We start from the raw sequence: 69,403 nt of genomic DNA, 5'->3' as shown, positions 1-69,403 counted from the left end.
AGTGGTAACTCTTCAAGCTTGCCTAACAATCAAGATGGAAACTCCTGCTGATGTCCCCAAAGCCCAGCCTGCAACCAACATGTCCTTGTTTCTTCTTAGTATTGGGCTTGTTTCTGGATAAAACATCTCTATGAGAAAACACAAGAAATAGTAAGAGTGGTCACCCCTGGGGAGGGGGAGGGGGCTTGGGAGCCAGGAGGTGGGGGAGGTGGGACACCTTAAAGCCTTCTGGATTTTGTACCATGAACATGAAAATCTATGCAATGTTAATGACTTCACTTCAGTAAAGGAGACCATTAAAATCTGAAATAAAAGGGCCCAGGAATGCAGCTCAGGGGTAGAGCACTTGCCCAGCATCGGGGAGGAGGCCCCAGGACCACCCCAGCACTACAAAGAAAGACCCTTCCTGACTCCACTGGCACTAATCTTCCGACCATGGACCACTTGCTTGCACCCTTTAAGCCTCAGCTCACTCATCTACAAAGTGGGGAGGTGCATCACAGCACCTGCCTAGAAAGAGAGCTAATAGCCAATGCTCAGAAAGCACGGGCAGCCACAACGGCCACCAGCCAGGGCTTGGTAAACATGAGTGACAGTCATCTCTTTGTCCACCTTCTCCATGGAACTCTGAGCCCCTGGACAGTAAGAACTATAATATTCAACTCTGGATCCCAGAACCTGGGCCAGCTCCCGGCATGATAGCTCCCTGACGTCTACGGGGTGCCAGGCACAGGCCCCAAGGAGGCCAGCACCATTGTCTTCCCAGCCCTAACCCCATCTCATCCTCGAAGGTGATGACACCCTCTGACAGCTCTGGCCTGGACACACACCACTGGACACACACACACTTTTCTGCCCTCCATCCCCAGCACCTTCCTGTTATCCACAAACTCGTCTCATCCTTCAAGACTGCTTCTGGGCATAGGCCTCCCCCTGCTCAGGCCACCTAGTACAGACTTCTGAGCGTCTCATCCCAGGCTGTATTGTCAGCTACTTGCTACACACACACACACACACACACACACACACCCTGCTCCAGAAGCTCCAGGGCACCAAGCTGCTCTGCGTCTCTGCAGGCCCAGTGCCTAGCATGGAGCAGGCACTCTGAGAACATTCCCTGGATGAAGAAATGAATGGATGTACAGACCACTCCTGACCACACAGCCACCAGCAGCCTTCAAGGATCAGATCTGGTGAGTCACTCATACCCTGCAAATGCCATGCAGCAAAAGCAGTGACCTCCTCTCTTTGCATCTCTCTCACCAGCTCCAACCCAGAAGCTGCACCTCTCAGCCTGACGCACCCTGGGAGCCTCCCGGCTGCAGCTCGCACCCTCCCACACTGCAGCTTCAGAGGGGCTGAGCGGCCTGCAGGGAGCTCCCCACCTCCTCTCCATGTCGCAGAGGTCTGCTGAAGCCCTTGGCCAGGAGCTGGCCTAGGAGTGGGGACAGAGCCCTCACAAAGAAATAGTGGCAGGAAGAGACAGTCCACCACCTATGGTCAGTGAAAGTCTACCATGCGCACGCTACTCTGTGCTAGTGCCACCACCTCTGTGTGCCTTGGTTTCCTCCTCAAAGGGCGGGGGGGGGGGCAGAAAGACCTATCCCATTTAGTATACGAGGATGGTTTGGTAGATGGAACTGGGGATCTAAGTAAATTGCTTGCTATCCATGAAGCCCTATATCCAATGTTACTATTGTTATTATTTATTTATCTTAACACAGCACTGATGGATAACCAAACAGCCACACTGACTTGCACATAGTAGGCGTTTAACTGGTATTTGATGCATTGAAATGCAGTCCTGACACCGGACATGTCTTTTCACGACTTAGGGAGCAGCGCCATCTAGTGTCCAGAAGGCAGAACACCTGGACCCTCAGGTCAACAGCTCAGGGAGGTGGGTGCCCTGTCCTTTCAGGACAGATGCAAGGAAAAGTCAGTGTGACCCCACAGAACATGGAGAGACTTCTTCCTAGATGTGGTACAGGCTCAAAGTGTAGACAGGTGCAACAGAATTTGAAGCAACATTCAGATCATTTCTCTGCACAGGAGTTTGGGGTGAATCGATTACCCAAGGAGCAGTCCAACCTCATGCTCCGTGCTCCAGTCAGACCCTGCGGGAGGGTTGCTCCTCCCTCACCTAAGAAGACTTGAATGTAGCTCTGCCACTCACATACTGTGGCCTTGAGTGGACTGTTGACCCTCCCAGCTCCTTTCTCATCTATTCAATGAGGTCCCTAACCTGCACTGGTGGCCCACTTAAAGAGTTATTGTGAAGATCAAATGAGATTTTTTTTTAACTTTTTTAAAAACCCAACTAGTTTATAAATTGTAAAGTGCTGCACAAACATGATGGATGCTGACTGTTATAATTTCCAATGATAGTGGTAACTGACCTCTGTAGAGCCTCTCACCATGCTAACGCTTTTTTGCACACAATATCATTCAATGCTCACCAAACCCTACAAAACAGGTATTTTGAAGAAGCCCATTTTGTAGATGTGGACATTGAGGTTTACAGAAATTTGAAATTTTGCCCAATGTTTTTAGAAGGAAAGCCAGGATTTAAACTCAGGGCAATGGGGCTTTCAAAGTGGGGTTGTCAACCACAGGGCTATATTGTCTTGATAGTTTCATCCAAAAATAATAAATAAATAAATGTTTAAAAAGCAGTTCTAACTACTGGTTGGGCATATGAATGAAGCCCTAACACATAGTGGTAGGTAGGCACCCTATAGAAAACAAAAGAATTATTACCATTTATCTTCTTTTGCCCATTAAATTCTGCTTCCCTCCCATCTTACCCTAGTGTTGCCTTTGACCTTGGAGCCTCCTGGAAAGGGGGGGGCCCTTGGGTCCAGCATCCAGGGCCTCACTCACAGCCAAAGTCAGAGAATCTCAAACATTCCCTCCTGGGCTCCAAGCTTAGCAAAAGGCCACCCATGCTCCCATGGGAATGGCAAAGGCAGATGTGGGGACGGGTCCCCTTCAAGGTCTCTGTCAAACAGATGGTACCAAAATCTGTTGGAGAAGGTGGCAATTTTCCAACAATCATAGTGACCCTCACATGTCTAGCATCCTCTTGTGCTGTTTTCTCAATATTTGGCCCTTAGAACTCTCCTTTGAGATTAGAATCCTTAGCCCTACTTTACAGATAAGGAAACAAGCCCAAGGAGATGAAGTGATTTATCCCAGGTCACACTGCAGATCAATGGCACAGACAGGACTTGAGTCCAAGACTCCAAAGCACAAACCCTCTGACCTCCAAGGAACCCAGAGACAGGGAGGCCCACAACCACTTCTGTCCACAGTGGTGGTTCCAACACTGCTGCTGTCCATGGACCATATGACCCCAGGCTCGCCACAGAGCCTCCCTGGCTTTGTGCAGAGATCCCTGCCAGCTCCGACTTGTTGTCCTTTATGCCTGTCCTTGAGCCATAAAGATGAGGGTGTTCAGCAGCATCTGCAGGTTTTATAGAGAAGCAGCTGTGACTTCGCCTCCCTCGGGAGCTTTTCCCGGCTTCCCAAGGCTGTTATTACCTCAATGCTCTCGCGGCACCCACAGCACTGCAGCACGATTTGTGTGCAAATCCCGGAGAGCCAGGCAGCGAGCACACGTGGACATGAAGAAGGATGGGTATGGGCAATAGGGCACAATGGGGACTGCAGCAAAGTACAGAGCCACGGTCAAGGGGATGGCTCTGTTCAGCTGCAGGTTCTTATCATGCAGGAAAGAAAGAAGGCCAGCCCAGCATGGCCATATCTTAGAAGAAGTGAAAAATCTGGACTTTTAGTGAAATATAACATTTAAACGTAGGTTCAAAATACATTTAATTAAGTACCCCAGAGCTATGGCAGCCCCTGGATTAATCACATCTAATTTCCTCACTAGAGTCTGACTGGATCTCTGAATACTGAGTGACAAACCCTAGGCCATCCTCACAGGTGACCAGTAATTTGATTTTTGAAATGTCTCAAGATCTTAGCCTGGTCAAAGCCACTCTCCCAGGTTTCCAGAGACTGTATTTATCCACTGACATGTATTAAGGATCCACTGCTTGCCACGTGCTGTCTTAGACCCAGTAACTGCATTCACAGACCTGATTCTCATTCTCTCCCTCGATGGTGCATAGGATTTCATCCATTTTACAGATGAGGAAACTGAGGCTCAGAGAGTCAGGCAACTTGGCCAAGGTCACACAGCTAGTAGTAAACCTGGGATTCAAACTCAGGCAGTCTGACTCCAGACAATGGGAACAAGGGCATGCAGCACGAACAGAAGAGATAGGCTGTGCTGCAGGAGGCAGGCCACAGGTTCAGAGAGCAGCGCCTCCCAGCCCATGACTGCATAGAGAGATGAAGCCAAAATTCCCATTTCTCTTTGTCCCTAGGACACCAAACCCCAGCTTCCAGCAGAAGAAAACGTGGAGCCAAGGGGAGGCCTGGCTATTGCTCATCCTGTTGAAACAGTCAAACACTCTGTAAACTAGCTAAATGGTTCCAAAGGAAATGGGAATCTATTTTGTCTCCTGTCGCCAGGGCTGCAAATCCTGATATATCTCAGGCACAGCAGAGAGGAGGATGGCTCAGCACTTGGAGAGATGCCTGCGTGCGGCAGGAAGTGGGGTGGATGGCTCAACAGGTCCCCCTCTATTCTGAGAGCCGGTCCTGTGATGGCTGAGTGTACAGCCAGCTGAAATAAAAAATAACTTTGAACGCCAACCATTGGAACATACAGCAAACCCCTCTTCCTTCCTGGGGACCAGCGGGGGGTGGGGGACCGACTTGGAGCATTCTCTGGGGCTTTAATCCTTCCAGGGTTTTGATTTCTAAAATTTTGCTGGGGCAACAAGACTCCTGGGAGGCCGGGATGGGCTGATGACTTGGAAGCTTCCCTTTGCACAGGTGCATCCTCCAGCAGATGATTGTGCTGCAGCTCCACAGAGAGTCTGCCTGGGGCAGCATATCTCTACCCTCCCCTCCTCACCTGTAAACCAGGGACATGACCTCTACCTCGCTGAGACAGGAAAATTTGATTCAGGTCCACAATTCCTCATCTGAAATCCTCATGACTTAATGTGATTTACAACTTTAAATTGTTTGGATTTTGGCCAGGCCTGGTGATGTGTGGCTGTAATCCCAGCAACTAGGGAGGCTGAGGCAGGAAGATCACAAGTTCAAAGCCAGCCTTGGCAACTTAGAGAGACTCTAACTCAAAATAAGAAAATAAAACTAGGGGTTTTCCTCAGGGTACCCTGGGTTCAATCCCAACTACAAAAAATAAAATCTGGATTTGAGTGACGGGGAGCCTACCCCACATCAGGCAAGATGCCCAACAAACTCTGGAGCTGTGTTCCCTAAACCCTTGAAATTTTCTGTAGCAAATGTATAAATAATGACACAAAAGAGGATACAATAAAGGCTCGACTCACCTCACATCCAGTCCATATCAGGTTAGCCACCGAGTGCTTTTGCTTTTCAGAGCTCTGGGGACATGGGCAGTGAACGAGGGGCACAAGCTTCCTGCACGGGCACGCTGGCTTTCACTCCTATGGCACCTCCATCAGCAGCTCTCAGCAAGACCCCTCTTCTTGGGCCTGTCTTCTCATCTATGCAGTGGGTGATCAGCCTGAGGACCAGCTAATGACCGTTTAATGACCGTTGCTACAAGTGTCAGGAAGATGAAGCTCTGCGAGGCCAGTGCAGGGCTAGGAGGACAGGTGCCCCTAGGGAGTGACATTTGACTAAGAGCTGAAAATTAGGCAAAGAACAAAGGTGCATTCCCAGCAGAGACAACAACTCCTGGGAATCGTGGGGAAGAAGAAAGGCAAAATCCAGGCATAGAAAAGATTGTGGGCAGGCTAGTGCCAAGCAGATGTCCAAGCCAGGAGCTCCAAAGTAGCTCATCTGTCTGTGCAGAAAACAGCCCTAGAAGGATGGAAGTCCCCAGCAGGGGCAGAGGGCAGAGGGCAGAGAACCTGCTGCAATGAAAGGGAGGCAGAAGTTAAGAAGTCCCAGAGAGAAAGATAGGAACCCAGAAGGGACAGTGAGGACCTGGGGACTATTCACCACCCCAGGGCCCCCAAAGAAGGGGGTAAGAACAATTCCAACAGTAGTGATTTTGCTAGAATCTAAGAAAGTAGAAGTCATGGGAAAATGAGGTCCAAGTGGGACTTAGGTGACCAAGTGAGATTGGGGACCAGACAAAGAAACTGGAAATGTTCACCAAAATGAAACCCACGGGCACAATAGCCTCAGCAAGGCAGTGAGTTCTCCAGCACCAAGCTCATCCAAGCAGAGGTGACAGCAACCAGGTAGCCCAGTGACAAAGGGGCACTTTCCTGGAGTGAGGGGTGGACCAAATAGATGATCAGGAGGATCCCCCAGTCCCAGTGGAAGCCACCTGTGAGAGCAGAAAGGGCCTGACCCTCTGCCGCAGTTCCTCCCCAGATCCCAGGCCCGCTCCTTCCCATCCTCCTAGTCTCAAGTGACACCTCTTCACTGAGGCCCCTGTGCACCCCCACTCTTAAAGTGCTACCCTGAAATGTTCTAGAACACATTCCCTGTCGTCCCTCACCACTTCTCTGGCCTCTTTGTACCTTCCCTACACCGCCAGCAGAGCACCGTGCCACCCAGCTCAACACCCTGCTTCCTGCACACCTTGTCCCCCACACTGGCCCCTACATGGGGTTCCACTCGTGTGCGTTAAATATGTAAATGAAATCCCAGCTCTGTCTCTCACTAGCTGTGTGACTTGGGTTCGTTAACTTGCTTTTCTGAGCACTTTGGCCATCTGTAAAATCAGTATCAAAATGCTGTAGTCACGAGGCTCAAGTGAAATGCAGAATTTTGCCACACAAATTGCTGTGCTAACATCAGCCATTCTGAGCAATATTGAGAAGTCAGTCGTTCAAATGCCCAAAGAGAATTTGTGATTCTCCAGACTAGGAAGCCACTGTGAAAGCTTCCTTAGAGAGGAGGGCTTCATTCCCAAGGCTACACTTCCCCACCAGGAAGGCTAAGGTTCTGATGGCGTATCTCTAAAGCCGAACCTCAAGGCCCTGGATTCATTAAGCATTTCTTGGGCAAAGTCCGCCTGCCAGATATTGCAAAACTCACTCCGGAAGAACCCTGGCCCACGGCACTGCTTCTCCACTACAGAGCTTCCCAGGGTCTGGGGTGGGAGGTGGGGACACCATGTTAAAAAAGCAAAGCAGGAAGAGGCACAGCAATGGAGGGCTCTGCCCAACATTGTAGACACGCAGAGGAAGAGGCCTGGACTCAGGTGTCAGAAACGAGCCCCACACATCTTTTCTGAGGACCAACTCAAGGGTAAGATCCATTCTAGATCCTGGGGATACAAGAGTGGAAAAGACACATAAGGTGGCATGTGAGGACATGATCAGTTGACAAGCAAACCAACAAGACAATTTTTAATAGAAATAAACGCTAGGAAGCCAATAAGACACTAACAGGATATACGAAAGTCCCAGGAGCCAGGCTGTCTCCTGAACTGGAAACCCTCGCTGATGGACCTGGAGCGTTCCTCTGTGCCTCCATGTCCTCATCTGTAGAAAGGGGTGCAGCAGGCCCACCTCATGGGGCTGTGGTGAGAACAGGATGAGGGGAAGGCGGGGACATGGCTCAGTGGTAAAACGCTTGCCTAGCAGGCACTAGCCCGTGGGCTCAATCCCCAGCACCACCAAAAATAGAGAGAAAATTAGATGAGGGAATTTAAGTTCTTGGAATAGTACCAGGCACATGGCAAGCTCTGCATAAGTAGGTGAGAGAGAGAATGAGGGCGGGTGAGGCTACTCAGAGGGGTGGTCGGGAAAATGCCTGTTTGATGGGGGCATGGCTCATCAAAACTCAGGGACCTGCAATCCAAACAGCAGAAAAACCTCGATTGAGGGTCTCCAAGAAGGAATCTGGAGTTTGGGTGTCACCCAGAATGGGAAGGCTGCCAGCAGGAAGTTTCCCCTTAGGGCCCTGGAGGTCGTGGTGAATGAGATTCCACCTTCCAACAAAGGGAAGCTACTGGAGGATCTTACAGTGAGGCACAGAAAGGCCATTTGGCTGCCCTGCAAAGAACAGACAGAGGAGCAGGCAGAAAGACAGGCTTTGGGGCCAACCAGGGGAAGGCAAGGTCTCCCAACCAAGCCCAGGGACCCATAAGTGAGAATGAGACAGGACACTCCAAATCCTTCTCCATCTGGGGTGGGCAGGGACATCTGGGCCAAAATATGGAAAAGATGATTAAACTCTGACATGAGACAGAGGCTGCAGCAGATGGCCTGTGGGCCCACAGCAGGAAAAAAAAGAAAAAAGAAAAGACCTATAGTCTAAGCAACCCATTATATTTTAAAACACATCACAATTTATTATTATTGATCCTAACTATACAAACATTCATGGAGTGCTTATTTATGCACCCAGGAAAATGTGCTAAATTCATTTTTTCATTTACTTCTCACAAAACACATTCTTTTCATTCCACGAATATGTTATATTGGGCACTGTTCTAGGTAAGAGAGGCAAGACCCCTACCTATGAGCTTCCACTCTAAAGGGGGACCTAGAGCCTAAAGAAAGAAACAATATTTCCGAGAGGGATGAGAATTATGAAGAAAACAAAGCAGAGTGAAAGGGCAAGGAGGAATTCAGAGGAGCAGCTGTTAGGAATGGTGGCCGGGAGGGTGGCCTCCGTGAGCAGCCAACTTTTTTTTTTTTTGGTTATGCTGAGAATCAAACTCAGGGCCTTGCACATGGTAGGCAAGCACTTCACCACTGAGCTACATGCCCAGTGCAGGAGTCAACTCTTGAACAGAGACACAGGTAACAAGACCAAGCCTGAGGAAAGAGTACCAGGCAGGAGGACAAGTGCAGAATCCTGCTGAGAGGGAAATAAGGACCACATATTTGAGGTGCAAAAAGAAAAGCAGGGAAGAATACAGGATGGCAGGATGCGAAATCGAAAGGTAAACAGGAACCAGACAGGCCACAGGAAGATAATCCTATTTCACTCTAAGTACATAATGGGAAGCTGCTAGGAGATTGTGAAAAGAATGTTTTGACCACCATGTGAAAAGGAACCCAAAAGGAGTAAGAGTAGTGGATCCAAGCATGAAGACAGATGGTGGTAAAAAATGACAGCATTCACCAGGCATGGTGATGGCCAGTTATTCCAGCTACTCTGTAGACAGGCAGGAGGATCTCAAGTTCAAGGCCAGCCTGGGCAACTTAGCTCCACTCTCAAAAAAAGTATGGGTGGGAGTTGGGGATGTATGTAGTTCAGTAGTAAAGCAGCCTGGGGTTTCATCGCCAGTACCACAAACAGAAAGTGGTAAAGCATTCAAGATGTATTTTGATAGTAGAATAGGCGACTTACTGAAGAATTGAATATGGGAAGAAAATGATAAGCCATTACCAACCAGGATTCCTGACAAGGTACCTGAAGTACCTGGTGCATGAGTACGATGCCCCAGGCACCACTAACAAAAGTGAGCAAAACTGGAAGATGGGCAGATTGGGAGACATTTTATTGGGGGGCAGGGGGGTGCTGCTATCAACATTCGCATTTTACCGATAAACAAACACGTTTTAGAGAGGTCAAATAATCTATCCAAGTTCACAGGAATCACCTGAAACTACAAGTACTTTCACATACTTTGATTTTTGACCTTCACAGCAACCCCTTATCATCACCTCCAATTTAAAGAGAAGGAAACTGAGGCCCAGGGCCGTGAAGGCCACACAGTGGCAAGGTCTGGACATCAGACCTCGTAACTGATACAGGGTCCGATAAAGGAGACGGGCTGAGAAACATAAGGGAACCCGGGGCCAGGCAGAAAGGACCCCGGGCTTAATGAAAACCTAGCCCGCAGACTCCCCAAACTCAGGTCGCAGAGAGGGCAGCACTGCTGTCCCCTGAAGCAAGGTCCTCGGAATCTCCATGGCTGATTAAGAAGCAGATCCCCGGGTCTGCAATCTGATTTTTTTTTAAATCAGCGACCCTGAAGTTTTTCAGAAAAGTAAGTTGGAGAGCTGCGGAACAATGGCTTGTCCCCTGGAGGCCGCCCTGAAACTAGCCGCCTGAACTTCGCAGGTCACTACCTGCTGGGCCTCGACTCCCGCCCTGTGAACTAGCAGGAGCGGAGGAGCTCGGCCTCCCCCGGACACGAAAGCCACACCGCGGACTACGGGTTAAGGCGCGCGGGCGCCGCGGGGCACTGTGGGAGGCAGCGGGGCCGAGGCCGCGGAGCATTGTGGGACACAGCGTGGCTGTCAGCCTCGCCCCACCTCCAGCTTCTCCGGCACCAAGTTCAGCCATATTTCCACTCGGGAACGCCCTCTCCGGACGTCCCCGGATGCAGCCTGACGTAATCACGTCTCTCGGGTCTTGGTGCCTCAGAGGCTAAAGAGGAAGCCTGGCAAAGACCAGCGATGAATTTCCGGGTGCGCCTTCGCTTTACGGCTCTCGCGCTCTTCCGCCGAATCCGGAAGAAGCAGGCAGGCGTTTACGACAGTGCCGGTCGTGTTTACGGCGCCGGCCTCTGAGTGCGCATGTTCTCTGTTTTCCCGGTTCCTTGGAGTGCAGTGCTGGAGAAGTCTTTGGCCCGGGCCATCTGTCGCCATCCGGGCGGGCCGAGGCCGTTGCAGGTGAGCTGCGTGTTTTGTATGGTCCTACGGACCTCCAGAGTCAGCTCGGGTGAAGCCTGGCCTTCGGGACCTCCCGGAAGAGGCCCCTTACGTCCCCTCCTGCCGTCGCTCTCCCTCCGTTGGGCGGGGCAGGAATCTTCCTTCAGTGGTCCCAGGCCCGCCACACTGTGGGGTGCGGGACATGTACGTGTGGCAGGTCCCTTACCCTAGACTCCGCTCGGCGGCCGAGGGCTGGGTGAACTCCATCGTCTGACTTAAGCCACTGGGGCCACAAGACCATTCTAAAGGGTCCAAGTCTCCCTGAGTTTCTTAGTGGGGTGTTTGGGTGCCCAGCCGAGCGGTTCGACCCCTGCCTTGAGCATACCTCACGGAGGTTTCCTTCCGTTGTTTTGTGATTTAGACGGCAAAGGTAGAAGACCAGATTCCACTGATCTGACACCTACCCCAACCCGAGCCCGGGGATCTGTATGGCCACCAGACCCGCCGACTGCCCAGTTGGTGCCTCACTACCTTGTCCTTGTGGCCAGTGCAGCTGTCACATCGTTTTAGTTGAATGGCCTAATTTCATTTCTGTTCGCATTATTTTACAGTGCTGTTGACAACTGGATTTTAATGTCTAAGTCATCATTGTGGTGTTAGGTATCACCTAAAACCCAATTTTTTTCAGATTCCTTTCTGCCTATGATATAATGAAAGAAAGCTGGAGTTATGCAGATAACCCTGGAAGTCAAAAACTATTTTCAAATGATGGGCAGATTAACTGCTTGATTTGTCTGAGCTTCAAATTTTTATTTCTAAAATGGGGCGCCAGAAATTAGTGACATTAAAGGATGTGGCATGCAATGCCTGGAACAGGGTTGAAGCTCATAAAGATTTATTTAATGTGAATTGCTCAAGACCACCACCCCTTCCCATCTGTTCTATTCATGTAGCTTAGTTTAAGTTCAGATTTGGAGGCTGAAGTTCCCAGATAAAGTCACTGTTCTGTCACCCAAATGTCATCTCTCAGCCTCAGAGAAGCAGTGGGCATCAGAGTTACTAAGTACACTATGCTGGTGCTCTTTGATTGCTTTCCAGCCTCCAGGAAATGTTGGGGAAATGGACTGGGAATTCCCCTGAGCATTTTCAGAGTGTCAACCTTGGATGCTGAATTCATAGTCTTTTGATAGGCAGTGACAGTTAAGTATCTGCTAGAGAGCCTCTAGTTTTTTACTCTCCATGAGTTCCACCATTATGCAGAGTGTGGCCTCTGGGACCTTGTCCATAAACTGGCATTGTAAATTTGGGCAGTGTCTTAATTTCGCTTTGCCTTAGTTTCCTTTTGCAGAAAGTGGGGATAATACTGGCCACAAGATTGTTGGGAGGATTGAATGAATTGGTGTGTGAGCACTGAGAGCTAGTCATTGTATGGCATTTTACAAAGAAGGTGTTTTTTCACATGTTAACTAGAAGAACTTTCACAATGGTGCTGTGATATACACAGTTAAATATTATATGCCTTGATGAAAATATTTCTGAAAACCAGAAGGTGGTTATTACCCATCAGAAAATGTTACTGTTTCATCAAATCTTCAAGACACCAGTCAAGAAACACCCTTAACTTACGAGACACTAAGAAATAAAAGCTACACGAAGTGTTCTAGAATTAATGAAATATGGCAAATCAATTTTGTTGGCAGGTTTCTGAGTTTTAAGTATTCAAAGAAAGATGAGGAAAAGTAGCTAGACGGCTGAGGGTTGTTTGTGTACTCTCTTTGAATTTTAGCATTTTTGTTTTTACCCCATATGAGGGTGTTATATACTTTGAGACTTTCCTTCATGCAGTGACTTATGTTATTTGTTTCTAAGGTTTAAAAACATGGCGAAGTTCATGACACCGGTGATCCAGGACAACCCCTCAGGCTGGGGTCCCTGTGCTGTTCCTGAGCAGTTTCGGGATATGCCCTACCAGCCATTCAGCAAAGGAGATCGGCTGGGAAAGGTACTTGCCTGCCAGCGGGAGTCTGGATCTTCTAAGCTGTGACTGCTCCTCTCCAGGAGTTTCAGTTATTCTCTCAAAAGCACAGTCCTGTGCTCCCTACAGAGCTAGCAGCTGAGAGAGGGTATAACCTCTGGAGGGAGTGCTGGGGATTCCAAAGGCATCACGAGCCAGTTCTGATACTTTACCACATGGCGTCCCCTTGCTTTCAGGGCTTTCTGGGTCACCAGTGACTTGCCTGGTTGACCTGAGCATTCTCTTTCTTCATTGCTCTCAATAGGTTGCAGACTGGACAGGGGCCACATACCAAGATAAGAGGTACACAAGTAAGTCTTTTCAACTGGCTGCCCAAACCAGGACCTTGGGAGAATTGTTCCTTTTTTCTAATAAGCTCTGTCTGAAAGCTTTTTTCTAGGAAAGGAAAGATGCTAACAATGATTGATAGTTTCTAAGGGGATAGTCTTGACTGTGGACCCAAATGACATTTAAAAAAGAAAAAATAGCTCCAAAACTTTATTCATTAAAGCAGTGTGGACCATTATCTGGGCGTTTTCCTCCACTTTGAGTCTTAGACCCCTCAAAAAATCTATCAAACACATTGCCAGTTTACGTTCTTTGCTTGGAATTTACTAAGCCTCTGAAGCCAATCAGTGGACTCCAGGTTTAAATCCCGTGGTTTAAGATCCTAGTAAGGACCAACAATTAAAAAAAAAGATCCTAGTAAGGTAAAAGGTTTTTGTGTCAATTGAAACACAGTGGCTGCCTGGAGTGCCAAGTTAAGATACCTGAGGCTGAGGCCACAAGAGAGTCACTCGTCCACTAGACATGTCTGTCTTGGGCTGCAGACAGTGATGTGGTGGTGTGCGTGCCCCACATTCTCACACACAAACACAAGCTCTCAACTCGGATTCTTGCACGATGAGGTGGAGAATGAAATGGGACAACTCGAGTTCCCCAAACTCTTGAAAAGTTCTTTAGCCTGGGGCTTTTCATGTTTCCACGTACATATGAATCAACTGGGGATCTTATTAAAGCTGTGGTTCTGGTTTAGTAGATCTGGGGTCGGGTGGGAGGCTGCACACCAGTCAGCGCCAGGTCCCCAGACCACACTTGAAGAGCAAGACTGGAATAGCACGTATGTGTATGTATACACCCTGTGGGTGATGGTTATTATGTTGTCACCTTTGCCTCCAGATAAGTACTCCTCTCAGTTTGGTGGTGGGAGTCAGTATGCTTATTTCCATGAGGAGGATGAGACCAGCTTCCAGCTGGTGGATACAGCCCGCACCCAGAAGACAGCCTACCAGCGGAACCGCATGAGATTTGCACAGGTAGAGCCTGAGCTGAGAACCTGAGGCTTGTGCTTTGGTCATTGCCTGCTGCTGAATGTTCATGAGAGAGGAAAGTGTATCGTGGTCTTCTAGTGAATCCCAAATGGCTATTCAGTGACAGATTGTATTGGAGTAAACTTGTACTAAGTCCAGGGACGCGTTTAATAAGAGACCTGTTCACCAACAGCCCCAGCATCATAGTCCCCCACTAAGAATGGGTGTTGGTCATAGATAAAAAGGTGCCATGTATTCGTCACCTCACTTAATTGCTATATGAGGACTTTATGAAGTCGATGGTCCAGTTGGGCTGCATCTTATTACATAAAGAGCAGCAGCCCGACTACAACCAGTAAACTTACTTCAATAGAAAAATCTGTCGTGGGGATTTAAGTCTAAACTAATTTCAGTATTTCTTCCACTAAAACTCCCAATCTGTTCATGCTGTGGAGTAAAAGCACAGAATGAAATGTGAAGCTTGGGCCTTGCCCCCCACCCTTACTCTAAAGACCTCCCATTAGTCCCACCAAATCCCTAGGGTCTTGACAGGGTTGCTTTTTCCTAATTCCCAGCGGAACCTCCGCAGAGACAAAGATCGGCGCAACATGTTGCAGTTCAACCTGCAGACGCTGCCCAAGAGTGCCAAGCAGAAAGAGAGGTGATGCTCCCACCCTGCCCGCACAAGGTGTCCTTCCCATACAGGCTGTTCCCAGAAGACACCAGGCCAGACAGGAGGGGGCTCACTTTCCCACCATGGGGGCTAGGGGACTTTCCTAAAGCCAGTCATAGCAGGTAGCACAGGGAGGAGACTGCCTGCAGTGGACCTGGCCACTGGGGAGGGAAACAGGCAGACAGGAGGTGACTGGGGTTGCCCAGTCTCAGTCCCACCAGGTACAACTCTAAGAAGCCCCATTTATGCTGCATCCTACAGACCCCTGTTGTACTCACAGAGCTGTGAGGTTGAGCTAGTACACCTGGTCGGTATTTGGGGACAACATGCTTCTGCTAGCATCTCCATTTTGTGCCCATTTAGTCTCTTTCTGGGAGGCCGTTTTCCATCTCAGAGAAGTCGGTGATGATAGTGAAGTTCAGCTGAAGAAAGGGCCGCTGACTTAAAAACCGGCACTGAGATCACAATGTTCTATCTTTTCAGAGAACGCATCCGACTGCAGAAAAAATTCCAGAAACAATTTGGAGTGAGACAGAAGTGGGACCAAAAGTCACAGGTACTGTATCCACAGCAGAATTCTGTCTGGGAGTACAGTTTTGTTTCTTTTTATTGCAGTTTTGAGGTATAATCACATGCCATAAAAGTGAGTGGGTTTAGTGTATTTGCGGAGTTGTGCAACCGTTACTGCAGTCAATTTCAGACCATTTTCTTCACCCTAAAAAGAAGGCCTGTGCTCTTTAGCAGTAACCCTATTCCTCCCAGCCCTAGACAACCACTAAGCTATTTTTTATGTACATATATTTTTTTATTTGTTCTAATTAGTTACACATGACAATAGGATGCATTTTGACACATCATATATAAATGGAGTTTAACTTCCCATTCTTGTTCTATGTGATGTAGAGTTACACAAATCATGTAATCATATATGCACATAGGGTAATAATGTCCGATTCATTCTACTATCACTTCTAACCCCATACCCCCTCCCTTCCCTTCCCTCTGTCTAGTCCCAATTACCTCTATTCTCCCCCACCCCCAACCCTTAATTGTGAGTTAGCATCCTCATATCAGAGAAAACATTCGGGCTTTGGTTCTTTGAGATTGGCTTATTTTGCTTAGCATAATATTCTCCAGCTCCATCCGTTTACTAGCAAATGCCATAATTTCGTTCTTCTTTAAGGCTGAGTAATATTCCATTGTATAAATACAGCACATTTTCTTGTATCCATTCATCTGTTGAAGGGCACCTAGGTTCCATAGTTTAGCTATCGTGAATTGAGCTGCTATGAACATTGATGTGGCTGTGTCACTATAGTATGCTGATTTTAAGTCCTTTGAGTATAAAACAAGGAATGAAATGACTAGGTCAAATTATAGTTCCATTCCGCATTTCCGTAGGAATCTCCATACTGCTTTCCATAGTGGCTGCACCAATTTGCAGTCCCACCAGCAATGTAAGAGTGTGCCTTTTTCCCTACATCCTCACCAACATTCATTATTGCTTGTATTCTTGATGATTGCCATTCTGGCTGGAGTGAGATGGACTCCGGAGTAGTTTTGATTTGCATTTCTCTAATTGCTAGAGATGTTGAACATTTTTTCATGTTTATTGATCAATTTTGTGAAGTGTTGTATCTGAGGTGCATGTGGGAAAGATTTTCTCTCCCATTCTATAGGTTCTGTCTTCACATTACTGATTGTTTCTTTTGCTGTGAAGAAGCTTTTTAGTTTGATTCCATCCCATTTATTGATTCTTGATTTTACTTCTTGTGCTTTACAGGTCTTTGTTAAGGAAGTCAGTAAGCTGACATGGTGGATATTTGGGCCTAGTTTTTCTTCACTTAGGCGCAGGGTCTCTGTTCTAGTGCCCAAGTCTTTGATCCACTTGGAGTTGATTCTATCTGTTTTTGTGCAGGGTGAGAGAAAGGAGTTTAATTTCATTTTGCTACATATGGATTTTTAATTTTCCCCCCACTATTTGTTGAAAAGGCTATCTTTTCTCCAGTATATGTTTTTGGCACCTTTGTCTAGCATGAGATAACTGTATTTATGTGGGTTTGTCTGTGTATCTTCTATTTTATACTTGCTCTGTGTATCTGTTTTGGTGCCAATACCATGCTGTTTTTGTTACTGTTGCTCTGTAGTATAGTTTAAGTTCTGGTATTGTGGTGCCTCCTGAATTTTCCTGTTTTGAACATTTCACATAAATGAAATTCTGTGTGATATTTTGTGACAGGGCTAACTTAATTTAGCATAGTGTTTTCAAGCTTCATCCATTTTATAGCATGTATTGGCGCAGTGGCTACAGAGGATTGATTCCCAAATCCCTTGAGGAATACCAAAATTGCAGGTGTTCAACTCCTTGTGTATAAAATGTGACAGTATTTGCATGTGACCTGTGCACATGTTCTCCACTACTTCTGTTTTGTTTTTGTTTGTTTGTTTGCAATGCTGAAAATTGAACCCAGTATCTTACATGTTAGGTAAGCATTCTACCACTGAGCTACACTCCCAGCCCTTGGGTATTTTAAATCATTTCTAGGTAACTGCATAGATTATTCCTTATCTGCTTATCTGAAATGCTTAAGACCAGAAGTACTTCCAGTTTGGGTGTTGGGTTTTTTTTTGGGGGGGGGGGGGTTCTTTTAGAATAACATCTAAAATAGCATCATCAAGCATCCTTAATCCAAAATCAGAAACTAATTGAGTGTCTTGTCAGCGCTCATATTCAAGTTTGGAGCATGTCAGATGTTTGGATTAGGAATGCTTAACCAGTAATGCTTAATACAATGTAAATGTTACGTAAGTAGACTTTGTATTCTACCATTGAGGGAGTAACTGACAAGAAGAAAGTGAGCCAGGTGCAGTAGCACACACCTGTGATCCCAGTGACTTGGGAGGCTGAGGCAGGAGGATCATGAGTTCAGCCTCAGCCACTCAGAGAGGTCCTAAGTAACTTGGGCAGACCCTCTCTCAAAATAAAAAATAGGGGCTGGGATAAAGCCCAGTTGGTAGAGTGCTTGCCTAGCATGCCCTGGGTTCAATCCCCAGCACCACCAAATAAATAAATAAATAGGGCTGGATGTGAAGCTTAATGATTAAGCACCCCTGGGTTTAATTCCCAATACAAAAAAAAAAAAAATCTGTACATTCACTCCATTGCCCAGGCTGGTCTCATGCGACTCTCCCACCTCAGCCTCCTGAGTAGCGGGGAACACAGGATCCCCACTGCCCTCAAATATTTTTAGTCCATGGTCTGTTCGATCCTCAGATGCAGAACCCTTAGGTGTGGAACTGCCTCTGTGGCGGCCCCACTGTACTTCATTTTCTTTTGATTCTAAGTAACATCCCTTGGTGTGGAAGTCCACACTGCAGTGCTGGTGTGGACACTGAGGACAGTAAGCACGGGTAAGTCAGGACACGAAGGTGCAGTGGTGGAATCCAACCTGCCAGATCCTGTGCTTGCATTTGCCCGCCAGAGGAGCTCTGGATGTTCCTGGTGGAATCATTGCCCAAGCGTAGAATTATGTTTTTAAAATCATGATCTGTTTGGTCCTTTTAGGTTATAAGCTCCCAGGAGTCAAGAATTCTGTCTCATAAAACAGCCAGTACCATCCATATTTGTTGAATAAGTGTCCTTCCTAGTGTTAAACTGTCTTTTGCTTATATTTTGCATGGACTCTAAGTCCCTTTTCCAATGGTTTCCCACGGCAGAAACCCCGAGACTCTTCAGTTGAGGTCCGCAGTGACTGGGAGGTGAAGGAGGAAATGGATTTCCCTCAATTGATGAAGATGCGCTACTTGGAAGTCTCGGAGCCGCAGGACATGTGAGTGGCACTTTTCCTGCTATCCACCCTGATCCTGGGGGTGGACTCTCTTCGCGGATGTTCCCTTAAGCCCTGGTAATTATAGAAAGGATCTGAAGCCACTTACTCAAAAGAGATTGTGTTAAGATTAATGGGTGCATTTTTAAAAATCAAGACTAACCCAAAAAGCAGGAAGAAGTTTATTAATCTAAACTTCAGGTTTCTTACAACTTCCTGGCATCCTGAGCAAAGGAGAAATAAATTATACAGCTCTTGCGGCAGAAAGAGAAAAAGAAAAAAGCAAGGAGAAATATACTCATAGTAAACCCCAGATTTCTTTCAGTTTTGGCAGAGAGAGAGGGAGACAGCAGTTCTTGGGGCGGCTGCTTCTCCTGACATTTCAGAGAGCTCCTCACTACAAAGGGCAGATGGATGGAGCTGAGCCTATGGGACTTGAGAGCACCAGACCAGATGTCTGTCCTCCATCCCTTCCTCTTATTAGACTTCTGGGCAAGACTTAGGATTCTATGATTAAAAGAAGAAAAGTGGGCTCACCTCTTTCCTTGCTGTCTTGCCTGCTCTTCCTCAGTGAGTGCTGCGGGGCCCTGGAATACTACGACAAAGCCTTTGACCGCATCACCACCAGGAGCGAGAAGCCCCTGCGGAGCATCAAGCGCATCTTCCACACCGTCACCACCACAGATGACCCTGTCATCCGGAAGGTGCGCATGCCCTGCTGGCCCTCTCCCACCCATTAGGATGCTTTCGGCTTCTACAGCTGAGACCTCAGAAAAGCAAAGGCCTTGGGACTACAGACACCCGCATTCCACACGGGGATCAGTTCAGGACCCCTCCACAGTGCCGAGAGCTGAGCGCTCAAGTCCCTTAATGGAAAGTGCCATACGATTTCCACATAACCTGGGCAGATCTTTTATACACCTTAATCATCTCCAGGATACTTACAGTGCCCAAGACAACGCGAATGCCACGTAAATGATTGTTCCACTATATTGGCAGTCTGCATGTGTCCAGCACAGACACAGTGTTGTTTTGATATTTGCTGGTGTCTGTGGGTGTGGAGCCCACAGAAAGAGAGGGCCAATTGTGTGTCTGGCCTGAGCAAATTCCTCTAAATTGACTTAGATGAAGGCAGGCACATAGAGGGTAGACCTTGAGTCGTGCTGGTGTTGAGCCCCCACTCAGCCCTGCGAGCTGGCTTCATGGCTGTTTTCTCATCCACAACAGTGAGCAAATGTTCTTACGCATGACATCGTGGCAGGGCGGAAGCATCAAGAAGCACTAACAAGTGGCCATGGCCTGTGGTTCCACCTTAGCCCAGCATGGTGACCACAGGCAGAGTCTCCACTGATTTGCTGCAGCCTCTCAAGCAACGGGGGACATGTGGGTGTGAAAGGCGTCCTTGTTCTTAGAGATTGGGGCAATGAGCAAAGGAGTCTTCCCCGCCATGCTATTGGGCAGTCGGGCCTAAGAAAGAGTCTCCTCAGACCTCCCTTTTGTCCTCCTTTCAGCTGGCAAAGACCCAGGGGAATGTGTTTGCCACCGATGCCATTCTGGCCACACTGATGAGCTGCACCCGCTCTGTGTATTCCTGGGACATTGTCGTCCAGAGAGTTGGGTCCAAGCTCTTCTTTGACAAGAGGGACAACTCCGACTTTGGTGAGGACCCTGTCTGGGAAGCAGCTCAGAGGCCTTGGGTGATTTTGTTGGTTCAGAACAGTTCCCTGGTACTAAAGAGGGGTAGGAGGTGGTCTGTCCCCTGGGGTGGCGATGGCTCATCGGCATCCCTCCCAGCTCCTTGAGAATGGGGAAGGGGCTGGTGCTGCAGGCTCGGGAATGTGAGTTTGCTGGTCCCTTCTCAGAACACCCCACCAGGCCTCAGCTGCCACTCGTCGCAGGTGTTCTGGCCTCTCCTCTCTCTCAGACCCTCCTCGTATTAATGTTTTTCTAGACTGATGCTTTTTGCTGCTGCCTTTCTGTGATACTCATATTGAGTATCAGTCACTCAGAAAAATGGCAATATGAAAGCAAAGCAAAGTCGTTCCAAGCCTGAAGTCTGAGGCTGCTCCCTTGTTAAAAAGATATCAAAGTCAAATGTGCTTCTGACACTTTGGGATTCCTCAAGAGCACATTTGACTTTGGTCGTGACTGAGTTCACTGTCAGGTGGTCTCTAGGCTGCTCCCTCCTGCTGTGTGTCCTGCACTTAGGGGACCAGGCTTGTAGAAGGCGGTTTTGGGGGGGAAGGGCCTCTGGTTTGGGTCTGCACATCCCCTAGTTTGCTGTACATGTTGTCAGAGACTCTTGGTTACATCCTATGTGACCATGTCCCCTTTGCAGACCTCCTGACTGTGAGTGAGACAGCCAATGAACCCCCTCAGGATGAAGGCAATTCCTTTAACTCGCCCCGCAACCTGGCCATGGAGGCGACCTACATCAACCACAACTTCTCCCAGCAGTGCCTGAGAATGGTGAGGCAAGCACCTGGGTGCTGACCGTGCCGTTTAGTTGACTCCCGTGTATTGAGCCTCTGCTTCCCACAAGGTCCTGGGACTGTGGGGCTGATCGAGTGGGACCGGTGTGTTCCCTGCCTGTAGCAGAGGCTGCAACTCAGGCCTTGAAGTCAGACTCCCCGATTTTGAACTGTAGGTCTACCACCTGCTAGCGCCAGAGCCTCAGGCATGTTTCCTCTGTTAAATTACAGTACCCATAATGCTTGTCTCTCACAGACACGTTGTGAAGATTCCTTCAGTTCTTTAAAAAATTTGTTGTACAGATGCATCCTTTTAGGTCCTGTGGACAGAGCAGGGAACAAAGCAGAGCTTCTGCCCTTAGGGAGCTTTGTTGTAGCGGAAGACGAAAGATAATGGACACCATGTTGGTGTGACTTGGTAGCCTCTGTGCCATGGTGAGGGGAGAGCAGGGCTGCTGGGTCATTGTTCTATTTATTTTTTTTTTTTTATTTTTTTTTATTGGTTGTTCAAAACATTATAAAGCTCTTGACATATCATATTTCATACATTAGATTCAAGTTGGTTATGAACTCCCAATTTTACCCCAAATACAGATTGCAGAATCACATCGGTTACACATCCACATTTTTACATAATGCCCTATTAGTAACTGTTGTATTCTGCTACCTTTCCTATCCTCTACCATCCCCCCTCCCTCCCCTCCCATCTTCTCTCTCTACCCCATCCACTGTAATTCATATCTCTCCTTGTTTATTTTCCCATTCCCCTCACAACCTCTTATATGTAATTTTGTATAACAATGAGGGTCTCCCTCCATTACCATGCAATTTCCCTTTTCTCTCCCTTTCCATCCCACCTCATGTATCTGTTTAATGTTAATCTTTTCTTCCTGCTCTTCCTCCCTGCTCTGTTCTTAGTTGCTCTCATTATATCAATGGGTCATTGTTCTAATCCGCTGGGCGCTGACAACCAGGGGGTGGGGGGTAAAGCAGACATAAAGCACAGTGAGCTCAGAGTCCCCTTGAGGGCCCCAGGCCAGGGATAGAAATGCTGGGTCTGGCTGTTTGGGTTAGGAACAGAGTTAGCACTGTCTTGTGACAGCTTTGTCATTTTTGCAGGGGAAGGAAAGATACAACTTCCCCAACCCAAATCCGTTTGTGGAGGATGACATGGATAAGAATGAAATCGCCTCTGTCGCTTACCGGTACGTCAGCTCCCTGGAGGGCCACTGGGAGCAGAGACAAGAGCCTGTTTGGGGGGATGCACCTGAAATGGAGGGTGTCAATGACCAAATGAGTTCCTCCTTCACTGCAGTTACCGAAGGTGGAAGCTCGGAGACGATATTGACCTTATTGTCCGTTGTGAGCATGACGGCGTCATGACCGGAGCCAATGGGGAGGTGTCCTTCATCAACATCAAGACCCTCAACGAGTGGGACTCCAGGGTGAGGCGCCGCCCCCCGCACACCTCCATGTCTGTTCCCTTCCGTGTGCGTTGTCATAGCCAGCGGAGTTTTCCCCGCCAAGTTCCTCATGGGGGGCAGGGTTCAGCTGACAGCATTGGGAAGGCTTCTGCTTGCTTTGCACACCCGCACCCCCTTCTTCCAGCACTTTCTTCCTCCACCTTCTGTCTGGCCTCCTCTTACCTTCTGCTCTCTGCACATCTGGTTCTACTCTTTTGTCGTCTGGGCTGGCGGTTTCCCGCAGGCCCAGCAGCTCTCTCTGTCGCCTCCTTACTCCAGCCGTTGCCATCTCTAGCTTTGATCCCTGTATCCAGTTCCTTCGCCGTGAACTCTAAAACCCTAAGACCCAGCTTAGAACCGACTCACAGACATACCTAGAAAGAGACGTGTTCCCCATCCTCCCCCACCCTGTGTCCCTGGTGGCTGGGCCATTGGTAGTTCTCAGACGGCCCAGGCTTGTGCTGCACGGGCTTTCCTTGCCACTCTCCAGACACTTGGATTCAGGACACTTGATTCAGCAGGAAAACACTGGGGCCATCTGTTCTGCACCCTTGGCCCCTCACCTGCAGAAAAGCACCAAGGAAGGTTTGCTGTGGCCTTGGCTGCAGGCCAGCTGCCTTCTCTGTTCTGTTTTGTCACTCAGCTCATTGGTTCGCTGACATCGCCAGGCACAGGGCCCTGTTCACTCATGTTTTACATCTGCCTGCCTCCAGACCTCCCTCTGTAACCACAGCTCCTCCTATGCCTACCAGTGTCCTGCTCCCCTCGCCCAGCACAGATCAGGGAAGGGCTCTTTGGTGCCTCACCAAACCCACACTCCTAGTCAGTTTGGAACTAACTGGCTAATAAAATGAACTTGTATGTTTATTTTTTGCAATGAACCAAGAAGGATTGGAAACCTCCACCATGTGACCTCTGACCAGTTACTTCACCCTGGACCAACCCAGCTGCCCACATCTGTAATTAAGGTGCCCCGAGACCCCACTAGGGTCCTTTTCTGGTATCTACATGTGCCCGCTTTTGTGGAGCCTCAGACTTAGCTCCTCACCCTGCCCGAGGCTGCCCTAGGTGTCCTTCCCACCATGCCTCAGATCAGTATCCACCCCTCCCCTGCAGCCTCTGCCAATGCCTTCGCTCGGTTGACCATCACACCCACATAGCACAAGTGCTTCTGTGGTTTATATGGCACTTGATGCCATCTCCATGTCTTTACTTTTGTGTGTCCATCCCATCTGGATGGCGCCTAGAGAAAAGGATTGTCCCATTGAGTAGCTGCTGTGTAGCAGACTATGCAAGGGGGACCATGTCTCTGTCTCCATGTGCTGACAGTATTAATCCTGATCAGCCGCGTCCTTCCCTGCTCCCTAGTTAGCAGTCAGGGGAGGCCCTGCCTTGCACCTCTAACTGGGCCTTCCTCTTGCAGCACTGCAATGGCGTTGACTGGCGTCAGAAGCTGGACTCTCAGCGTGGGGCTGTCATTGCCACTGAGCTAAAGAATAACAGCTACAAGCTGGCCCGATGGACCTGCTGCGCTCTGCTGGCCGGATCCGAGTACCTCAAGCTTGGGTGAGATTCCCAGCAGGGGGCCAAGGACTGGCCTTCTGAGAGGCTAGAGACAGGCTTATCTTTTCCTTCCTCCCTTGAGGAGAGCAGCAAACAAGGTGTCACCATTTAACTGACATTTGACCGCCAGCACTGCCAGCTCTGTGCCACCCACTCCTGCCACTAACATCCCTTTCCCCACAGTTATGTGTCTCGCTACCACGTGAAGGACTCCTCCCGCCATGTCATCCTGGGCACCCAGCAGTTCAAGCCCAACGAGTTCGCAAGCCAGATCAACCTGAGCGTGGAGAACGCCTGGGGCATCCTGCGCTGTGTCATCGACATCTGCATGAAGCTGGAGGAGGGCAAGTACCTCATCCTCAAGGACCCCAACAAGCAGGTCATCCGAGTCTACAGTCTGCCTGATGGCACCTTCAGCTCCGATGAGGACGACGAGGACGAGGAAGAGGAGGAAGAGGAAGAAGAAGGTGTGTGGCAAGCCTCTCTGAAGTCTCAGGGATCTGGGGGCTGGCAAGGGAACGAACCCTGGAGCCACTGGCACAGTCACCCTTGATAAAAACCTTTTGAGAGTCCCTGGGACGTTAGCACCCTCTCCGGCTCCCAGAGCTTCCTCCAGAGCCTTCAGAAACATAAGGCACTGAGGGGAGCCAGGTCCTTGGAGGAGCTGCTAGGGTTGGGGGAGCTAGGCTGTGGAGGTCCCTGACTATAGCTGGTGCTCTGGACAGGAAAGGTGGGCTCTGGCAGCTACATAGGATGGAATCCCTCTCAGGCCTCAATGGCCAGTGACTGAAGAATAGCCCAGCCCCACGAGGTTCCCAAAAGCCAACTTGGGAGTAGAGGCACTGGACCTCAGAAGCAGCTCACCAGTTCACAGAGGAGAGTGCACATCACATCACACAGCGTGGCTCATTTCTTTTTTAACATTTTGTGTCTTTCAGAGGAAGAAACTTAACCAGATGGTGGTGTGGCACTGGAGTTTGATTCTGCTGAGCCTAGGAGGGCCTTTGGTGCCTGTCTGTCTGACTCCTGCCCTCTGCCCTGCGACAGATGGAATAAAGTATAAGTCTTCTTGGTCTCTTTCCCTCATCGTTTGCCTCTTCCTCCTCCCAGCAGCCCTTGGGTTAGGGAGTGAGGCCTAGCTGCTTCTGTCTGGCCTTCATTCTTGAGCATTGCTAGAGGCACTCCTGGTACAGATGAATTTCCCAGAGTGTCCTTTTGGAATCCCTCGAAATAATCCTTTCGTAGGCAGTGTTAATTGCGAGGTAAGTGATGGGGGTCCCTGCAAGGAGTCCACCGGCACAGCCCTCGGGCCTGCTGGCGTGTGCAAGACCAGGCTGTTGCCTTAGAAGGCCAGATGTCTCTGGGTCACCACCAAGGCAGGATCACTGCTCTTGAGAATGCCACCTTGGAAGATGTTGATGGATGTTCCATGGAGTGGTGATTGTGTTGGTTTCGTAAATTGTTTTCAAGCTTGGCTTGGGCAGGTGACAAAATCTGAAGCCAAAGCCCACAAAAGCTCTGGTTGTTTTGGCTGAGTCAACTTTTCTGGGTGGATGCTGTTCTGTTCTGGACACTGAAGTGATTACCCTGCTGGATAACCAAGCATTCTATAAGTACCTGGCCACCCCTGCTTTCAGAATTTAATGCTAATGGAAATAACAGCATCTTACAAGTGAAATAGATTCAGCTTTGTAGTAGAATTCCCAAAGTTAGAATTTTAATCAAAATAATTGTGCCTCAGGAAGCACAAATATATGTATATATTTTTGTGTGTGCTTTTCTGAGAGTTGAACCCAGATTTTCAAGCATGTCAGGTGCTCTACACTGAGCCATGGCCCTAGCCCTTGCAAGGAAAAATTTACTGGGGCAACATTTACTTTGTCATTAGGGATACTGGAGAGAGAAAGCAAAAAGTTTGTGTGGAGTTTTCATGGTAGTTTTAAAATACATAAGGTGGTTGGGCTGGGGTTGTGGCTCAGTGGTAGAGCACTTCTCTAGCACACATGAGGCACTGAGTTGGATCCCAGCACCACATAAAAATAAACAAAGGTATAAAAAAGTACATATATATATATATATATATATATATATATATATATATATGATGGTATGACAGGTCCCATAAAGTTTCAAGCTTAAAATTCAAACATGTGGCCCAGTCTCAGGATTAACTGGGGCTGGCAGTAGCCAAGGCTCATTCTCTAAGTACTTTGCATCAAATTCCATTACGTCTGTGTCCTGCACCAGGCTGCCAAGTCCAGTGCTAAAAGTGGTCCTGCACTCAAAACCTAGTAGATCCTGTCTGCAATGCAGGCTCTACCCAGCTTTAGGGCCCTGAATACATCATCCTTACCTCCCACTACTTAGCAAATAGGATCCTTAGATTTTTTCACTATTCTCCTAGCACCCACTCCAGTGCTTTTTCAAGTGCTTATCATGGGATCACTAAGTGACTACAAAAAAGCTTATGTTCTCATGGAGCTTTTCCTTGGTGGTACAGGGTGTGAAGAAAATAGACATGTGGCATTCTTTAGTGGGTACTTTGGCTCGAGAGACCAGGGAAGTGTTTTCCTAGAGGCCCAGCTATGATTTTTAATGAAAAGCAGCTCCAGTCATGCAGCGCTCAAGACCAGAAAGTTCTTTCCACACTGTCTTTCCGGAAGAACCCTCAGTTTCATTTCACTGGAGTACACAATACCCTTAGAAGGTTCTCATCCTTCCCTCAGAGGTACACCATATTCTGCCCACATCCTGGAAGCCACCTGCCACAGGAGAAGCACCTCTCCTGTCATTGATGTTTCCCCTCTGGGCTTCAATTCCAGGATGTACTTCCAAACTGTGATCTTATGCAAACCAACCACTAAACCTACATTTGGAAACTGCCCCTTGCTCCTGTCCTGATTGAAGATCAAGTTAGTCCGGTGGCCTGTTGCTCTGTAGACACTACTGAATCACCGCAGCAAAAACTAATTGTTCTATCTGTCCCACAAAACTGAGGAGGCCAATTAGGTTGTATTTAGCCTTGGGCTTCACTGGGAATTTAAAAACATGGGTTTTCTCCAAAACTCAAATCTCGCCAGCTCCAGACCCCCTCTGCTAGCACCGGCAGCACGTGCGCCGCTCCCGCGCCCCAGCCTGGGGCTGCTGCAGGCCAGCGGGTCCCGGCGAGCTGTGCGCCGAGCACGTGACCCCGCCCCCTGCCATTGGCCGGGAGGGAGGGGAGGGGCGGGGCCGCGGCGGGCGCGAGGCTACCCGCCTCACTCGACTGCGGCCTGCGGTCCCGGCGGCCGCGAGGTTCGATCTCCGCTGGGGCGGCGGCCGGCGGCGCGGGGCCGGGACGCAGCCTGTGCACGCGCACGCGCAGGCAGCAGCCACCCGGGCGCGCGCGGCGGGCGAGGCGCGCTGGACATCCTTGTCTCTGCCCAGGAGGGCGGGGGCGGGGCCTGCACGCCACACCTCCTCAGTCTCCAGCCCGGGGGCAGGGACGTGGCTGAGAGATTGTGCGGGCGGAGGGTACCGCGGGCCTGGGGCGCCCGTCGAATGAGCGGGAAATCGGGGAACACCCTCTGCTTCCCCAGGGTGTCCAATACGAAAGGGGATGGCACCTGCGGGAAAGGAGATGGGAGATGAGACGGAAGGGTCCGGGACTCCTGCGAGCCCCAGAGCCCTCATGGAACAGACCGCGTGGGGGCAAGTGAGCTCCAAGGTCCTGGGGTTCCGGTCCCGGCTGCGCCTCACGTTGCGGTGAGGGCGCACGCAAGCCCTTGCTTCTCCCTGGGCATCTGATCCCCATTCCTCGGAAAGACAAGGCTAGCACCTGCCGGCACCCGCGAGGTGCGAGGCCTCCCCTCTGGTCTGCCGCAGGATGCACCTCTCCGCCGCGGCCCGGCTCTGGGGACCCCCGGGGCTGCTCCTGACGCTCGTCCTGCACCCGACTCTGTGCGTGAGCTCCCACCGGGACTACTGCGTGCTGGGCGCGGGGCCCGCGGGCCTGCAGATGGCCTCCTTCCTGCAGCGGGCCGGCAGAGACTATGTGGTCTTCGAACGTGCGTCGGCCCCGGGCAGCTTCTTCACTCGCTACCCGCGGCACCGCAAGCTCATCAGCATCAACAAGCGCTACACAGGAAAGGCCAACGCCGAGTTCAACCTCCGCCACGACTGGAACTCCCTACTCAGCCACGATCCCCGGCTCCTCTTCAGACACTACTCCCGCGCCTACTTCCCTGACGCCGGCGACATGGTGCGCTACCTGGGCGACTTCGCAGACAGGCTGGGGCTCCACGTGCTGTACAACACCACCATCACCCACGTCACTCTAGACAAGGACCAGCGAGCCTGGAACGGCCACTACTTCATCCTGATTGACCAGAAGGGCCATACATACCAATGCAGGTAAGGGACCTGCGCCGGAGCTGGCCAGCTGCAGCTGAGGTCTTTCCCAGAGGGACACTTTGGTTACCTGGAGATGTGGGAGAAATGGGAGAAGCAGGGCATTTCTCCCACTCCTGGATCCAACTGAGGTTCTGCTTAGGCACCGTTTCTCAAGTGTGTCCTTTAAAAGTTGTGGCAAATTTCTTTCCTCTGGATTTGCCAGTCTTTGCTACTTTCATATTCACTGTGATGCTGGTGTTAAGCAGAAACAGTTTATGTGTCCCCAAAATCTATCTTAAAGAGCATTTCCTAGAACTAGTGTCCCCAGAATGCATGATGGGAAATACTGGGTCAAGTGTCCAGCCAGGGTCGGCCCAGTGGGATTTCAGAACCAAAGAGAAGTGAGAGGCCCAACAGGAAGTGCTTCCAGTGACCATTTTTAGCTTGTTTTGGCTTGAGAGTCAACTTAATATTGCCTGGGCCCCCAAAATTTGTTTAATCTTCACAAGGAACTGAGGGGGGAAGTTCACTGATCCCATTTGACAGGTGAATACCTGGGGCTCAGAGAAGTTGGGTAATTAATGCTGTGTCACACCGCTTGTATGTGGTAGAACTGCGATTTGAGCTCATATTTTTCTGACTCCAAATCCTGTGTTCCATCCGCTGCATTAGACTGCTTCTCCTTTCCTGGCCATTAGCCTTGAACTTGGCCCCAGGCAGGTGCTCAGCAGTGTTCACCTGCTCTGTTATGTAGGCCCAGCATTGCTTCTTGCCTCTCACAGCCCAGGGGCAGAAGACTGTGCTGATCTAGACTCTCACACTTCAGGCAGCTGTGCTGCAGCAGAAGGGAGTCAGTTACGAGCAGAGTGGATAAGGATCAGAAAAAAGGACCAATAGGGCTCTGTGTGCTCCTTCCACAGGCCATCCAGTTCTATTTTGAAACCACCCTGTGATCAAAGCATTCTGCAGGCCAGCAGGATCCGACTCCCAAACTGACCACTGCTGGATCCTACGCCCTTCTCCTCTCCAAAGAGCAGGACTTTGGAATCACACCCATCTGAGCACAAAGTGCTCTGCTGCTCTTAGGAACTCACAGGAGCTGCATCTCCTCACCTGGAGAGAGACCACTCAGCTCACTCCAGGCTGCTTTGAGGAGTAAACACACGCACCAGTATAGGGCCCACCACCCAAGTATTGCTTAGCAGACATTCATACCTAGGAGGCAGGTCAGGAGGGGAAACAGAATTCAGGCTCCATTTGCATCACCGGGGGAGGTGCTTCACCTGATGGCTGTGATCAACGTTAGGTTGATTTTTCAGTTGTCTCACAGTATCACTTTCTCCTCAATCAGAAAGCATAATTAAGCCTGTCGAGATGGCCCACACCTATAATGCCAGCAGCTCGGGAGGCTGAGGCAGGAAGATTGTGAGTTCAAAGCCTGCCTCAGCAACTTAGCAAGGCCCTAAGCAACTCAGAGAGACCCTGACTCTAAAAAAAATATATAAAAAAGGGTTGGGGATGTGGCTCAGTGGTTAAATGCCCCTGGGTTCAATCCCTGGTCCCAAAAACGAAAGAAAGCATAATTAATCCCCAGGATCAGTGTGATAGATGGAGCACACTGTGCAGGCATGTGTACCCCCTGGGCTGTGAGGTCTTCGAGAGGAAGGTCTTGCAGTATGGGCTGGGTCAGCAAGTGGCCGAGTGATGAGTGAGTGAGTGAATGAACGTCTGTCACCTGTTAGGAGCCTGCAGTCGGGGTGAAGCAGGTGGTTTTAACCAAGTAATCTTATCGCTGAGAGACTGCACTATCTTTCCTGTGTCCTTACCTGCAGTGTCCTCCTTGTGGCCACTGGTGTGTCAGTCCCCAACCAGGTTGACTTCCCTGGCTCTGAATACGTGGAGGGTTATGAGTCTGTGTCCGTGGATCCTGGGGACTTTGTTGGTCAGAATGTGCTGATACTGGGCCGCGGGAACTCGGCCTTTGAGACGGCAGAGAACATCTTGGGTGTCACGAACTTCATCCACATGCTGAGCCGCTCCCGGGTGCGGCTGTCCTGGGCCACCCACTACGTTGGAGACCTCAGGTATGCTGCATCCTTGTACTGAAAGCCTGTAGCAGTCCAGGATCTGTGTCACTGTAACAAAATACCTGGGGCTGGTCCACTTACAAAGAAAAGAGTTTTAGGGCTGGGGATGTGGCTCAAGTGGTAGCGCGCTTGCCTGGCGTGCATGAGGCCCTGGGTTTGATTTCAGCACCACTTAAAAATAAAGATATCGTGTCCACCTAAAACCTAAAAAATAAAATATTTTTTAAAAAAAGAAATGAGTTTTATTTAGTTCATACTTTCAAAGTGGGAAGTCCAAATGGCCTGGTATTGGCTCTGTCAAGGTCTCCCCTGCCTGTGTCACCTCACGGCAGATGTCATCAGGATCACAGGAACACAGGAGGGAGCGGTCACGTGGTGAGACGGGAAGACAGATGAGGGAAAGGGTCAGGTTTGCTAAAACTGTCTCACTAGACAGTGGCCTTCTCTAGGCTCCACCTCTGAAGGTCCCCCACCCTCCCAACATCACCACGCTGTGGGACCAAGCTCCCAACACTAGTCCTTGAGGACACGCCACTGCCCAACCCTCGCAAGCCCCAAATGTGGGAAGAACCGCCTCTCACACCCCTCCTGGCCCCGCCGGACTCACCAGCCCTCCTGAGTCCCCTCCTGTCCCCTTGCATTCTCTTGGGGCCCCAGAGCTATCAACAATGGCCTGCTGGACACCTATCAGCTGAAGTCCCTGGACGGACTTCTCGAGTCGGACCTGACAGATCTGGCCATCGTGAAGGACCACGAGGGCAGGTTCCACATCACCCTGAAGTTCTTCCTGGAGGAAACCAGCGCCAACCAGAGTGCTGATGCCATCCCCCTCCCCCAGGACGACAACGACAACTTCGCCATGCGCGTGGCCTACGACCGGGTCATCCGCTGCCTGGGCTGGAGATTCGACTTCTCCATCTTCAACCAGTGAGTCCCACGGGGAAAGAGGCGGAAGCACCTTCTGACCTCCTGGGGACACAGAGGCCACACAGTGGGCCATTGAGAGAGTTTTCAGAATGTCCCTGAAAGATCTGAGGTAGGTTCCCCTGGTTTCCCTTTCAGGACAGTGATTCTCTGTCCACTGCAGCTCCCAGATGGTCCTGAGACCCTCCATCAGGGGTCCTCCCCTGAGTGGTCAAGTGGGCGGTCAGGCCCAGACAGGGGTGAGCTTCTCCAGGGCCATGAGCACAGGCCAGGTCAACCTGGCATCTATGCTGGTCAAATCTGGGTGCCCTCGGAAGGTCACTTGATCACAGTTTGCCTCAGTTCTTTATCTCTGCCCTGGGGATACTCGTTTCCTTCTTATATGGTCATGTGAGGATTAATATAAGACAGTGCTTGGCATATGCTATATGCTCAGTAAAATGTCAGTTCCTGTCTGGCATGATGGCACACGCCTGTAATCCTGATGGCTCAGGAGGCTGAGGCAGGAGGATCTCAATTTCAAAGCCAGCCTCAGCAATTTAGGGAGACCCCGTCCCAGAATAACAAAAAAGACTATGGATGTGGTTCAGCGGTTAAATACCCCTGGGTTCAATCCCTGGTACCAAAAAAAAGTTAATCTCTGAGCTGGGTGCAGTGGTGCACACCTGTAATCCCAGTGGCTTGGGAGGCTGAGGCAGCAGGATCACAAGTTCAAGGCCCTAAGCAACTCAGTGAGACCCTGTCTCAAAATATAAAAAAGGGCTGGGGATGTAGCTTTGTGGTTCAGTGTCCCTGAGTTGAATCCTTGGCACAAAAAAATAAAAAGTTCCTTAAGTTATTCATAATGGATTTTGAAGGACTGCCCAGTGGAGCCTGGCCTGTAGAGGTTGCTACTCGGACACGTGTGAGGGTTGGCCCAGAGCATCCGCTCACTCTCTCTTGCCTTCTGGCCAGGGCACAGGAGGACAAGGGCCTGCCCAGACCCTCCTTTCCCCTCAGGTGACAGCAGCCCTCAGGTTTGGCCCAGAGCCTAGCCTTGGGCCAAGCTTGGATTGGGCTCTGTCCCTGACCTGCGTGTCCTTGATCTAAGCCCAGGTGCTTCATCTATGAGATGAAGACTTCGTCCCCACCTCCAGTGGGATGGGTGGAAAGGGCTTCCTCCACCGAGGACTGTGACTGACCCCTTTCCACTCCCAGGTCCCTCAGACTCAGCTCCGGGAGCGAGTTCAGCAAGAAGTACCCGCTGATCAGAGCCAGCTATGAATCCAAAGGCAGTCGCGGCCTCTTCATCCTGGGCACCGCCAGCCACTCGGTGGACTACCGCAAATCAGCTGGGGGCTTCATCCACGGATTCCGGTACACAGGTGAGTCCAGTGAGAGGGCCACTGTCCCCAGGCAGGACCCGTCATTATCCCTGGGGCTTATGAATACTCCAGACCTCCAGAAGCGTTAAGGGACTGTTCACCAGCAGTCAGTGGTCATGACTTCCTGTTAGGCAGCTGACCCCAGGTTTTCACGGCCTGAGGGTCTGCCTAGAAAAGTAGCAACAGATACAGCATAAAGGTGGGTGGCTCTGGGGTGGCCTGTGTTGTGCTTAAAGCCTGAGGGGTTAACAGAGTCTAACTTAAGTCAGCACAGTGGACACGCCTGTAATCCCAGTGACTCAGGAGGCTGAGGCAGGAGAATCATAAGTTCAAGGCCAACCTGTCAACTCAAGAAAGACCCTGTCTGAAAGTAAAGTAAAAATGGGGGGGAGGTAGCTCAGTGGTAGAGTCCAATCTCCAGGGCCACAAAGCATGCTAACCTGGATGGGTGGTCTTAGAGGTGACCTTACCCTGGCTGAGCACATCCCTATCATCAGAGGTGAAAAGGAGGTGACTTCTACCCGCTCAGGGCTGTCCTAAGGCTGAATAAGGTGATTCCTGGGCACCCATCAGCCAGCTGGGTAGCTCTCTCAGGCACAGGCTGCCTGCTGATAGATTGAAAGAAAAGTTGCAATCAGATTAAATACTTGTGATTCACAACTCTCAGTACTGCTAACTTGAGAGTGCACATCAAATACTAAAACATAATTTTGAAAAATAATTTGACTTATTGTACAAGAATAATGCCCAACCCAAAATTGATGCCTTGTGGTTTTAAGGATAAATGGGAACTAGACGGTGAGAGAGAGAAAGAGAAGGGGACTTCCCCTCCCTCTGCCCTCTTTTTTTTTTCCTGTGCTGGCGATTAAACCCAGGGCCCTTGGCTCTACTTGGGGCTACACCCCAGTCCTTTTTATTTTAAGACAGCGCCTCCCTAAGTTGCTGAGGCTGGCCTTGAACTTGCAATCCTCCTGCCTCAGCCTCCTGTAGTCTCTGGGGTTACAGGAATGAGCCACTAGCCAAATCCTCATTTTTCTCAAGAAAGATCTGAGGGTCAGAGTTTTGATGACTTTCTCACTGTATCTGGGGCCTGTTGTTAATGGAACTCCAGTTGCTGCATCCCCCGATTAAGATAGGTATTACTATGAAAACGATTATCACGAAGACCCAAACAGTAATGATGATATTATAACTTACGTTATAATTAGAGGCCCTGGGTTTTCATAGCTTGGCTTGAATTAAAAGGTATAGGGTGCTCCTTGCTCCTCTGATGAAGCACCAAAGAGTAGGTATAATGTGCGGGATCGCTGTGATTTCTTGAGAATAACTGACGTTGGATAAATGTGAATCTAAAAGTTGGATCCTCTTTTTAGCAGATCCCAAGTCAAATATTCATGTTGAATTGCAAATTCAAGAGAGCAGTTTCAGTTCTGCTCGGGCTTCTCCCGCCTTCTTTACCCCTTAACAGAGAAAGAAGTAGATCAAAGCCAGTTGACTGGGATATTTAACTGCTAACTAAGTTTTCCTGGGGTTTGATCCCACCAATTTAGTAAATTTTTAGCTTAAAGTGTTTGATTTGCATTCAGTGGATGTAAGATTCAGTCCAGAGTTCAGAGCAGAAGCAGCATGCTGGGCCCAGGGAAGATCAAGCCTCTTAGGTCTGGGGTGTCTCAGTGGTAGAGCACCTGCCCGCACTGGCAAGGCACTGGGCTCCATCCTAAGCACTGCTTATGAATAAAAGTCCATCAACAAAATATATATATATATATATTTAGGTGATGGAAGGAAAATGTTTCCAGCGGATGTGGCTCAGGGCCCCGGCTTAGTGTGTGGGAGTGTCTGGTGGGAGCCAGGCCACTGACATAGGCCAGGCACACGGGAGCCTTTCCACAACCGCAGAATTTATTGAATAAAATGAATCCACAAGGCCAGGTGTGGTGGCGCACGCCTGTAATCCCAGCTGCTGGGGAGGCTGAGGCAGGAGGATTGTGAGTTCAAAGCCAGCCTCGGCAAGTTAGTGAGGCCCTGTATCAAAATAAAATATAAAAAAAGGGCTGGGGATGTTGCTCAGTGGTTAAGAACCCCTGGGTTCAGTAATCCCTGGTACCAAAATAAATAAATAAATTCACAAGTCGAATCACTTTGTTGGCTTTAATTCTCATGTCCCTTTGGTAATCGGGGTCTTTTCTTCCTTTCCACTCTCGATTACTAATATGAAGTCACACTTAACAAGAGAGTAATAGGTTCCAGAATGGCTGAGAAAGGTTAAGGTGGCCACAGGGATTCAAGAGCCTTGCCCAGGGCAAAGGCAGAGAGCAGATACAAGTGAAGATTAGATCACAGCCAGAGGCCTTGCTCAGGCACAGAGCTGTGGAGGGTGAGGGCTGGGTGCAGGGTGAGGGGCTGGGTGGCAGCAGGGCAGGGTGGTGTCTAAGCAGCCTCATCAGACAGACGGGGCTGGGGCTTCACCAGAGGTCTGGTAAGAGGATGTCTCTGGTGCCTCTCCTGTTACCCTCCAGGTGAGGGTGACACCATTCAGAGGTCTGTTTGATAAGCTCCTGGGCCTGGTTTCACAGTCGTGAGCTTAATACCTCATGTGCCCATGTGTCTCTGATTTAATCCAATGAATTCACAGGCGTCACTCTGGTTTGTTTTGTTTGTTTGTTTGTTTGTTTGGTGCTGGGGATTGAATCCTAGGCCTTGGACATGAGTGGCAAGCACTCTACCAACTGAGCCATAGCCCTAGCCCTCAGGTGTCACTTATTAGCACAGTTGATTCACTTACCGGTTTGTGCCTTCTGATTGTGCTGGGCAGCCGTTTGGTAAGTTCAGCATGTCCAGTATCTGGTGGTTATCTACCCATTTGCCCAGACGTGCTACGGAGTCCCCCTGCCTTAGCCCTGAACTGATGTTCTGCACCACTCCGACGAACTCGGCCCGGGCAGTCTGTCCTCCACAACTAGGCCCTGGGTTCAATTCCTAGCACCGCAAAAAAAAAAAAAAAGTGTGTGTGTGGGGGGGGGGAGTTGTTTCATATTTTCCAGTGGAAATCTTGTTTTAATATCATTGATTGTTGGAAATATTATTAGGGTTGTGCAATAAGTTAATCATATGCAAAAATAGAAATTTAGTAATGCCTGCACAGCTGTGAATGTTTTTGTTTTGTTTTGTTTTGTTTTTGCTTTCCACCAATACTGGGGATTGAACCCAGGAGGCTCTACCCCTGAGCTACATCCCAGTCCTTTGTATTTTGAGAAGCTGATAAGCTGCCCAGGCTGACCTCAAACATGGAATCCTCCTGCCTCAACCTCCCCAGTAGCGAAGATCATAGGCAAGCACCACCGTGCCAGGCTGGCTGTGGATGTTGGTATAATAATGCTGTAATTTTTTGAGTTTTTTTTCCCCCAGTCCTGGGGATTGAACCAGGGGTGCTTAACCACTGAGCCACATCCCAGCCCTTTTTATATTTATATTTAGAGACAGGGTCTTTTTGAGCTGCTCAGCACCTCAAAACAACCTCGCTGTTGCTGTGGCTGGCTTTGAACTTGCGATCCTCCTGCCTCAGCCTCCCAAGCTTCTGGGATTACAGGTGTGTGCCACCTCACTGGGCTGTTAATTCTTGAATAATGATATATTTAGTTAAAAATCCTATGAGGGAAGCTAAATCTCTTAGGGATAATAAGGGGTAAGAACTATAGGAATTATAGTGGTACTCCGTTTCATGGTATGATAAGGATGACGTTATGGTACCTCTGACTAAGAGTTATATTATGAATACCATAGTTGTCAATATGAAATAAGTCAGCATTTTCTGAAGAATCAACCGAGGAGGGGGGACTTCATGCCTCCTCCTCCAGGTTAGAGTGGGTGGGCTCCGCTGTCGTCACCAGCTGTGGCTTGAGAATGAGTCCCTGCTCCTTGGGGCCATCAACCCCTGAATCCATGGCTGCCTCTGGAACTGGAGGGTCCAGGGGAGGCCCCACCCACAGCCTCGCGCCCCACAGACAGTGGCACTGGCAGCTCCTCGGGCTGCTGAGCGTTTGCTCTGCCGCCTGCAGCTGCTGCCTAAACCAGTTAATTTGCCATTAAAATCCCTAAGGGTCCCATTGCTGCCCCACTTGACCTTGACGGTGGTCTGGCATCCTGCTGCCCTTCCCACCTGGCAGGGAGAGGTCATCGTGCCTTGCAGTCCATTCCCAGATGATGTGTCGCCAGGAAGGAGCTGGAGGGCTCCGGCTGTCTGAACACCATCCCGGCTGCCAGGCCTCACCATCCCACATGCGCTGCCACCCATTCCCGCCGTCCTGGCCACCACTGCCCAGCCCTCTTGCTTCCTCTGTCCCCATTTTTCCATGCACTTCATCCTCAGCCGCATGAAACAGATCCTGTTAGTTCAACTCCATTTTCCGGATGAGAAAACTGGCACACAGAGAAGTCAAGTAACCTGCCCTTAGCCACCCAGCCAGGGGATGGCAGAGTGGGCTTCACATCCATACCCGCTGACTCTAAAGCCACACCTAGGCAGTAAGCTTCAGGCAGGTGGGAAGCAGTCCTGGGTGCACAGGCAACTGACCACTGTCCCCAAGCAGCTGACAGCTCTCCCGGGGGTGGGACAGTGGTAACCCCGTGGGATCGGTCCAGACCTTGCCATCATTCCGCTGAGAAACTGTCCCAAGGGAAGCAAAAGACAGCAAGGCAGCAGGACGTGATGGACGACAGAGACACCAGACGGATGCTGGGTGGGACTCCACAGCCATCCGCTCCCTCCTGAGCGCTGTCCAGGCCGTCCCCGCGGCCTCGCTGGCCCGCCCTCCAGGGCTGTGGTGCCCGCGGGAACTGCCTTTCGCTAAGCACAGACCTCGGCCTCCTGGGCTCACAGTTCCTGGGCTCCCTTCCCTCTGGACACTTCTGGAGCCTCTGCAGGGCTGGTGCCCACGGTGTCATGGTGTCCCCCACCCCTTCCCACGCGGCCACTGCTGGCACTGCACCTGGCACTACTACGGGCTTCGCCTCCCCAGGCCTCGGGCCGCAGCCTCCACCCCCCCCCCAGCTCTGGCTGCTCCCCTCTCCACCCTCAGCTCAGCCACTGCGCCTCAGGAGCCAGGTCCTGGAGCCGGACTCCTCCCGGCTCGTGGCCACCCGGCTCCTCCACGCAAGCCCTGTTGGTGCCTGGCCTTCACTCTCTGGGGCATTTGCTGGTCAGCTGTGGGGGAGCAGGTGTCTGTGTGCAGTGCTCCTCCCAGGACACTCGGCCAGCAGCCCCAGGGAAAGGAAGCCCCTCCCTGTCACTTAGCTACCAGCTGCTCCTGCACCCTGTGTAGAGATAAGAGCGCCTCAAAATAGCGCTAGAGGCAGGGGTGCGGGAGAGGCGCCATCCAGGCTTTCCAGGTGGGCGGCTCTGGTGGGAACGGGCTGGAGGGCAGCGAGGCTCTGGGTCTGGGTTGGGCTCCTCAAGTGAGGTGACAGTGCAGGGACTTCCACTGCGAGGGCCTCAGGCAGAGGTGGACAGACCCAGGCTTGTAGCCCCCACCTGGCCTCACCCATTCTTCTGCCTGCTCACCCCAGGGGATGCCCCTGAGTGGCGTCCCTGTCCGTCCCCATGTGTGCATGGCCACAAGCAGAGAACAATTACTGTTTGGAACTTGACCCAAACCTTTGCTGCCCCCACTCCGCCCGAAGGCCTGCACCTCCCGCAGAATGAACACAGATACGATCTGCAGTGTCACAGGCTCTTCCTCCCTCTGGCCCTTTCAGTGCGAGCCGTCCACCGGCTGCTGGAGCATCGGCACCATGGCGTGGCCTGGCCCTCCACCGAGCTGCCCATCACACAGCTCACCAACGCCATCATCCGGCGCGTGAACGAGGCCTCGGGGCTCTACCAGATGTTCAGTGTGCTGGCTGATGTCATCCTGCTCAAGGAGTGAGTAGCTCGCCTGCCCCCCCCCAAGGCTTCACCCACGCACCCTGCAGCACACTGCCGCCCAGTCTGTCTGTGGGGGAGCCCAGCTCTTCCCTCTTAAAATGAGTCGGGGTGGGGTGGGGCGGGGAAGTGGAGTCAGACAGTTGGTCCTGGGCGTGAACTCTGGGTTTATCCTTTTGCTGTGTGACTTCAGGCAAGTTAGTTAACCTAACTGAACCTTTTTTGCAAAATGGGGATGATCATCTTACAGGGGTAAAGGAGGAGGTCAAAGTCACTGGTGGAAACCCTTCGGCACCAAGGTGCAGAAACAGGGCACCCCTGGGAGGTCGGTCCCCAGCATCGGAGTCAGAGTTCCCACACTCCGGCCAGGACCCACTCGGTCCAGGTGGTTATCCATCAAGAACAAGCAGCAGAGCACTGAGGACCGTGCCTCAGAGGACACCTCGCAGAGCACCCAGGGAGCCGCCTGGAGGGGCAGCTGGGGAGGGGACCGGGGAGGGGAGCAGGGGAAGAACTTCTGGCCCCTGGATCGGAGCGTGGCCAAGTCCAGGGACGCGCACTCAGCACAGCCCACGTGGCCCTCGACCGCCCCCTTTCACCTGGACACCCAGCCTGTGGGCAGATCCCCGAGCGCCGCCCGCCTTCAGCAGTGTCCAGAACCCGATGGCTCTGGCTGGCTGCCCCATCTGCTGAGGTACCGCCGCTGGTAACCTGGGCTGTTTTCCACGCAGTGGCCAGAGGGGCCCCTCGAGAGGAGGTGGCTGATGCCTTCTCGGCTGCACTGTTGGCCCAGGGAGACCGAGTGCCCATCACCGAGCGCTCGGCTCCCTGCTGCCCGACCCCTCCTGCTCTGTGGCCCAATCCCCGAGCTCCCAACTAGCTCAGGGCGGCCACTCCCTTCCGGCCTGTAGGGCTCTTCCCTCCAGTGTGCACTTCAAGGTGTGGAGTGTTCTGGAATCTCTCCGAGGTCTGTGACAGAGTGGTGGTCACAGCAGGCTCACACGGGTGTGTGCAGGCTGGTGCTCCGTGGTAGGGCACTCGCCTGACACGTGGGGGCCCTGGGTTCCACCCCAGCACCAGACAACAAGGAGAGCCAGCCAGAGTGGCCACCACTGCGCTGGCACTGTGGGGAAGGGCCATGTGGCCAGGCAGCCGTGCCCACACCTGTCCCCGGCCACAGCTCTGAGCCCCGTGTTGCCCCCCAGGAACGCCTCGGCCTTCGAGTACCTGGAGGAGTTCCCCATGCAGATGCTGGCCCAGCTGGAGACGCTCACCGGGAGGCCGGCCAGGCACGGGCTCTTCGTGGTCAACATGGAGTACGGCAAGAACTTCTCTGGGCCCGACAAGGATGTCTTCTTTTATGACCGGTCGGTGGGGCACACCGAGGACGCCTGGCTGTCCAACTTCCTCCACCCTGTCATCTACTTCTACAGACGCCTCCCCACCGGTGAGCGGGCACTCGCCACAATTCATTCCTCCCAGCGCTCCTTCAGCTGACAGGGGACCCTCGGGGACTCTGCCCAGAGACCTGGCCGAGGCAGAAGGTCTGAGAAAATTGCCATTTCCAGATTCTAGCACACACTGTGACCTGCATAGGCCACGCTGGAGTGTCATGATCCACCAAGCCCCACACAGGAAGAGGGGCACTGTCATACCAGTGTCTCCAAAGGACAATGACCACAGTGGGTGAGGGGCTGTAGGTGGCATGTTAGAAGGAACAGGGCAAGGAACTGGAACTGACTAGCACAGGACCGAAAGAGCTGGGCCAAGTCTATCCTTTCATTGCTGTGTGACATTGGACTGCTACTGAACCTCTCTGAGCCTGGCTTGTCTGTAAAATGGGGATGACAGTAGTCCCCTCCTGGTAGGATTGCATGAGGACACATCTGACGACTCACCTGGAATGGCAGCAGCTCTGGCGCGGCTTAGCTCCAGTAAACAGGCAGCCTGGGGAACGTGGCTTATCCTTCCTAGCTCGAAGGGCTCCAGAGAAAGAGGGAGGCCAGCTAGGCCTGTTCCCCAGGGCAGGTGGTGCCAGCAGGGGGAGGAGCACTGAGAGTTAAAGCTGCCCGAGGCTGCGGCTGGCCTCTGGAGAAGGTGCCCGCACCGGGCTGGCCGGGCCTGGGCTCAGCAGGCTCCTCACCGGGGGTCCCCGGGTGGGAGGCTGGACCAGCGAGCCCTAGACCCTTTCATCGCGGGGCTCCGAGCCTCTCGGGGAAGGACGGCTGGGAAGGGGCCTCAGTCCAGGGAGGGGGCGGACACCAACCTTGAGCTGCGGGTCCTGGCGCTGCCCTCGGGGGCCACAGTGACGATCCAGTTCCTCCCGCTCTGTCAGCCCTCCTCCTGGAGCCAGCCCACAGCCCTCGCAGGCGTGGATGGGAGCGCGGGAGGTGGGGGACACTGCGTGGCCAGCCTGGCCCTGACCCCCGCCTCCTCCACAGAGCAGGAGGTGAGGTTCCGCCCCGCACAGTGGCCCCTGCCGCGGCCCACAGCCATCCACCACGTCGTGGAAGACTTCCTGACCGACTGGACCGCGCCCGTGGGACACATCCTGCCCCTGCGGCGCTTCCTGGAGAACTGTCTGGACACCGACCTGCGGAGCTTCTACGCAGGTGACGCAAAGGGACCAAGGTGGAGGTGCAGGGACCGCCAGGGAGACCAGGGGCCCAGAACTCCAGAGCCCGTGCCCATAGGGGGTGGGCAAGGTGTTCCCTGCAGCCCCCTCCCAGGACAGTGCTTCCCAAAATACAGCTAGACCGGCAGGGAAAGAAGGCAGCTCCCCAGAGCCCAGACTACAAAACACACCGACTGAGCGGGGCTGGGCCCCCAAGTATCACCGCACACAGTGGGGTGGGAGAGCCCTGTGTAGAGGCCCTCAGCCAAAGCTTGGATCTCGGGGTGAACAGGCAACAAACACTCCACGGAGGGAAAGAGGAGATTGTGGCTCAGTAGTTAAGTACCCCTGGGTTCAATCCCCGTACCAAAAAAAAAAAAAATATATATATATATATATATATATAATTTATATGTTATATAATTTACATGTATATATTTATTTTGTATATTTATATATTACAGAATTTACATATTATATATTTATATATTATAAAACACATACTTATATATAAATATGTATTTTTAACTGATAATCTGGACATATGTAGATGCACAAGGTTAATTCACAGAGCCAGAGTCAAACACCCTTGAAGAACTGGCAGTCTTGGAGTTCTCAGCTTTGATCAGACTCTGATTCCTGAAATTATATCAGAGGTTCGAGTCCTTGGCTCCAAATGCCTGTCGGTCTCCTGAGATTTCCAGACTCCACAAAAATGCCGTCTGTGTTAGTGGCACGTTCCCACCTTGACTGTGGGCCCCTCCAATAGGCCATGCCAGGCCATCGGGCTCCCACCTCCCTCTCTAGACAGTTCTGGACAGGGCAAGCCACTGAGCCACTGCCTTGAACTGGGAGGACTCCTCCTGGAGACGGCTAGCGGGCAGATGCGGCTCCTCTCTGCCCCGCGCCCCCAGCTGTCCAGCAGCTGCTAGCTCTGGCCTCCAGCTGCTGGGCGTCCGGGCCCACCACGCCTTGCAGAGGGGGTGACATCAGCAGAAGGTTGTGCTGGAGAGATAGCCACCTCACTGTCCTCTGTCCTCCCTGGCACCAGCTCTCTTCCCTGTTCAGAGAGGACTATCTACTTGTCCTGCCGGAGTCCCCTGGTAGAATTCAGAGAGTCAGAGGGACACCATGGGGCCCCTGTCAGCCTGTTTGCCCCAGGAGCCCCACAGTGTCCCCTGTTACATACCCCCTACGTGAGATGAGGGGGCCTGGGAGGTGGAAGGCTTCTCCGCAGCTGCAGGAGGTCTCGACCCTCCATGTCCCAGCCTGTCGCCAACTCCCCAGAAGACCCAGCCGACATCCACCTTATCTCTCCTGAGCTTTCAATCAGAGCAAGCCCCACTTCTCTTCAGGACACACGTTCCAAAACCCCCAGGGGATGCCTGAAACCATGGATAAAACCAAACCCTTGACCTGCAGTGCATGGTGTGGGCTCAGTCATGTCTGGGGCCTCGCTGAAGTCTTCACATAGGCTCGATGACTTTGGGTGCAAAATGTTGATGTCAGTTGGAACAAGTTTCCTGCTCATGTCACCCACCCGCTTGTGTCATGCCCTTCCATCCTAGCACGCACAAGGCACTGTGGCATGACTTTTGAAGCTTGTAGTCAACAGAATCACCAGCATGAATTTCTTTCCCATCACAATTTCACAGATAGAAAATGTGTTCCTATCATAGATTTTAGCAACCACGGCATGTGATTTTTTTTTTGTCTTATTAAGTCTAGAACAGTCATCTTTTCACTGAAAAGAAGTATTTTACAGCTTCTTTTCAGCACATCCAAATTGCTACCATGATTATTCTCATGTTTGGGAGGCATTATCAAGTAAGGGTTACCTAAACACCAGCACTGAGATACTGCCACTGTCATCTGATAATCACAATAACTAAGTAAGTAACAGGCAGGTAGTATATACCATGTGTATACACTGGTCAAAGGCAGGATTTCCATCCTAGGCAGGACAGAATATTTTATCTTTTTTGTCCCCACAGTGTTTAGACAGAACTTCGCATGCAGTATTTGCAACTCAAATACTGTTGCAGGAGGCTTCAGCTCGCAATTCCACTGAATTCCCACCACATCCAAGCAAGTCTCCAGAAGAGAAGGCTGAGGGTGTGCTCAAGGGGAATGAGCTCCTGCCCTAGTTGTCGATGGACCTTTATTTTTTTTATTGATACATGGTGCTGAGAATCAAACCCAGTGCCTCACACAAGCTAGGCAAGTGCTCTACCACTGAGCCACATCCCCAGCCCCCCAGTCATTTCTGTGGTTGGCTTTGACCTTGGAGCCTTGTTCTCCCAAAAGGTCAAGGCAGCCTCCTGTTTTCGTATCCTCATGGAAAGTCATGATCCATGACTACCCAGGTTGTGTGTGAGGCACCCAGAAAGGTCAGACAGCAGTTTCAAGGGATGCAAGGTCCTGAGCGAGCCCCACTGTGGTGCCCCGGCCCCCCAGCTTTCCCTTCCTGCACCTCTCCTCACCCTCCAGCCTGACTCCCAGCCCGACTCCTCCTCCTTCTGCTTTCGTGCAGAGTCCTGTTTCCTGTTCACCCTGACGCGCCAGAAGCTGCCCCCGTTTTGCCAGCAGGGGTACCTGAGAATGCAGGGGCTCATGGGCACCGAGAGCCTGCGGCGGCATGGCGTGGAGAGTGGGCTCCTGCAGGACTATGCCACCATGGACGAGCCCCTGGAGGACAGCAGCCAGCAGCCTGGGGAACACGGGCCAGAAGGTCACCGCCTGTCTCGGGGGCCTCCACACCCGTCCCTTGACAGCAACAAGGAGGAGCTCTGACAGTCCTCCTGGGCTGTGGGCACCGCGGCCAGGCCTCCCCACAGGCCACGGTCAGCCCTCTCTCCCCGCAGTCCCCTCCACTGATGCATGACGGCCCAAGGCCACTCAGGCCTTGCCAGGTTGACACCAGAGCCACCCGCAGAGCCAGCAGCAGTGGGGCTGCTGCAGCACCACGGTCCCCCTGGCCTGGTCCCTGGTGCCCAGGAAGCGGGGTGAGGAGAAGGGCATCCTCTGCTGGTGTGAGCTGCCTTCTAACGCCGAGCTCTTCCAGCTGGACCGTCACTGAGTGCCAGGCTGGCCCACTCTGTCCCCTTCAAGGGCCCACCTGCTCCTTTCCCTTCACTCTTGTGACAGGTCCAGAGCCCACCTGGGACCCTTCATGGTGAAACCCACCCTCGTTGTCATCAGCGTTTCTGGAGGCACTTATCTTCAGGCGCCCTGAGGGTTTGCATGGCGGAGAGAAGTCCCTGCAAGGCCACCTGGTGCTGAGCTGTGGCTCTCCCAGGGTCAGGGTCATGCCCCAGCCGCTCTGCATCCTGTGTCCTGATCCCCACCCCTCCCCTGGCCTCTGGCGTCCTGAAGCACACCTTGCTTGGACCCGCCCCTGCCCAGTATAGTGAAGCTGTTTTGCACCTGTCACATGCACCAGGGGACATGAGCAGATGCCCCTGGGTGGCAGCAATGGTGAGTCATTCCTGGTTCCCTTAACTCTGCAGCTGCTCTTGTCCCTCGTCACTGGGTGCCCTTCGGGGGTTTCTCTCGTTCCTGAGGCAAGGCCTGCGCCTGAGCCTGGTGGTCACTTTCTCAGGGCTGCTCACGAGTTCTTCATGCGGCCATTGAAAATTCCAAAGCCCCTTCCTGGGCTCCCCCTCTTCCCCTCCTGGCTAGTTCCAAAGCCCCTTAGCCACTGTCCTAGCTGTATGCTCAGTCACCTCCTGTCCCTGGCAGAGTTCCAACACTGCAAGTCCCACACTTCGCCCACAGCAGGGTGACTGTCACCCCCATGATCCTACCTGGGACAGTTTGCACAGCACTGAAGCTCGCGAATTAAGGGTTTTTCCTGAATCCCAGGTGTGGTGTTCACTGAATTTCACACAGATCTGAGGCAAGCCCACGTAGGACCCTGTGGTCCCCCCTGCCTTTTCCAAGTCATGCTTTAAATGAGTCTTTTAAATGGGGCTGTGCCCAGTGTCCAATCCTGTTCCCGAAGCCCTGGGGCTAGCTGAGCCACTTGTTCAATAACAGTTTGAGGTGCCGTAACAAGTGGTTGGCGACGCCTCGACATGTGACATCTGTTGCTGCCTTCATCTGCCAAGTCAATCATCCCACCAAAATATCAGCCAGCCTTATTTGCTTTTAAGAAGGCAGGATTCCATTCTTGCTCAGTTGATTGGCGATGTCTTCTCTGGTTTTCTTGATTTTAATGAAGATCACTGTGGCATTTGCCGAATCCCCCAGCTGACGGTCACAGCGGTCCCTGCCCCTTCCCTTGGCCTGCCTCTGGTGCCTGTGGCCTCGGGGTGCCATGTGCAGGTGGCTGCTGCCTTCCTGTGGTGTTAGAGAACATTTTCTTTTTTCTTCTGTTTCTGTCTTGGTTTCTGGTACTGGGGGTGAACCCTGGCCTGGAGTAGGTGAGCACACACCCCACCACCCAGTTCCCCACCCCCGGGCCCAGGTGGGTTTCTAACATTGCCCTGGCTCTGCGAATGGACGTCTTCTATGAGCTTGAGTGTAAGGACAGCGAGTGCTGTCACCCTCCAGCACGGCCAGCTCCCTGGGTGTGGATGAAATGGATTCACATTTCCACTTTTATACCTCGATTCATTTTTTTGGCAAGTCTGAGCAGCACAGGAGTAGAGCTTCTGCAGCTGGACCAAGTTCCTCTTTTAACTGAGGCCTGACTTCAATAATTCCTCCTTTTTTTAATATAAAGTTATTGGTGCAAAACAGATGAGCCAGTGAAACAATCTAGCATACGTAAATGTTTTCGATAAGAGGTGATTTTAAAAGGAACCCTGCCATACGCAGGGCACACCTGTAATCCCAGAGGCTCGGGAGGTTGAGACAGAAAGACCTCAAGTTTGAGGCCAGCCTCAGCACCTAATGAGGACCTGTCTCAAGGACTGAGGATGTGGCTCAGTGGTTGAGCATCCCTGGATTCAATCCCTGGTGCCATAAATAAATTTAAAAACAGAAAGGGCTGGGGATGTAGCTCAGTGGTCAGGTGCATCTGGATTCAGTACCTATTAATTAAAGAAAGGGAATCAGTGCTGGAGATGTGGAGGGTTTTCCCAGCAGGCACAAGGCCCTCGTTCCATTCCCCCTCAAGGAAAAAAAAAATCACAAATCAATGAAAAGGATCGTGCAGGACCATGCCATGAATAATTTTAGCCCAACTGGTTTGTAGTTTCTGGGGAGTTTTGTTTTAGACCCCTCTGTCACACTGAACTACAAATTAATTCCAGATGAACCTTTGAAGCCATATAAAAACTCAGGTTGAGGACTTTTCCAGTTCAGAAGTAGGAGAAATGAATTTCCAGAGAAAGAGGTTTAACACTCCCAGGACCCGCCGCCAGCCCCTGCTGGTTAATGTGATTAAAGAAAATGGTAAAAAGGCAAAATAGTACGGGCAAAAATAATCACACTGGAATAAACACATTAAAATCAACGTATTTATTACACAAGAATGGTGGACAGCGGGAGAAACGTGAAGCCAGGTGGACTCTTACTGGCTCCTGAAATGTGGAAAGACTGCGGAGCCCAGAGCACGCGTCACACAGTTAAGTGAAAAGAAGCAGGAGGTGAAGTCGCTTTGGCCACCCGCCTGTAACTGAGTAAAGCAGGATGGCTCCGCCCAGGGGCCTGGGGACAGAGCGTCCCCAAGGACAGCCATGTTACCTCTGGGTTTGAAGACGTAGGTGGGGTTCGGGCTTGTTTCCTTTCTCTGCTTTGTTCAAATTTGTGATTATGATCATAGTGAAATAAATTAATTTTTGAAAAAGAATCTCTGGCTTTTTGAAATTTAGAATTGCCAGGGATGAGCAGACACGGAGCCCTTCCCAGAGGACATGTTCCCTTCTTGGCCCGGTGGTGCCAGGGGCAGTGTCCTCTAGCAGGAGCTACTACTTCCTCCCTGGTGGGGAAGAGACCGCAGCAGGTGCCAGGGCGAAACATGCTCCGCCAAAGAAGCGAACTGTAAGTGCCGGGCAGGGGACACTGGGCTGACTCGGCACAACCAAGGTCCTAAAAGACAGAGAATGAAAAATAAAAGTCTTCCCTCTGTGGGGACCTCCTGGTTTAGTCTCCAGTGTATTGTAGAACCCCGAATTCCTTTTGCCTCTAGGATGTGGTGGTGCATACCTGTAATCCCAGCAACTCGGGAGGCTGAGGCAAGAGGCCAGCCTCAGCAAATTAGCAAAACCCTGTCTCAAAATAAAAAACTGTAGTAATAAATAGGGCCGGGGGGCTGGGGCTCAGAGGTTGAGTGCTCGCCTAGCATGCGTGAGGCACTGGGTTTGATCCTTAGCACCACATAAAAATAAAGGTATGTGTTCTCCTACAACTAAAAAATAAAAGTCTTGGGGCTAGGGTTGTGGCTCAGTGGCAGAGCGCTTGCCTCACAAATGTGAGGCACTGGGTTCGATCCTTAGCACCACATAAAAATAAATAAACAAAATATATTGTGCCCATGAATAACTAAAAAAAATTTTTTTAAAAGTCTTCAAAAAAATTTTTTTAAAGGGCTAGGGGTGCAGCTCAGTGGTAGAGCACCCCCGGGTCTAGTTTCCAGCACCCAAAATAAAGAAAATGATAAAAAGGGACCTGCAGCCCTGAGCCAGGACCACTCAGCCAAGCCACTCCCAGATACAGAGCTACAGGGACTTTGAGAAATCAATGTTTGCTGTTCACGTGTTAAATGGGGTCATGTGTTACTTACTCAGCAATAACTATTCCATGCACTGAATAATTAGACTCGCCACAACTACATGAGGAAGACAGAACTCTCCCATCCTACAGATGAGGAAACCAGGCCAGAATGGTTGCACAGAGGACAGTGGTGGGTCCACAGAAAATGCACCATCTTCCAGTCAGGGGCCATCCACTTACTGACGGCAGCCTGCTCCTCGTCACCCTCTGATGGGTCCTTCCTGTGGACACTGGGTGACAAAAAGTTAAGAGATCAATTCTCAAACCCAGGAACATATGTGGTTCCCACAAGAGCACAGAGAAGTTATCAAAATGAAATGCTGATTATACAACAGGTGCCTCCCTCAGAAGGAGAATCAGGTGGGGTGCAGCTTAGCATGCATGAGGCCCTGGGTTCCCTCCCCAGCACCAAACAACAGCAAGGAGAGAGAATTCATCTACTCTGTCAACCCAGAGATCCCGACAGAAGCAGGGTGGGATGACCTGGGGTGGGAGCAGGGAGGGATGACCTGGGGTGGGAGGGGAGCCCTGGAGTCTGGGTGTTGGCCTCAGCACTGTCCGCTCTGCAGCCAGCTCCATCAGCCCCAAATTGGATCCTTCCCTCAAAAATCAGCCATGACAGCATCATTTCACCACAGATGCTTATTTTTTAAATATGGTGAAAGTGCTGACTGGATAAAGATTTTTGTCAGACTGCAGACTTTAAAAAAGCATTTAATTCAATCTGGCATCCCAGACGGAATATAAATCTGCTACAAAGTGAAGTTGATGGGCAAATGTGAGATGCTCCAGCCCAAGTATTTTGTCCAAATGCATCACACAACCAATCCACGGAGCCCGAAATAAAAAATAGCACGAACAGATGTACCTAAGCAGAGAAGAAAGGGACAGCAGGCTCTCCCGTCTCGCTCCTGTCTCCATTCTGCATCAACAAGCCTGAGACGCCAACTCTTCTGGAGAAGCCCCAAGCTTGGTGCTCACTGCACAATCTTCCAAGTATCATGGGCTTTCTCAGCCTATTGAAGATGTTACCATCTCAGACCCAGTCTCTCAAATTGTCCAAATCATCAAAAAATAACTGGGTGCAGGAGAGCCCCACTATAAGAAAAAGACGACAAAGATGTATCTAAATATTCAGTGTGGGGCTGGGGACACAGCCCAGTTGGTAGAGTGCTTGCCTCACATGCACAAGGCCCTGGGTTCAATTCTAGCACCCTGGGGGGGGGGGAAACAAAACATTCAGTGTGTTGTAATCTCTCAATGTTGTATAGAAATAAAACAATGGCAGCTAGGTGCAGTGAAGCTTGTAATCCCAGCAACTCGGGAAGCTGAGGCAGGAGGACTTCAAGTTTGAGGCCACCAGCCTCAGCAACTTATGGAGACCCTCAGCAATTTAGCAAGACCCAGTTCTCAACATAAAAAAATAAAAAGGGAAATATGATATATCAAGAACTATGTAATGTTTTGAATAACCAACAATAAAAATTTTAAAAAAATAAAAAATAAAAAGGGCTGGGAATGTAACTCAGTGATAAAGCACCCCTGGGTTTAATACCCAATACCAAAAAAAAAAAAAATGACTACATTATGGATCAAAGGACATTAGGCAGGAGAGGACACTCCTCTTACTGTAAACTCAAATCTTGTCTTTTTGCAGGTGGGAGTGATAACCAGGTGCAGTGGTACATATCCATAATCCTGGCCACTCAGGAGGCCAAGACAGGAAGATCACAAGTTAGAGGCCAGCCTGGGCAACTCAGCAAGACTTTATCTCAAAACTTCAAAAATGCTGGGGGTGTAGCTCAGTTGCATAGTTCTTGCCTAGAGTATGTGAGACCCTGGGTTTGATCCCCAAAAGAAAAAGATATGTACGTGATGATCTCCTTACACCAGATGGATTTAAGTTCAAACAAATCTGTTGGGAAAAGAAGAGGTGCCCAGAAGTGCCCGCTATGAGGCACTCTGGTAGATTAAAGACAGCCCAAAAATCAGCTCTCAAGATGTGCGGTCTCCATCTCCTTCCCTGGGACCAGGGTTGGCTCTGGGATTGTTTGGACCAAAAGAAAAAGGCAAAGTGTGGCTGTGCCATTTTCTGGGTACAGGCTGGAACAGATTGGCAGATCCTGCCACCTGTCATGGAACCCAGCCACCGTGCCGGGAGGAAGGCCTGTGGAGAGACTCTGGAGAGCAGAACCAAAGCCCCTGGCAGAGCTGCCTGCACCAGCCAGAAAGTGAGCCATCTTGGAAAGAGGACCCCCAGCCCCCAACCCCCCTCATCAACTTCACACAGAGCAGAGATGGGCTGTAATGACCCAGCCCTGCCCCAATTCCAGACGCATGGGCTACATAAATGATTGCTGCTGTTCCAAGCCACCTTGTTGGGGGGCTTGATCACACCCCATAGACCTCAGAACAGATTAGAGCTAACAAGGACATGCAGAACACAAAGGTGGCTGCAGGGAAGGGAAGTTTGTAAAAGCAGATATAACATCCGTGTTAGCAACTGTTAATAATGACATGCATTCCAAAGAAAATGGCAAAGCACACCTGTGAAGGCACACTGAGGGCCACCGATAGTGTCGCATTGTTAATGTACCTACACGGAGAAAAACAATTAAAAGAAAAGCAAGAGGAAAAGACGCGTGTGCAGGTAAAAGGAGGAGCGGGCTGGACTCAGCTCATGCCGTGGTCACCTGAAATTAAGAGTAAATCCCAGGTGGCCTAGCTACACACACACATGAGCAGCGAGAGGAACAGGGACCTCACGGAGATCAGCACCCTGCACCTAAGAGGGATTCCCACGCAGGTGAAACTGAGCTGCTCAGCACACGTTCGTGGATCAGAGGACACCAGGAGAGAGAGGACACTCCTCTTTTTTTTTATTGTAAACTCAAATCTTGTCTCCTTGTGGCTGGCAGGAGTCATCTTGCCCACTGCATAGGATGATGCCAACATGCCGAGGAAATAAAGCAAGGCACAGAAAGTCCCTCCGAGCTCTGCCACAGGATTGGAGCCACTAACCCGGCAAGGCTATGCTAACAAAAGCCAGTTGTGTGAGCTAGGAAGCCCCTTCTCCTGGGCTGGGCTGAGTTTGTCCTGACACATAACAAGGTGCTTTCCTCCTGCACAGCGTGAACTCAAGCTGCCTCTCACTTCTCTCTCTCTCTCTCTCTCTCTCTCTCTCTTGCACACATACACGCACGCAAGCACCCATTCAACAAACATTTGCTGATTGCCAACTATGTTCAGGCACAGGGCTAGGCCCACATCAGTGGGCGACAGAGCTCCCACTCACAAGAGGCTGAAAGTAACAGTGAACTGTCATGCCGGCATCCGGAGGCTGTCGGAGAGAAGAGAAGAATCATGGGCTGGGGTTGTGGCTCAAGTGGTACAGCGCTTGCCTAGCACCTGCAAGGCACTGGGTTCGATCCTCAGCACCACATAAAAATAAAATAAAGATATTTTGTCCACTGAAAACTAAAAGAATCAGAATCCTTTCCCTCATGGAGCTTCTAGTCCAGTAAATGAGACAACATTAAACAAGCAGTAAGCCAGGTTCAGTGGCAAACACCTGTAATCCCAGTGGCTCTGCAGGCTGAGGCAAGAGGATCACAAATTCAAGGTCAGCCTCAGCAACTTAGCAAGACCCTAAGCAACTTAGCAAGACCTTGTCTCTAAATAAAAATATAAAAAAGGCTGGGGATGCAGCTCAGTGGTTGGGCACCCCTGGGTTCAATCCCTGTACAAAAAAAAAAAAAAAAAAACAAGAAGCAGTAAGTCCTCAGGAAGAAGGAGGCGCAGGGTGCTGAGGGATGGCAGAGTTGCCATGCCCTGGTTCCCCCTACATGCCACAGTTCCTGGGTTTTATAATGTGTCTTTTACTGTACTTTTTCCATCTCTGAAAAGACGCCTCTTAGCAGCACAATCATCCGGGCGGCCATGATGATGGAGTTCTGCTCCTAGAGGCACAGGGTCAGCTGAAGCCGTGATGTCCCCATCAATAAACCATCAAGGGTCCTGTGGGAATGAACAGGACTCCTGGTCACTGCTAAGAACTGTCTGCTGGCACTTTGGGTAAGATGAAGAAAAACTCCAGCGTCAAAACTTTCAAAAGAGGTGTCAGTAACCTAAAAACAATTGGGACCAGTAATGGAACATCCTTTAAAAGAATATTACAGGGGCTGGGATTGTGGCTCAGTGGCAGAGCGCTTGCCCCACATGTATGAGGAACTGGTTTCGAACCTGAGCTCCACATAAAAATTAATAAATAAAGGTGTCCATCTACAACTGAAAAAATAAAGAATCTTACATCACTGGCACTCTTGAAGGACAGCATGATGGGTATTATTTTGTTGGGGGAAAAACATGGACACTGGTATCCATGAATCAAAAAATGATTCTGAACAGTTGGATTCTCAATGAGTGACATTTGCAAATATCTTATCAAGCTTAACTTTGAGCAGAGCGCAGGGGCACACACCTGTAATCCCAGTGGCTTAGGAGGCTGAGGCAGGGGGATCTTAGCAACTTAGCAAGGCCCTAAGCAACTCAGCAAGACCTTGTCTCTAAATATAAAAAAAGGACTGGGGATGTGGCTCAGTGTTTAAGCTCCCCTAGTACTGAAACAAAAACAAACAAAAAAACTTAACTTTGATTTCATTTCCTGTATATGCATAAGGCATATAGATTGTTTCTCTAAATAAACCAAAAAAGAACTTGTTCAAAAAGCATAAAATTAAAATTATAAATAAGTTGTCTCCTAATGTAATAATTATTTCTTATTATTTTATTATTCAGGGTTCAGTAAGAAAATACATTTCAAATTAGTGAACTTAATACAGGGAAACTTGCTATCCAAGTATTACAGAACGAGAGGGCAAAGGGGAGCCGAGGCGACTCATAGCGACAGACGCCAAGGGCCCGGGGACCCAAGGGACGACACAGGGGCTATTGAGAACCTCAGTGTTTGGAGAGGGTCCTGAGTGGGTAGGAGCCAGACCTGGGTCGGGGCCATGGCTGGGCTGGGCTGGCACCTCCCGAGGGCTGGAACGAACCTGCTCTTTGGGCTCGCTGCCTGCGAGGGCCCACGGCTCCTGACAGGGATGAGAGCAGGAAGCACAGCGGAGACAAGGTCCCTTCGCCGCCCGCCCTCCAGGCTCCTGTAAATGGCCACTGTTAGCAGCTCCTCGCAGAGAACAGGCAGGCAAGGCCGGTGGCCCACAGACCCTGTCCCTGTCAGCACAACACAGAATACGGAACAGTGACCTGGAGGCGAGGAACAGCAGCTCAATAACTACACAGCAGGGTGTTATATTATTTTATATTATATTATTAATAATATATGAAATAATGGGGCAATTTACACTTTCTCACTTCCTTCCTCCCCTCCTCACTCTTTACCTCCTTCCTCCTTCTTTCCTTTCTGTTTTAAGAGGCAGGTTCCCACTATGTCACCCAGGCTGGCCTCCAACTCCTGGGCTCATGTGATGCTCTTGCCTTAGCCTCCTGAGTAGCTGGAACTACAGACGTTTGCCACTGTCAACCTGGTTCAATTTGTACTTAAAGATACTTTGGTCTTGTGAAATAAGATAGCAACATATTAATATGGCTACTATTACCAGAGCCGAGCTAACAGCGGCTCCTACAAGATCTCAGCAGAGTCTTCCGCACATCTGGGCATGAGCAGTCTGGAGAGGGCAGGGTGGACCCACAGTGTCACACACTCAAATTCCTAGATTATTGCTCTACCACAACCTTGTGGTCCAAAGTAGTTGCCAACACATCCACATTCCAGCCAGGAGAAAGGGGATGTTGTGCTTCATTCTTTTAAATCAGAGGCTGGCCAACTACTGCCAAATCCGTCCTCTGCCTGTGCCAGGAGTTTCAGTGGAATGGAGTCACAGCTGGTCATTCACACATTGTTTGCTTTTGCATTATAAGAGCAGATTGAGCAGTAACAACAGAGACTGTATAGCCTGTGAGCCCAACACATTTACCACCTGGCCTTTCTAGAAAAGGTTTGTTGACACTATTGTTTTTTTTCCCTCAGTACTGGGGATTGAGCCCAGGGACACTCTACCACTGAGCTGGTCGGCACTTTTATTTTGAGACAGGGTCTTGCCAAGATGCTGAGCATGGCCTCAAACTTGTAATCCTCCTGCCTCAGCCTCCTGAGTCACTGGGATTAAAGGCATGCACCACCACATCTGCCCTGACCCGTCCTTTATAGGAATAGCTTGGAAGTTGACAAGCGGACATCCATCCCACAGCGGGCTGAAATGGCAAAGGCAGCCGGAGAGTCTTTCTGGAATGGCCTGAACTCTGGACAAGGGTCTCCACTGCAAAATCTCTCCCTGAAGGTCTGCCCTGCTGCTTCTCTCTGACCTCCCATGTCCTGAACCACTCCCTCGCTGCGCAGAGCTGTGGTTTGTGTCTGGCCTCCTCGAATGTGCAGTGTTTCTAGCTAAGCATAAGAGCGGTCCCCACCCGGTAGCCATGCCCATTCCTTCCTTGTTAGCTGCATCCTGACTGTGTTCAGGTGTGTGTGGCCAGAGGAGCCGAAGGCAGAGGGGCCACCGCCTGAGGGCCAACCCTGATCAGTCTAACTGAGACACTTGGCCGGATGTTGGTTTAGAAGTGGCTGAAACACTCGGTCCATCCGTGGAAAGGAAGAGAAGTTTCAGGCAAAATAGTCCTGCTTGATTTTGAGAAGACAGGAGAATATAGGAGGGGAATCCACTCCCATGTAGGGGACCTTATGGGAGAATCTGGTGCTTGTGCCTGCGAAAGCAATCTTGAGACATGGGGTGAGGGGGGAACAACAACAAGTCACAGACGGGGTGACCTGGAGTCTCAGCATCACTGAACGCTGGACTGGCTGCCCTGGAACCACCTGCTTCAGACATTTTTTTTGGGGGGGGGGGATTACCAGGGTTTGAATTCAGGGGCACTCGACCACTGAGCCACATCCCCAGCCCTATTTTGTATTTTATTTAGAGTCAGGGTCTCACTGAGTCGCTCAGCGACTCCCTTTTCCTGGTTACACAGTTGTGAACATTAAATATGCACAAATCTGTGGCACATGGTCGGCACTTACTGAAGGAAGTCCCCGGAGGATGCCCTGACTCTCGGTAACAGAACACCTGACTGAGAGTAGCTTAAATCTGAGGGCTTTATCATCTTACAGATCAAGAAGTTTACAGTAGCCGGGCATGGTGACATGCTTGTGATCCCTACGGCTCTGAGACTAAGGCAGGAGGATCACAAGTTCAAAGCCAGCCTCAGCAACTTAGCAAGAACCTGTTCAAAAAAAAAAAAATGTGGCTCAGTGGTTAAGTGTACCTGGATTCAAACCCTGATACAAAAAAATAAAAATAAAAAAGGGGCCAGCATTCCCAAGCACCCAATGGAGAGGCTGGCTTCAGCCTGGATCTGTTGGGAAACTTGAGGACAGCTCATCACAAAGACAAACCACTATTTATCCAAACACCAAGGCAGTTCACCAAGGGGCACGGTGACGCATGCCTGTAACCCCAGTGGCTTGGGAGGCTGAGGCAGGAGGATCGTGAGTTCAAAGCCAGTCTCAGCAAAAGCAAGGTACTAAGCAACTCAGTGATGGGCTGGGGATGTGGCTCAAGCAGTAGCGCGCTCACCTGGCATGCATGTGACCCAGGTTCAATCCTCAGCATCACATACAAACAAAGATGTTGTGTCTGCCGAAAACTAAAAAAAATAAATATTAAAATTCTCTCTCTCTCTCTCTCTCTCTCTCTCTCTCTCTCTCTCTCTAAAAAAAGGAGACTCAGTGAGACCCTGTCTCTAAATAAAATACAAAAGGGGCTGGGAACGTGGTCGAGTGCCCTGAGTCCAATCCACAGTACCAAAAAAAACAGTTCACTAATTTCCAAGAAAGAAACAACTTTGTGCTTTTAAGATTATTGTGAGTTTCAGGAAACTAGGTAGAGAAGCAGAGATCATGTCCATGTACAGGAACAGAAAGTAAATAAAGGACCAGAAACTTGTTCCCAACTTCTGCTTCTTATAGCACTGAAACGGGGAGTTACCATCTCACACAAAAAAACGAGTGTACCCTCCGTGTGCTGGATTCCCAGGCTACTCAGAAAATACTTAAAATACACTCATAATAATGGCAGATATTTATAAGTACTTCTGTTTCTGCTTCTATTTATTTATTTATTTATTTGATACCAGGAATTAAACCCAGAGGCACTCAACCACTGACCCACATCCCCAGCCTGTTTTTTGAATTTTTTATTTTGAGACAGGATCTCATTAAGTTGCTTAGGGCCTCAATAAAGCTGAGACTGGTCTTGAATTTACAATCCTCCTGCATTAGCCTCCCAAGCGGCTGGGATTACAGATGTGAGTCACAGCACCTGGCTGCTTTTGCTTTTGATAATGTGGAGTCTCCTCTATCACACCAAACCTTCTGGGCTGGGGTTGTGGCTCAGTGGTAGAGCACTCGCCTAGCACAAGCGAGGCCCTGGGTTCTATCCTCAGCACCACATAAAAATAAAATAAAGGAATTGTGTCCAACTACATCTAACAAACAAAATATTAAAAAAAAAAAAAACCAAACCTTCTCCACAAATAACAATTCTGCATAAGACAGATGATAGGTAGGTAGGTAGGTAGGTAGGTGGATACATAGACAGACAGACAAATGATAAAATTACCTAAAGGCAAATGGAGAGTAGCATAGTTGGCAGAACCTAGGGGAGAGTTCTTTCCTCTAAAAGAAGCCACATGAAAGGAACTGCAACTTGTTCTTATACACATTATGCAAATCTCTGACAGACACCTGGACTATGGATGGTGGAGTAGACCAAGTCAGTGAGGGCTGAAGGGACAGACAGGGTTCAGCCCTCTGTATCACAAAGAAGAAAGACATTTGAATTGAACCATTCAACCACGATCACTGTCCACTAAACAAACAAAAAATCAGTACTCTTTGGGGTATCTGCAATGACAATGTCCAAGACACACTCCAAAATTGTTAGACACAGAAAAAAAAAAAAAACAGCGAATTCCAATTCATACTCAACACACACTCAAGAGGAAAAGTGACTGATAAAGACTGACATGGAATTGACCCCGACACTAGGTATAGCAAACAAGGGTTTAAAAACAGCTATTTCGGGCTGGGGTTGTGGCTCAGTGGTAGAGCACTTGCCTGGCATGTGTGAGGCACTGAGTTTGATTCTCAGCACCACATATAAAATAAAATAAAGGTCCATCAACAACTAAAAACAAATTAAAAAAAAGAACCAAATGGAGGGGCTGGGGGCTCAGGGGTAGAGTGCTCACCTAGCATGTGGGAGACGCTGGGTTCGATCCTCAGCACCACATTTGTCCAACTAAAACTAAAAAAATATTTTAAAAAAGAACCAAATGGGGGCTGGGGATGTGGCTCAAGCGGTAGCGTGCTTGCCTGGCATGCGTGTGGCCTGGGTTCGATCCTCAGCACCACATACAAACAAAGATGTTGTGTCTGTCGAAAACTAAAAAATAAATATTAAAAAATTTTTTTAAAAAAAGATGCAAATGATGGATGAATGAATGCACAAAAGGAGATACTGGGAGATTACAGATCAACAGGCTACTGGGTCCAGAAATACTGCATCAATCACCTGGGCAGCTTTATAAAAATGCAGATTCCCAACTTTACATTATGAACTGCATATTAGATGTTATTATTTAAAAAAAAAGAACCAAATGGAAATTCTAAAACTGAAAAAAATGCAATATCTGAAATTAAAAATTCACTAGAGGGGTTTAGCAGCATCTTAGAGATGACAGAAGAAAGTGTCAATGGATTGGAAGATAAATTAATAAGAATTATCCAATCTAAAGAACCCGGGATAAAAGAAGAGGGAGATCAAAAAGCCCTGGTGATCTGTGAGACAATATTAACTGGGTTGTTTTGTTTTGTTACCAGGGATCGAACGCAGTGGGAGTTAACCACTGAGCCACATCCCCAGCCCTTTTTATATTTCTATTGATTTTTATTTAGAGGCAGGGTCTTGCTAAGTTGCTAAGGGCTAAATTGTTGAGGCTGGCTTTGAACTTGTGATCCTCCTGCCTCAGCCTCCAACTCACTGGGATTGCTGGTGTGCATGGTTGTGCCCAGCTCAGCAGGACAATATTAAGAAATCTAATATGTGTCTCACTGGAGGACCAGAAAGAGAGAACAGAGGTAATGAAACAGTTTGGGGAGCCACATTGAGTTACCATGTCCTCCAGTCCTGATGCACCACAAGGATCTGAAAGATCACTGTAGTCTGGTTCCTGTAGTGCCATGACTCATGACTTGGTCCCCCAACACCTCAGATAGCAAGGCCAGTCTTCTGAGCAGGCACACCCTGGGGTTGAACTACGCTCACCTATTCTTTTGTCATCCTAACCTTTTGCCCTGTTTGGGATAGAATGTTCCATGGAAACACCCTTTCTCTTGCTCTGCCTTTGGGTGTGGCCTTCCTAGATGTCAGTCACCTGCTGACAGCAGACATCACAAAGCTAGACTCAACACCCCCCGCAAAACCTGACCCCTTGCCTCATTTGAATGGCTTCTCCCCAATAAAAGGGTTCAGCGTGTGTGGGCTCTCTCTCTTTCCACAGACCCTAAGTTCAGAGAAGCCGACACAGAACCCAAAGAAAGAGGTGTCTCTGTCTTGTGTGGTTATTTCGTGCAGCCCAGTTCACCAGAGGACCCTGAGCGTTTTAGTCGTGGAACGTGATACAACAGAAAACTATTTCTCAAGGAAATAATGTCTTAAGGCTTCCCACGTTTGGTTAAAAAACAAACTTAGATTCAAGAATCTCAGTGAGCTCAAGCAAAACGCACACAAGGAAACCTGAGGGGAGGCCACAGACCAAGGAAGACCCCTCCCCAACCGTCTCCCTCCCTCCTCCCGCAGAGACCTGAGACCCAGACACGTCCATGTGTACCATGTTAACTCTAAATGGACTACAGAAAGTTCAGGATTTTTTCTGATACTCCCTTTTTTTTTTTTTAATTTGGAGATAGGGTCTCTCAAGTTGCCCAGGCTAAACTTGAACTTACAATCCTCCTGCCTCAGCCTCCTAAATCACTGGGATTTCAGGTTTGCACCACCATACCTGGTTTTTTTTTTTTTTAATTTTTTATTGTTGGCTGTTCAAAACATTACATAGTTCTTGATATATCATATTTCACACTTTGATTCAAGTGGGTTATGAGCTCCCATTTTTACCCCATATACAGATTGCAGAATTACATCAGTTACACATCCATTGATTTACATATTGCCATACTAGTGTCTGTTGTGTTCTGCTGCCTTTCCTATCCTCTACTATCCCCCCTCCCCTCCCCTCCCCTCCCCTCTTCTCTCTCTGCCCCCTCTACTGGCATTCATTTGTCCCCCTTGTATTATTTTTCCCTTTCCCCTCACTTCCTCTTGTATGTACTTTTGTATAACTCTGAGGGTCTCCTTCCATTTCCATGCAATTTCCCTTCTCTCTCCCTTTCCCTCCCACCTCTCATCCCTGTTTAATGTTAATCTTCTTCTCATGCTCTTCGACCCTACTCTGTTCTTAGTTACTCTCCTTATATCAAGGATACACATTGCAGTCCCTAGAGTAACCAGTAAAAAAAAAAAGCAAAAGGTGGGGCAGGGGCTGGGGTGGTGGCTCAGTGGTAGAGCACTTGCCTAGCGTGCATGAGGCACTGGGTTCAATCCTCGGCACCACATAAAAACAAATAAAGGTATTATGTCCACCTACAACTAAAAAAAAATTTTTTTAAAAAGCAAAAAGGTACAGCTAAAAATTCCAATAGATAAATATGAATTCTAAAAAATATTCAATTAACCCAAAAGAAACTTGGAGAGGGCTGGGGTTGTGGCTCAGTGGCAGAGCATTTGCCTCTCATGTGTGAGGCACTGGGTTTGATCCTCAGCACCACATAAAAATAAATAAATAAAACAAAAGATATTGTATCCATGTATAACTATAAAAAGTTAAGAAAAAAGTAAATTTGGAAAGAAAGAACAAAAAGCACAGGAGACAAACAGAAAACAAACAATACCATGGTAGACTAGATCCAGATGTGTCATGCGTGAATGACACACTGCAAGTGAAAGGAACAGAGTGAGCTGGGGGCAGGGCTGGGGGCGGGGCACTGGCCGAGCACCCACCAGGCCCTGGGTTGATCCCCTGCCATGGCAAAAAATAAAATAAAATCATAAATAAACAAGAGAAAGATTGTCCCAATGTGTGAAAAGGCAAGAGCAAAGTAGATGTATGTGAAGAGAAGAACGTTATATGTAAAGACACAGACAGGCTCACGGCACAGGACTGAGGAAGACACACCAGCCAGGCAGCAGTCACAGGAGCTGGAGAGGCTCTACAGAGATCAGGTACAGCTGGGCCTGTGGCACACGCCTCAGTCCCGGTGACTTGGGGCCTGAGGCAGAAGATCCCCAGTTCAAGGCCAGCCTCAGCAACTTAGTGAGGTTCTAAACAACTTTGTAATACTCTTGTCTCAAAATAAAATATTTCAAAAAGGACTAGGGATGGAGTTCAACAGTAAAGTACCCCTGGGTTTAATCCCCAGTACCTAAATAAATAAATAAATAAATGTCACATAAGATAAACTTCAAGACAGAGTATTGCTGGAGAAAAGAGCGATATTTTGTGATGGTGAAAGGACTGACACATCAGGAAGACATAATAATACTAAATGTGTAGGAACTGATAACAGGACTTAAGTGAGGAAGCAGAAGTTAACAGACTTAAAGGAGAAATAGATAAACGCACAATCACAGCAGATTTTAGCATCCCTCTCTCAACAACTGATAGACAACCAGACAGAAAAATCAGTACAGATCTCAGAAGGCCAGATCTCACCTGTACCAACTCCCTGGCCCTAGCTGATCCTCATGGAATACACCACCCAGCACTGTGTGACAGAGAGCATCTGACCATGCACAGTGCACCCGATAAACCATATCATTGGCCTCTCGGGGCCCTTACCCGAGCTCTTTGTGGGCATCATCCCCCTTAGTCCTTCACAGTAGCCCCAGGACATTGGTATTAGCCTCAATCCAATTTTACAATAAGGAAGTAAAATCTCTGGAAGCTAAAAGTCACTTTTATTCCCTGTACTTCATTGCTGCTTCTGCCAGTGGCCTTTGAGCAAAAATATCAAATATAAACAGCAAATATCCCCAGACCTAGCCCCACAGCATCCTTGCAGATCAGCCAGCAAAACACAGGCTGGGTGGTGAGAAGATCTGGATGTGAGCCCTCATCTGTCTCCAACTGGCCACGGGCCCTGGGTGGGCCGCTGGACCTCTCTGTCAGTGCACTCATCTGTAAACAGGTCATGAGGCGCACAGGGCCAGCCCCCCACACACACCAGGAAACTCAGCCTTAGACAGGTTACATCAAGCTACTAGTAAGTGGCCGAGCCAGGATTTCCATGCAGGGCCATCTCCAAAGACCACGTGTTCAGCGACCTGAGCTCCAACATGCCTGAAGCCCTGCTTCCAAGCCTAGGTCTTGAATCAGTACCTGAGAAGCAGCCTGGAGGACCCCGCATTCGAGTAAATGCATGTTAGAGTTCAGTGAACCTGAGTCATCCTTTCTAACCCAGCAGGACCGCGTGAGAAGCCTTGTGCCACAAAGGGCAGGACCCCGAATTAGCCCCAGCCTGCAGGGGTCCACTGGGGGTGGGCAAGGAGCACGGCAGCCTGCCCCCCTCCATCATAGCCATAGCATTCGGGGGGGGGGAAGTTGTGCAATATCTGGAAACGTGATAGAACAGGAATCACAACCGAATGTGAAACCAGTTTCTTGGATTGTGAAACTTAAAACACATTCTAATTGTTCTGCAGCAGCACAAAAATATCTAAAATTACCATCAAAAACTGAAAACAGGGATCCTCTAGGGACACTTTAGGAATGGACTGTCCCCTTCTCTGCGTTTTCTCTCAGGTTGCCTCCCCCACCCAGGCTGACTGAGCTGTCACTGTCCCACAGGAGGCTGGGGACCACACCGCCATCGTGTGGTGCCTCTGCTTATGGCCGCTGCCAGCCAGAACTCTCCTGGGTTTGAGCCTCAAACTGTCCTTCTGTGGCTACAGTGGCTGGCTGGTTTGGGGGTGCTGGGAGGCCAGGCAGCAGTCTAGAGCCAAGACCATCCTTCTAGAAGCAGTATAGCACCTTTAAGATTATGCCATCTACTCTGGGTGACCTGGACAAGCTACTGGACCTCCATGTGCCTCAACTCCTCACCTGAAGCTATTCTAACCCAGGTTAGGGTTCAGTGAGCTCATACCTGTAGTAAGCCTAGAATGGTGCTTGGTGGTTTGATGACTCTTCAATGTATCAGGAGCTTTCAAATCTTACCCATAGTAAGAGCATTTTACATCACAACCTGGGTCATACGGACACACAGACATAAAAGCAACCAGTGTTTCACCAAGCAGGACTTAAATCACTGACACTCAGAGATTTCCATCCCCACCATAGCTCTCAGTCTGGGTGAGGGCAGAGGCTAAGGTCAGCTGATCACAACCCACTAAACTGATCTCACAGACCCACTGACGGTTCCCAACTCACAATCTGACACACAATAAGCTTATTCCAGGCTTCAGCCCCAGCTCCCTCTGGATGCTTCAGACCTGCGCCCTGAGTCTGCCTTGTGACAACCACACCCAGGCCAGGTCAGCTCTGGCCTGACAGAGAAGCTACCATGTAGCTGAGGAACCCTGGAAGGCTACTGAGGGCACAGCCTTCTCCACTGTCTCCATGGAGGAGGGGAGGGGACTCCACCAAGTGGCACTGACAACATGCCTGCCCCTGTACTCTGCCCTCCCCACAGCCTCACCACCCCTCTGTAGGGAGGCACTATCCTTCCTGTTTCTCAGATGAGAAGCCTGAGGCCAAGCGAGGAAAAGGAGTACAGAACACGGGTAAACAGCATGGGGCTTCACTGCTTTGGAATTCAGAGTGTTAAGCAAGGAATTTGACTCTCTAGAAACCGCTGTGAAAGTGCTGAATAGGTTTGATAAGTGGCTATGGAACAGAAAGTGCTGGAGAAACAGAAAAGCAGATATGAAAATGGGCAGGGTAGGAGCACCCCTGCCAGATGGCATCCGACATGATCAGGAACAGCTGCAGCGAGGGAGGCTGACCTCAGGAGGAACAGGGGAGCTGGGAGCCCCACCATGGCTCTCAGCCTGGGTGAGGGCCAAGGCTAAGGTCAGACAGGGTGGACAGGCCATGACTGCCCAGACCTGACCTAGTCTCTACCTGCAATGGACAAGGACTTTTTTTAAGTGGAAGGCTGACATGGCAGCCGGTGGCCAAGGCAAGTGGACCTGTTCCAGGGATTCCCTTCCCACCCGGAAGAAGAGCCCTGACAGTGCCCTGAACCTGCCAATTGGACAGAGGACAAGTAATAGCCCGATGGAGCCAAGATGAGCTGGAAGATGACAAAACAATGACGGGAACATTGGAAGGAGACAATGGAGGCATGTAATGTTCTGGGAAAACAGGCTTCAGAGTCAGGTTTGATTTGAGTCACTGATCTCTGTTCATGGGAACAAATAATCCCTGAGCCCTCCCCCAGAGTGTGATAAGCCCCAAAGTAAGCAATGGAGAGAGAGGCGGACCCGCAGGCTGACAGCAGAGTGAGGGTGAGCAGTAAGCAGACAATGGCAGTATAGAGTGTTGACAGTGGTGACTGAGGAAACAGAGGACACTTACCCCCCCCCCCTTGAGGCAGCCCAGGAAAGTGCTGCCAGGTAGGATACCTCATCTGTTATCTAGTGGCAGTCTCTCAAATGGAGAGTAGAAAAAAAAGTCAAAATGCATTTTACTGTCATTTATAACTAATTAGGACAAATTTTTTAAAAATAAAAAAAGCATTCCAGCCACAGTGAGCAACAACTGCAAATGCAGGGGCAGGAGAGACATTTCAGCAAACTCTGGAACTAGGTGATGACACTTGACATATAGGTTGAAATGGACGTAGACGATGGGTCTTGCCAACTGACTTGCTTCTCAACTTGGACAAGTCACATAACTTCTCTGACTATAAGCCAAAGACACTCAGTTTAGTAAGCATCTATTGAACATCCTCTGTGAGTTAAGCCCAGCCCTCCTGTCACATAATGGAAAACAAAGCCCTCAGGGGTGAAAGGAAAGTGACCACAACACTCAGAGTGACCAAGAGAGCTTTATTGTAGCAGTGCAAAAGAGGAGAAAAAGAGAGGGGGGGGGAGGAAAGAGGAAAGAGGAGAGAAGGAGAGGGAGAGAGCAAAAGCAAGAGAGAGAAAGAGAGAGAGAGAGCATAAGAGACAGAGAGAGCAAGAGCAAGAGAGCGAGGGGCCTGGCAGGAGGGAGTTTTTATAGCCCAAATCTAATGGGGTCTCTGGGTCTGCAAGCTGCCTTGTTGGCACAAGGAGGGTTAAGTGTTCAGCCTTGAGCGGCGAGTTGAGTGTTCAGTCTTGAATGGGGCTTGGGGGTTTGGGCCTGAAGCAAACAGGTGATAAAGAACCAGACAGAGGGTTTGAGTGACCAGGTCATCCTGCAGCTAACTTTGTTTGGCATGCCCTGCAGACAACTTATTCAGCCTGTCCTGCATCTAACAAGAGGTTATAACTTGATCAGATTGGCACTGGCCATATGCAAGTCAGTAACAGTCACAAATCCCTACTCTAGGGAAGAACAGAATCTGGTGAAAGAGACAGATGCTGCAATGTGTTACAAAGAATTATCAACAAAGCAGCAGAGAGAAGGAAGCAATGCTGTCCGGAGATGATGAGGGGGGTTCTACTAAATGTAGAGAGAAAAAGCATTTCAAATTAAGCAAAGACCAGAAAAGGAAATAGGCATCAATATATTCACGGAACTCTTTTAAGAGGCGGTAAATGACTGGAATACAAGGTACAGACTACAGAGAAGACAAGCAGTAGCCACGATACCAGCTGGGACACACAGGTGCCTAGACATCCGCTGCAAGTGACAGTGGCAATGAGTGTGAAAGGAAGGCCCCTCGCCCAAGCAGGTTCACAGGTCACTGCATTTTACCTGGAGCCCAACCAGGGCTTGTTTTCCCAAAAGCTCCAAAGAGACAAGCTTAAGGACCTGGAAGTAGTCAAGCCTAGGCCCTCATGTCACATAATAGGAAACTGAAAACCTCACAGGCAGAGTGACCTGCCCACAACCATGAGGTCATACAGCTGTGGATGACCTGAGTGCCACAGGGTGGCCTCTCCGGGCGGGGAGTCTATTTTCTTTAAAGGCACTACACTTTGAGAAGCTTGGCTTTTGTAAAATGGAGAGAAACGAATTTTTTTGCCCTTCTAGGAACCGCTGGAATACGGCTGAATCAGTAGAAACCAAGAGCTTGTCACTTCACAACCACGCCTTTCTCCCGCCCTTTTCTCCCTCGCTAGCCCCGCCTCCTTCCGCCTCTTTTTCCGGTCCCCAACCCGGGTCCCCCGGGCTCTTCCGGTTCCTAATTGAGGCTCCGCCCCTTTTTCTGCCATCCCCATTGGCGGAAAATCCGAGCCATCCCTCAAGTTGCAGAGACACCGCGTCCTGGTTGCGGTTCCCGGAAGTGACGCTAAAAGGCCCACCCCTGAGGAAGTGACGACAGGCGTGCCCTTGACAGACGGGGGTAGGGCTGTGCATCCCTCCGCTCGCGCTGCCGGGAGGTAGGTGCCCGGGGGTGGCTCGAGGTAGTGTCACGGCAGAGACCGCCGCAGGCGCGCTCCTGCGCAGGATGGTGGAGAGCGGGAGGAGGTCCCGGACGGGGAGACCTGGTCCTCCGGAAAGGGAGTTCCCTGGCGGCGTCCGATTTCCCCAGTTTCCTCCACACACGTCCCTCCTTTCGGGTTCCCTCCACGCCGTTCCTTCTGTCTTGGTTCCCGGTGCACTCCTGCACCTGTGTTTCCTAGTTCCTCCTCTGAATAGTTGGGCTTCTTGTCAGTCCTTCGACCTTACCTTTTTCCCTTAATTTTTCATTCACATGCTTTTTTAAAAGAGCAAGCAATAGATAAAGAACTTTACGGACGGCGTGAGTTCCGACGTGGACTGTCATTTAATGGTTGAGGTGTTTGGGGTATGTCGAGTAACCCACCCGGGTTGGATTCCGTATCTGGAAAACGGGCAGGACTAGGTGGCAGCTGCCTCAGAGTTGATCCTGGAGGACCAGTGGTGCACTTGACCTCAGCAGGTGCCCTGCAAATGAAGTTCCCCCCTCTCGTCCTTCTGATTCCACCTAAATCTTGATTTCTTTTTGGTTGTCAACTTCGTTTTCCTGTTCTGGTTTGCTTTCTATCTTTCGATTTTCATTCCTCACTTCTACCCCAGAAATCTTATATATTTGCTTGCATTTTTGCATCCACTTCTGTATTTTTCTAAACTCCCCAGTATTCCCAGATCCCTTTATCTTCTTAGTGTGTTGACTTCCTGTTGTGTGCCCCCAGATCATCCTGCCTTTTTCCCTTACAGATGGCTCAGCGACTTCTCCTGAGGAGGTTCCTGGCCTCTGTCATCTCCGGGAAGCTCCCCCAGGGTCGGTGGGCACCCCTCACCTCCAAGGCCTTGCAGACCCCCAAATGCTGTTCTGGTGGCCTGACAGTAACACCCAGCCCAGCCCGGACAATATATACCACCAGAGTCTGTTGGACAACCTTTAATATCCAGGATGGACCTGACTTTCAAGACCGAGTTGTTAACAGTGAGACACCAGTGGTTGTGGATTTTCATGCACAGTGAGTACAAGGGGGGTCAGTGCAACCAGGGTCTTACTTGTTCAAGTATTTATTGAGTGCCTGCTATGTCCCAGGTCCATGTTCAAGGCTTCTTACACTTAGACTCATTATAAACATGGGTACACAGTCCTTGCTGTTACAGAGAGTCCAATCTGGTAGGAGACAGTGGTAAACAGTGCTGGGAAAGACTTAAATTCTGTATCCACTGCCTGAAAAGCTTATCTTCAGCTGGGACCAGAGTCAGAAAAACATGTGAACATAGCATCACCTGGCTTTCAGTGTATACCAGTGCTTGGCCTTACAGATAAGAAGTTGACTTCACTTTGATATCTCACCACTAAAACTGTGGGTAGGACAGACAAAAGTTATCAGTGCCACCGTAGCAGTGCCCAGGCATGTAGGAGGAGTGTGTTTTAGAGAGAGATAAATGCCTGTGGCCTGATTTTTAGCCTGGCTTTCATTTCCACATCATTGGGACCTGGCTAGCTCCTAGCTTAAAAAAAAAGTTAGACCTCTCAGAATTCTGGGAGGCAGTCCAGCACAGTGGTATACACATGTAATTCCAGTATCCTGGGAGACTGAGGCAGGAGGCTCACAGATTCAAAGGCAACCTCAGCAATTTAGCAAGACCCTAAGCAACTTAGCAAGACTCTGTCTCAAATAAAAAAAAAAAAAAAAAAGGCTGGGGATGTGGCTCAGTCATAAAGTGCCCCGGGTTCAGTCCCTGGTATCAAAAAAGAAAAATGAATCCTGAGATGAACGAGTGCTCTCTGAATCAGAAGTTGGGAGGTTTAGGCCAGGCACAGTGGCACACACCTGTAATCCCAGCAGCTTTGGAGACTGAGGCAGGAGGATCATGAGTTCAAAGCAAGCCTGAGCAACGCTAAGCAACTCAGTGAAACCCTGTCTCTAAATAAAATATAACATAGGGCCTGGGATGTGGCTCAGTGGTCAAGTGACCCTGAGTTTAATCCCCAGTAACAAAAAAAAAAAAAGGTGTGAGGTTTTTCTGGGCATGTCTCTTTTTCTCTGGTTCTTGTTCTGATTCACCATGTCTCCTTGGGCAGCCCTGTGCTGTCCTTGTACTCCTTTTCTTGTAATCGGAGATAAGGTCTTGCAGACTGGGTCTTTTCAGTGTTGCAGCTTCATTGATTAGAATCTCTGAATGGAAGGGTTTTAAAGGCTAAGAATAAATTAGTTGTTGTCAGTGGGGGCATGTGGAGTTATTCTTACCTTCTGGTCTAGTGAGAGGGTTTCTGAAGTGATCAATGATAATCTTTTCTTCAACAAGGAAGAGGGGTGCAAATGTATGTAATCGGTGCCAGGCACTGTCCTTGGTCCACGTACACAGAGATGATAGCACAGCATTTGTCCTGAAAGAGCTTCTTCCGCTCTTCTAACCCCCACCAAGAGGGGATCACCTGTACGCTGTGATCAGGGTAGTAATGGCAGTTGACTTGGGGATGCTCAGAGACCAGAGGTCACTTGGGAATGAAAGGAAACACTTTGGAAACAACCTCAGGTTATAATCCTGGCTGTGCTTCTCACTGGCTCTGTCATCTGCACAACCTTCACTGACATGGGCCTCAGTTTCTTTGGACACTGGTTTGGGACTAAGCTGAGAAGGTGCTGGCACAGCTGTGCAGTTACTGGTTCCCTCCCTTAGTTTTAAGCCTGTAGGGTTCAGGTGGGCCAAGGGGAGGTTCTGGGGAGCCCATGGATGGAGTGGTAACGTTCTTGTGACTGAAGGGTATGTCCTTTCTTTTTCCTTTTTTAAAATATGGACCACTTTGTGAATTTCCTTTCTTGCCTTCCAAGGTGGTGTGGCCCCTGCAAGATCTTAGGGCCACGGTTAGAGAAGATGGTGGCCAAGCAGCACGGGAAGGTGGTGATGGCCAAGGTGGACATTGATGACCACACGGACCTCGCCATTGAGTACGAGGTAGGGGTTGGTGGGGTTGCCGCTGGGCAGCCAGTGTGGGGATCCATCTGTCCTTCCGTGTTCGCAGGCTACAGTGCTCGTGTGCCCTGCCGTGTGCCGAGCAGGGTGATTCTGGCAGATAAGAGGATCCTGGTTCCCAGAAGCTCTTGGTCTGTTGGGAGAGACTGAATAAAGCATGCCAGTGTCGCCCGAGAGGAGGAGGAGGGACTCTGTCCTGGGGAGGGCAGGCAGGGAACTCTCCACATCAGACCCTCTGAGCTGAGAAGGAAGGGCATGGGGAACAGTGTGCAGGAGGACACGGAGTCGGAGCTGCTCGCTGACACAGTGTTTACGGGGAGTGCCTCAGGCACCGGGCTCCCCTGCTTGGTGCCGTGGAAGTGGTTGTGAGCCCACTTAGGCTCTTGCCTTCCATGTGTTAAATCAGGAGTCTTCGACCCGTTCTCTGAAGAACCAGCGGGAGGCATTTGAGGCTTTGCAGGGCAGTGGTCTCTACGGCAGCCACAGTCAGTAGTCATGGTGGTCAGGGGAAGGAGTGTGACCGCGTCCCCAGAGACTGTTTACACAGCCAGGCAGCAGTGCCCTGTGGGCAGAGCTCACTGGCCTGTTCTAGGTACAGGTGCAGTGTCATGTCAGTGCTTAGAAAGTTTCTGATTTTGAAACATTTCAGATCTGGGATTTTTGGATTAGGGGCACTCAGCCAGTAAAGTCTGTG

At 50.1% G+C, this 69,403-nt stretch overlaps 3 protein-coding genes and 1 long non-coding RNA gene across 8 annotated transcripts in view; 3 read left to right on the top strand and 1 right to left on the bottom strand.

The window, feature by feature from the left end:
- The first annotated feature begins 10,506 nt into the window (after window positions 1-10,506).
- On the top strand, window positions 10,507-25,036 carry Eif3d (eukaryotic translation initiation factor 3 subunit D). The gene is made up of 15 exons (XM_046429337.2): window positions 10,507-10,661; window positions 12,510-12,642; window positions 12,920-12,965; window positions 13,834-13,970; window positions 14,540-14,625; window positions 15,121-15,193; window positions 18,355-18,467; window positions 19,036-19,168; window positions 19,976-20,123; window positions 20,803-20,933; window positions 22,055-22,140; window positions 22,251-22,380; window positions 23,822-23,964; window positions 24,145-24,428; window positions 24,900-25,036. The coding sequence occupies exons 2-15, from the start codon at window positions 12,520-12,522 to the stop codon at window positions 24,911-24,913; spliced, it is 1,647 nt and encodes a 548-aa protein (XP_046285293.1). The 5' UTR covers window positions 10,507-10,661; window positions 12,510-12,519; the 3' UTR covers window positions 24,914-25,036.
- A 2,294-nt stretch (window positions 25,037-27,330) lies between these two features.
- Window positions 27,331-47,038, top strand: Foxred2 (FAD dependent oxidoreductase domain containing 2). Of its 3 annotated transcripts, none has more exons than XM_046429335.2 (9): window positions 27,331-28,353; window positions 30,165-30,416; window positions 31,077-31,346; window positions 32,541-32,707; window positions 38,462-38,627; window positions 38,878-39,012; window positions 39,833-40,074; window positions 41,074-41,239; window positions 43,775-47,038. In XM_046429335.2, the coding sequence occupies exons 1-9, from the start codon at window positions 27,827-27,829 to the stop codon at window positions 44,010-44,012; spliced, it is 2,163 nt and encodes a 720-aa protein (XP_046285291.1). In that variant the 5' UTR covers window positions 27,331-27,826; the 3' UTR covers window positions 44,013-47,038. The 3 variants fall into 3 exon arrangements, with proteins under 3 accessions (XP_046285291.1, XP_046285290.1, XP_046285292.1); XM_046429334.2 differs by having other exon boundaries at window positions 27,333-28,353; window positions 41,069-41,239; XM_046429336.2 differs by lacking the exon at window positions 38,878-39,012 and having other exon boundaries at window positions 27,337-28,353; window positions 41,069-41,239.
- LOC124082848 (uncharacterized) lies at window positions 46,693-49,138 on the bottom strand. The gene is made up of 3 exons (XR_006848508.1): window positions 48,830-49,138; window positions 47,972-48,191; window positions 46,693-47,277 (listed from the first exon to the last, which is right to left on the bottom strand). It is a non-coding gene; the product is annotated as an uncharacterized LOC124082848 (long non-coding RNA).
- A 16,428-nt stretch (window positions 49,139-65,566) lies between these two features.
- Window positions 65,567-69,403, top strand: part of Txn2 (thioredoxin 2) — a 10,141-nt gene continuing 6,304 nt past the window's right edge. The window contains exons 1-3 of one of the 3 annotated variants that reach the window (XM_046429703.1): window positions 65,567-65,687; window positions 66,487-66,749; window positions 68,568-68,691. In XM_046429703.1, the coding sequence (XP_046285659.1) occupies window positions 66,487-66,749; window positions 68,568-68,691 (387 nt within the window). In that variant the 5' untranslated portion in view covers window positions 65,567-65,687. Of the gene's footprint in view, window positions 65,712-65,769; window positions 66,209-66,486; window positions 66,750-68,567; window positions 68,692-69,403 lie in introns of those variants that run through there. The other 2 variants (XM_046429704.2, XM_046429705.2) reach the window with 2 other exon arrangements.

Source organism: Marmota monax, unplaced genomic scaffold (assembly GCF_021218885.2).
Source record: "Marmota monax isolate L192 unplaced genomic scaffold, Marmota_monax_Labrador192_F-V1.1 WCK01_AAM20220418_F8-fsc00051, whole genome shotgun sequence".
In the NCBI taxonomy this organism is placed as follows: Eukaryota; Metazoa; Chordata; class Mammalia; order Rodentia; family Sciuridae; genus Marmota; species Marmota monax.
The sequence above is the reverse complement of the archived record's forward strand: the minus strand, read 5'-3'. Positions and strand labels throughout refer to the sequence as shown.

What these genes read in the sequence shown, in the direction of transcription:
- Eif3d (XM_046429337.2), top strand. Translation starts at nt 12,520, where the DNA reads ATGGCGAAGTTCATGACACCGGTGATCCAGGACAACCCCTCAGGCTGG. An exon ending in GTCTCGGAGCCGCAGGACAT is followed by an intron (nt 18,468 to 19,035) that starts GTGAGTGGCACT and finishes GCTCTTCCTCAG; the next exon opens with TGAGTGCTGCGGGGCCCTGG. An exon ending in ATGACCCTGTCATCCGGAAG is followed by an intron (nt 19,169 to 19,975) that starts GTGCGCATGCCC and finishes TCCTCCTTTCAG; the next exon opens with CTGGCAAAGACCCAGGGGAA.
- Foxred2 (XM_046429334.2), top strand. Translation starts at nt 27,827, where the DNA reads ATGCACCTCTCCGCCGCGGCCCGGCTCTGGGGACCCCCGGGGCTGCTC. An exon ending in GATGTCATCCTGCTCAAGGA is followed by an intron (nt 38,628 to 38,877) that starts GTGAGTAGCTCG and finishes ATCATCTTACAG; the next exon opens with GGGTAAAGGAGGAGGTCAAA. An exon ending in CTACAGACGCCTCCCCACCG is followed by an intron (nt 40,075 to 41,068) that starts GTGAGCGGGCAC and finishes CCTCCTCCACAG; the next exon opens with AGCAGGAGGTGAGGTTCCGC.